Consider the following 70,354-nt stretch of genomic DNA (forward strand, 5'->3'; position numbering starts at 1 on the left):
GAAATGGTTATGTTCATTTTTACATTTAATTACATATTATTAGATATTGTGCAATGAATAGGTGGTTGAAGTCCTGCCAACACGACAGCCTAACAAGTAACACATAATTGCTGACTTCATTTTGAACAAACTTCGATCTGCGTGCACACAGTAGAATATTGTCAGTGTGTGTCTGGGTGCAGTGTGTGATCCTCCAGCAGCAGCAGTGTGTTGCAGCAGAAACTCTCCACGCATTCACCGCAGGGGGCAGTCACGGTCAATAACAACTGTGCGCATGCGCAGTGGGACTTCACACAACCGCAATAAGCAATCATGGCGGCCGCCGTCGACAGTGTTGTGAAAGTGTAAGTTTACCTTCATTTATTGTAAGAGTAGAGCGAGCAGCCGCGCTGAGGCGGATGTGCTGATCTGTGTGGTTGTGTTACTGCGGAATGCTTCAGTCCGCCAACATGGCGTCATCTGTGTTGATTCTAAAAAGTCTCCCAAGAGAATAACGTTGCCCACTGAGCTAGGGTTAGCCTGCTAGCTGTGGGACAGTGTGGTAGTGGGGCAGTGCTTCAGCCGCGGCTCGGCTCTAACTTTCACAGTCGGAGGTGTGTGGAAGGTTACACACATTGTGACCGAACTGTTGCTGCCCACCCGGAGAAGAGGCACCGTGTGGCGGGCGGCAGGCGGCTTGGCGGGCGCTTTGTTGTGGCGAGAGCTCGCTAACAATCCCTCTTTTGTTCCGACGTGCCTGCGTCGACACGCTGAGTGTTCGGTGTTCTAACGCAGAGTCCCGGTGATGACCCGGGAGAGAGAGCCGCCTGGAGGGGGGACACAGGGCGAAGCGAGCCCCTCCAGCGGGAGCGAGGGGGGGAGGAAGAAGTGTAGTTATGAGGAAAGACGCGTAATCGTCACCACTGTCATTCCTTTTATTTAACGTTTCTGAAAATGGCTGCCACATTATGATACTGCTAAGAAATCCCAGAGAACAGGAAGTGAGATTATGATGTACAGTGTATCAGAAGTATGCAGCAAAGAGCGGTGCAGGGATTACACTGCTCCTTTGTGTGGCACTAGTTTGTGATCACAAAATCAATGTGTTGTCGAGTGTAACTTTACCAGCCTCACTGCGACCTAAGAGAACGAGTTCATCAAGTGGGAATCTTTTATTTTTCTAAGCACAAAAATGTTAATGCACTAACAATGAATGAATGATCAACGTGTTATTGATCTGTATGTTGTCAGGTAAGAGGAAATTAGTGCAACAATATTACTCAGGTAAAAACTTTGAAAAATAATAAAGGGAATTATAACAATGATGTAATTTCTTGATCAGGGAGGAAGTTTATTTTTTTAAGTGAATGTTTTAAATGTCGAACATACCGTGGTCATAATTATAAAAGGTAATGTAATCCCTTATTTGTCCCACTATGGGGAAATGTGCTGTGTTTTAGTGGATAGTGGAAAAACTCCCCCAGTAAAAGAAAAGCAAATATATTGGACAAATACATGGAATAAAACAGTTTATACAATGTAAATGGAGCATATATGGTGTTACAGTATTGCACATATAAAGATTGAAACTGCTGAAATTTATGCAATTCTTTTAACAAAATTATTTTCTTCAGGAAAAAACTGTGGCGTATTTTTGTCTATGTAATATTTAGAGCTGTTATAAACCATTGTCAAACAATTTGATTATTTGGTTTCTTAATTGGACAATATATGCCATTTTTAGAAGTTAGGATTTGGAAAATATTATTATCAATTGAACAAATATAACACCATGTTAAATGTAAAACGTGTGGAACTAGAGTAGATTTCATACATTTAGAGATATTTGTGCATTGGTAGAATTAAGAACTGTGCCGAGTTTGACTCGCTGTTTGTAGTTTCTCTTTGATTTGCAATAGTCCTACAGCAGTGATTATTCATGGTCTTTCCAGATCTGTGTTATTTGACCTGTCAGTGTCCCACTCCTTCATTTCAGGCTGGGAGAGCAGTATTACAGAGATGCCATGGAGCAGTGCCACAGTTACAACGCTCGCCTGTGTGCTGAGCGCAGCATCCTCATGCCTTTCCTGGACTCTCAGACTGGGGTCGCCCAGTCCAACTGTTACATCTGGATGGAGAAGAGACACCGGAGCGCAGGTAAATGATTTGTGCAGAACTATAATTCAGTATTATCGTTTTAACTTGACTTTCAGTTCAGTTATATATGATATTGTTAAGTCGTGTTATCGTTTTGCAAAACAGGTGATAAAAGTTATTGTTTTCTGTAGATTTGTGGATTACTCTTTCCAAGTTGTGACGTATATAAAGTACTCTCAATAATAATTATGTCTTTTTAATTTTTGCATGCCACCTCTCCAGTAAGCACACAATAAGGCACATACAGGTCCATTCTTTACAGAGTTATACATGCCACAGATCATACCACATCTAACTTTATCTCTTTGTTTTATCCATTTATCCTGTTATATGTCACAACAGGTGTAGCTCCGGGGCAGCTGTACACCTACCCAGCCCGTCGCTGGAGGAAGAAACGGCGTTCCCATCCCCCTGAGGACCCTCGCTTGGCTTTCCCTCCTCTCAAAACGGGTAACTTATATATAAAAAAATTGTGTATTCATTGGTTATGTTGGCATGTCTATTTCTGTCTTTGTGTTGTGTCATTGCATGAATTACTGATGTTTTGTTGTGTGCAGCAGAATTGGAACTGGGTTTGAAGCGTGACACGTTGGGCGCTGTGGATGGCAGCAGCTTGGAGGCCCTGCTGAAAGGGGAGCCCCTGGACAGGAGGAGTGGAGTGTCAGAGGCCCGCGGCCCGGAGGAGGACCAAGCCACCGTGGAGCCTCCTGCCACGTCAGCGGCCACTCACACGTCCTCCGGGCGCATTCGCAAGGTCAGGCTCAAAGGCTTTATATTGAAGAATTGAGCTGTTTGGCTAGTTACCTTTAATCATACTCATTTATTTGCGTAGCTCACTAGAGAGAGCAGAGAATAATGTTCTTGAATAAGGATCAACAATCACCAGTTAGACTTACCACATGTCCCGGTACATCGTTTCATAAATACTCAAAGACTTGTCTTGAAAAGCAGAATTAGAAGTTAAGACATATCTGAACACAGATAAACATCCGAGAGGCGATTTCTTGCTAATCAACACACATTCTATATATTAAAATGAGACCTAATCCAGACCCTCTCACTGCAGAGAGTCCTGGATCACGATGACTACCTGGATGACCTGGACGATGATGACTTTGAGGATGAGACTCCCAAGAGACGAGGGAAGAGCAAGTCCAAGGTGTGTGCCACGTCCTGTTCAGCCGTCGGTCCCTTATGGGATTTCAAAGGATTTGTGTGTGGGGTGAAAACATCACAGTGATCAGGTTAAATGTAGGAGTCGAATTTCGGATCAGTTTAACCACAGATTACAGCACAGAGATCTTTTATTTCACCTTTGGTGCTTTTTTTGACTTCTACAGATTTGTTATTTTTCAGGCAACATTTGGTGCTTCAGGGGTTTTCAAATGCGATAATTTTGGATTACATGATAATAATTTGGTCTTGAATTCACAATAAAAGACATTTATAGGTATCAACTTTTTCTCAGCTTTCTGACGTTTTAAGGAAAGAATTAAATGCTGATAATGAAAATAATCAATCGTTGTAAAGGAAAAAGAAAGTGTTTAATTCTTTATTCTTGCCTTAATGGATTAATTTACCTTTTTGGTTTTATACTTGGTAGTAAACACTCTTAAGCTGTAAAGGCCGGCGCATGCTTCTGCGTCGTCAGGGGCACGCAGCTGTAACGCAGGACTCGTTCTCATTCATGGTTCTCCAACCGTTGCGCGTGTTGCCATGCAATTCCCCGCCAGAACACTAGGCGCAGTAATGTTTTTTGTCGAAGTCGGCTCTTCGTGTGTTGCACGAAGAAGAGCGATTTATTTACATCGCCACGGCGGCTCCTCAGAGCCTTTTTCTGGCGGAAAAATCCGCCGGTTAGTGACGGGTTATACTAGTGGACATAGTGTCGGATCTCTTCTGCCAAGTGCTCTTCTATCTGGTCCATATTCGTTCTTCTAAATCCTCCGTGGTTTCCGGGCATGAACCGGAAATGCGACTCCGGAAATGATGTAGTCAGCAGACCAATCACAGCCCTCGCGGCCGGGTGACGCTTGCGGGGCTTTGCCGTCTAGTTAGAAAAATTGGCCGACGCACGTAAGGACGTAGGAAGGGCCGTGAGGGGCCCGGAAAGGCTCCTGCGTCTCCGTTCCCGTGAAAACGCAGAAGCATGCGCCGGCCTTAAGTTATTGTAGCTTTCCTGTTCTTTTCTAATATCTAATGTTAGCTGTTTTTTAAGTTACATGGAAACTTAGAAAGTTCAACAAAGTGTGAGTTGCTGTTTCAGTAATATTGTCACTGTCTACTGCTGAATGTGTAGGGTCGCAGTGACAAGAATGGTAAGAAGAAAATGGAGGCTGCAGCCGCGGCGCTGGAGGAAAGAGACAAACCTTACGCCTGCGACAGTGAGTACCAGCTTCCTTTTTTTAATGTCCGTTGTGTAATGCATGTCAGCAAGAAAAGCGTTTGCTTTTCCCCCTGAAAGACAAAAGCCTTATGCCATGCGTGGTGTGATCTGAAAGACCCCATCTGGCACAAAAGTTTAACAACATAGAGATTGTAATAGTTGCCGGACTTGGAATTTTTTTTTGTTTTTAAATGCTTTTATTCCTGAGATGCCGCTTTGTGTGTGCTCTGTAATCTTCTGCTGGCTGTAGCTCACTGTGCAAATGCTCACTTACGCTGTTTGAGTTTGAAATAAGTGTGAAAATATGCTTTGAAAAAAATTATCAAAAAGGCTGTTTTGTTGGAAATGAACAGCAACATTTTCTGGTTCCACCGTGGGCCTGTACATAGAATTAGCTGCCACCACTTTAACACTTTTGTATGACCCATTTGTGTGTCTATGTCAGTCTGTGGGAAGCGCTACAAGAACCGTCCTGGCCTGAGCTACCACTACACACACTCTCACCTGGCAGAGGAGGAGGGCGAGGACCGCGAGGAGATCGAGGAACCACCCACTCCTCGCCAGCCTGTGGAGCAGAAGAGTGAGTGGATCATGATTCAATGCATCATCAGCCAGTTACTGAGACTGTTGTTTACAGACATAGCATAAACAGGGTTGTACTTTAAAGTCTAAAATACACTTGATGTTTAAACTGTATGTTAATACAAGTGGAGAGCAGCTCTCCAGCTCAGCTTGTGTGCAAGAAGAAGACAGAGGAGACAGTTCTCGTGTGCACTGAATAGTCTCTCTACTCACCCCCTGCTCAGCTACCAAGAAGGGTCCCAACGGACTGGCGCTGCCCAACGATTACTGTGATTTCTGTCTGGGCGACTCCACCATGAACCAGAAGACTGGCCAATCAGAAGGGCTGGTATCCTGCTCAGACTGTGGACGCTCAGGTATGAACTTTTCCTGTCTCCACATTACTAGTTGACTGTTCGCTAAGGCCAGCCCCCTAGATTTAACCCTGGGTTCTTGATTTGGGGCTAACTACATTGTTGTTGTCGTGTTGGTTGAGTATTTCGTTTTTACAGCTCATTTTGAAAAGAGAATCCTGTTAAAGCTATTAATAGTAAACAATGATGGTCGCTTGATATTTTGTTCTGACATAACCGTGTTCAGCTGCTTAGCTCACATACCAAGAGTTTTCTTACTCAAGCTGCTGGAAGAGAACAGTCTCTCAGGATGACCAGTGTGTTTTACAAACATTGACTAACATGGATGTGTGGGTCAATGTTAGCTGGAGGTTCTGGCCTCCTCTATTGAAGAGTCAGACAACTTCAGAGTAGCTACACACGTGTTCATCCAGTCCTCACACTTTTTCTGTTATGATTCCAGCTCTCGAAACTGAAAAACAATCTAGACTTGAATTCTAAACATCGCTGTCATTCCAAATCCAAAGCTTGACAAATTTGCTGTGTCTTGGTCAAGTTGTAACTGAGGTTAATCCCACGTCGTCTCCCTCCTGCAGGCCACCCGACATGCCTGCAGTTCACACCTGTGATGATGGCGGCGGTGAAGACGTACCGCTGGCAGTGCATCGAGTGCAAGTGCTGCAATGTTTGCGGCACCTCAGAGAACGATGTGAGTCTTTTAAAACTAGTCTCATCATATGTGTCAAAAAGAACATTGTTGACACGGTTACAAGCTGCTGTGGTACAACTTGTGCCATTAAAATAAAAGTTTACCTTAACGCCATTAGAAAATTCTCCCTTTGGTACAGGATGTTGGCGGTGTACTTTTAAGACAGACCGATAGACTATTCAAATATTAACGTTCACTGAGAAGCCCAACCTAATCAATAGGGTCAGATTGAAATGATTACATTTATAGATAAAACAAAATGATGCACAGTTATTATTAGATATTTGTCCCTTGAAACGTTCTGTGTCTAGGTGATCTCCTCATCAGGTTAGAGTGAACTTGTTGCTGTTGTGTGTTCACAGGACCAGCTGCTGTTCTGTGACGACTGTGACCGAGGCTACCACATGTACTGTTTAAGTCCCCCCATGAATGAACCTCCTGAGGGTGAGCTGACCAAGCGTTTTTCTTTCAGTTCAGAACCTAAAAATATTGGATTTATAAAATTATATTTTGGAAAATAGAAGCTCAACCTCACATTTTAGAGCTGAAGTTGTGAATATTTAGGGGTTTTTTGTTTATTAAAGTCATTAGTTTAAATCAGAATTGTCAATGATTATTGTTTACAGTTTCACAGTTTCCCTTAGTGTAAATATCTTGTTGGAACAACCTATATATCTTCAGTCACAGCATTAACAAATGTTCTTTGTTCCTACTTTTAAGGTATTAAAGTGAGTTTAGGAGAAACATCAGTGTTTACGAGTTGAACAGATGTTTAAAATTGAGCAGTCCGGTTACTTTCCCTAAATCTAACACTGTTGTTTGCTGTGATGTTTACAGACAACTAACTGTACTTAACACATTCTTCTCTAAATGAAATCCAAGTGATGCGTGATGATGTGTTTCTACGCCCACGGTTCTTGACTCCTCTCTCGCTGTGCTTGTATGTTTTCCAGGGAGCTGGAGCTGCCACCTGTGTCTGGCTCTGCTGAAGGACAAAGCCTCTATATACCAGCAGAACCAGAGCTCCGCCCCCGAGTGAGGTCACATCAGTAAGTCGGACCCCCTCAGCAACGGGACCCCACACCCCCCGGTTGAAAAACATCCGACCTCTCAGTCCAGAGCTGCAGGCTCTGTCCAGATGTAGCTGAGTCAGATCGCAGATCAGAAGCCTTCATATCTACAGCGTCAACGGGGAGAAATGCAAAACCAAAACAGACCTCAGATCAGTTAAGATGGGGATCAAACCGCCACTAACCTGCCTACAAAGTCCCTGCGGCTTGCCGTCAAACACACACAGACACACAGACACACACACACACACACACACACAGACACACAGACACACACGCACACACGAACACGCACACACAAGACACAGAGAGCATGAAGTAACCATAGTAACTGCTGTCTCCATGGGAGCTCCCAGGAGCAACGGATCGGCATCACACGCTAATTATCTGCACCCTGTCACACTCAAAGACGCAGTGTGGACTGTCAAGACAACGTTTTTTTTTCTGCCAAAATTATCTATTTTTATTCCCAGAATGTGGGAAAGAGACCAATTCACCATGTGTATTGTCCAAGAATATTATTATTATTGTCATTATTATGATTGTTCTTGTTGTAGTGGACTTTCGTCGTGGCGTTTGTCTGTGGACTTCTGTCTGATCCATCGCATCGGTTCTCTTTTGAAGAGGTTTCCCTGAGGGGATCCGCTCAGTGCCAAGGTCCTTCATCATATGAAAATACACACGTCACACAGAAACTCGTCACTATCACCTAAACCCTTGTGTTTCATTTTAATTCAGCAGGACTAAGACAATGACTTTGACTCGTTAAAGCTCTTAGCACAAAGTTTCGGGCCTCGCTACTTTAGGGTTTGCTGCCAAACCAACTTTTCACTGCTGATTCTGTTACTGGGTCTATGAGTTAGTTTAACCGAACGCTATAGAGCTGAGCATGTAATGTAGGTTGGCCTCATTAGATACAACACATCTTACTATAATGTCATTTCTCAAACTTTTCTCTCCATCAGACAAAGCTAAACTTCCCTTGTTTTGAAGAACCCGAGTCAGATACTGATAGCAGCTCCGTGTTTAAAGCCAACACACAAGACTCGTGACCATGAAGGTGCATCCGTTTCTGAAAGATGGTTTTGTGGAAGCTTTCTAGAAAAAACGTTCGGCAGTGACATCGCCCTTCACCAGTGATTGTAGACAGCTGCTGTCAGAGCGACGACACACAGAACCATTAACCAACTGTAGCTGCTTTTATCATTTGTCACACTGAGGCAGATTTGCATGCAGACTGCACCTGTACGAATGCGCACACACTCACATCACAAGTGGTTTTTTGTCATATTGTTTGTAACTTTTTTTTTAAACATTTTATATTACCTGATAATCCATTGGTATTGGGAGTTTTTCTAGTAGAATTTTGTAAAGTCTATCGTATAGCAAACACTTCAAGTATATAGCTCCTAATGCATTCTATGTACTGTATTGACTTTTTATATTTTTGTTATGACTGTGACATGTTTGAATTTATTTGATTATTCTGAAATGTCAGACCTCCATTATGAGTATTTGTAAAATTATGTACTTTGTTGTACTATTTTTATTTTTACATTTCTTTGGTATGAAAGCCAATTTAGCCTGACTGAAATAAAGATCACTTTGAATTTTGTGTCCCCTGCTGCATTAAATACACAAGACTGGCACCTTTCAAAGTTCCCTTAGGACACCACACTAAATTCACTATATATGTTAATTTGGATCTGCACCACACTCAAACACTAAATATCAGTCTCCTAAACATGTCTGCCTCTGCACCGGCAAGAGCCAGTGGCCGGTTATTAATACATTTATTTTTTTATTTTTTTATTTATACTTAAGACATCGTCCTCCATATGAATGAGCATTCATCTGTTGTTTGTTAAAAGGAGGAATTGAAAAGTCACGGAACAAAGTTTTTATTAAGCATTTTTATTGCACTCAACAAACACACACTGAAGGATTTTCTCCTACACAGAACTGTGGCTTAGTGCAATTATCCAGAGCGTGTTGTTCAGCCATGCGATTCCATTTACAGCTACACACAAAGGCATGTTGAAAGCGTGACATTTAACTTAAAGTAACTTCACAGACTGAGAAACCACTATATAAATGTACATCTTTAATCATTGAGGTTACTTGTGGCAGTCAATAATGATCACACTAAGTAAACCAACACACTTTGGGTTCCTTATACAATATTCTTGCTTTCAGAATACAAATTCAATACTTTATAAATTTACTGAGAGACTTTCGATTTCATAAAATATGAGCTGGAGGAGCTTGGTACAAAACTATGTAAAATACTTGATTATCAAAGGTAAACCATGTTATTTGTTGTGTAAATGCTGCTCAAACACGTACGGCCATTACGACATGAAATGAAAATTATCTGTCCGTACGTATGGTTAATAATGGCTGCAGCGACAGTGGGAAATCAGCTGGACCACTTTTTCTAAGTCTGAGTTTTGGCCCATCAAGTGTGTCGAGTGTGTGTGTCCTCTACAGCCTCTCGAAGCCGACGGCGCAGAGGAGGAAGATGGCGTAGAGAAGCAGGAGACTGAATCCCAGCCTGCGGTCCAACCTCCAGTGATTCAGATGAACACACAGGACCTGAGGGGAGATACATCGAAAGAGAGAGGGTCTGTTCTCACTGAAGCCGAAATTTACAAGACTAACTTAATTTCCCCTTTAACTGCCATAAATATAGTCTCAAATTATAGGGGGAATTCTAAGTCTGAAAATACAATCAAAGGCTCTCAAGGGAAAAAGATCAGATAAGAAATCCAAGGTCAGGAAGAACAGAAGGTGAATTTGTGTACTGATGCTACAATATGAAGAAAAACTCAGATCAGATTTGATATCAATGGACAGATATGATTGATCACAGAGATCCACTCACGGTCAGTGTGACTGAGGCCAACAGCAGAACCACTGAGTACACCAGACCTTTGCTGTTGATCGTTACCTGAACACACAGGAAACAAAACATGAACACTGTTTTACAAAGCATTCATAAACCTGCAAAAAGAAGGTATTACACAACATAAACATTTCAACATAAATTACGTTGATATGGTGAACTCTAATACCAATTTGGAGTCGCAGTATGTTACCCTACAAGTCCATTAGCCACTCCCTTTTAGCTCCATGTTTGGTCTCTACCACCTTCCCAAGGAAATAGCTGGCACTTCAGCAAATGCTAAACCCTGTTCACCAGATAGCTGCTAACTGAGAGCAGTTAAACTTATCCCATCAAGTAGAATGACTCTCAGTATAGCCCACCCCTACCAAGGCCCAACAGTCCCCTTAAATCCAAGAACACTGCATCAAATCTCACACTCATAGAAATCAATACCCTAAATAAAAACCACACAATTACAACACTTTTAAGAAGGTATTAGTTTGAACAGACAAACGGCTATAAAAACAGCACTTGCAAATATAAGTGTGTAGTCAAGAATCAAAACTAATTCAATTCAATTCAAAGCCTGTACAAAAATGACTCAACTGAAAGTCCATTTTCTACTATGGAAACCACAGAACGTGTTTTGGGTCTTAACCACTCGGTTAATCAGTCTCCAAGCGGAAGGTTCCTGACCCTGATCATATGTTGAACCTTGCTAGGTTTTAAGGATCTTGAATCAGGTCAGATGTATTAGTTAGAGAGTTAGGAATCTTGTGTTACCACTGATCCATAGCTGACTATGAGAGTCCTCAGTGCCCAAGGGAAGCCCAGGCCCAGCAGCACATCAAAGATATTACTGCCAATGGAGTTGGACACGGCCATGTCACCCATCCCTGCAACATTTCACATACGCACACAAACACAAAGAGGAAATCAAATCTGAGATATGTCTGAGTTCATTGTGATTTAGATTAGTAGCAAACCAAAACAGGCAGCAACACAAGATGTGAGTAAATGGTTTACGAGTAGTAGAAGAGTACTAGTAAGTAGTATACATAATATTAATAATATTTGTATGTAAATGTTATTGGTATAGCGCTTTTAACAATGCTCAAAGAAAGTATGTAATGGTTTAATTATGCAATTATTTTACTTTTTTCTTGTCAGTGGGTGGGAAGGGTCAAGGGTTAATTGTGGTTCATAGAAGCCGTTCTGGCTCAGTTTAAGCACATTGTTGTTATCATCATACATCGTGTAGGACATCCTACCTCTATTTTCTACCTCTAAGAATTTTTGTATACACTGTATGTGTGAATTATTGCTGTATGTGAAGGAAAAAACTAATAAAAAAAAAATGCTAGCAAAAAAACAATGCTCAAAGACAATTTACATAGGATAAGAAGAAGTTATAATCAGCAGAGTCAATGCGTGATGAGAGACGATCACACACACACACACACACACACACACACACACACACCTCGTCGGGCGACGATGAGGCTGGCCATACAGTCAGGGACACTGGTGCCGGCTGCCAGAAAAGTGATGCCCATGATGACTTCAGGGATTCCAAATGTGTGGCTGATTATCGTCACCTACAGGGATGAAAAGAAAAGGGGTTGTTGATATGTGTATGTGTGTGTGTGTGTGTGTGTGTGTGTGTGTGTGTGTGTGATGGAGAGAGCATGTGTGTCCTCCTGCATGTGTGTGTTTCCTACCATCCAGACCATGAAGTAGGAGAAGAGGGCTATCCAGAGCGTGGAGGAGAGGAAGGTGAGCAGGTACCAGCGCTCCCACTGTGGCAGGCTACAGTCAGGGATGGTGAAGAAAAGCAGAACGCTCACAGGCCAAGAGAGCAGCCACTTCACACGCATGCACCAGCCGTCTGTGGACGTGATGATGAAACACACAAATTTGGCACCATGGATCATTACTGATTCATTAAAGATTCAGCTTATAAATAATTCACGCAGCTGGGTGTGGATCTGTCTAGGACTCAGTGCCACTCTTCTCTAATTAGCTCCATTAACTATGATCCATCTATTATGCTGAAAAACATTAGGTGAGGCAGGGGGACATTTCCTTTCCTTTCCTTTCCTTCTTTCTGATTTCCTGAGTTTGACATGTCGGTTGAAATAATACAAAGAAAGGGGATGTTTTTTGGAGACACACACATTATTCTGACAAAAAAAACCCGACTTGACTTCGACCTGTCAGACGATCGTCTATTCGATTCTAGACATTTCAATTAAGAGTTGTTGCGTATTATATCTTGAACCACTCACATGGCACGATGAAGGGTTTGAATGGAGTGTTCTCCTCCTCTTGTTCCTCCTGCTCGTCCTCCTCTTCCTCTTCCTCTTTAGACGGTGCTCCCCCACTCGTCCCACCCGCCACCTCTTTACCCATCTCCCTCTCTCCCTCCAGCGTCTGCCTGTCTTCCTCAGCCACCGACCCGTTCTCCCTGCCCCTTGGCCCGCTAGCCCCGGGACCCTCCTCCCCTGAAGTGGCCCCCTCCTCTGGGCCGACCCGAGCCCGAATCAGCCTCTGCCTCTGTGGGTGGGGAGAGGAGTCAGAGAAAAGACGGAGGGAATATGAAAGAAAATAAGATTACAAGAAAGAGTGCAGTGAGCTTATGGAAATGACTTCATCAGACTGTAGAAAACAAGGTGCGGTGATTATGCAGCCGGGCATGTGCTCATATTCACTGGAGGGGATTTAGGAAGCGTGGATCAGGGACTTGCCTGAGAGCAGGGGCAGCACTGGCAGTCACACTTTAATGAAGCAGTGGGAATGAGAAGCACACATGCAGATGAGGAAGCAGATTTGGAGAATGACTTGTTGTCTGCTTTTGTGTCTGGGAGGTTATTACGCATCAGGCAGCCCTCACGTGTCTGTTTGTTTCTTTGTGGATTTATTACATGGTGTCCATTTAACAGCAGACAGGAAGGTGTTTGATGTTCCAGTTAGAGAGTGGCTGAGGTCACAATATTCTGTACGAACTCGTCCAAACCAGAGAGAAAACTAACCGAGACCGACCCAAGTCCGACAGGTTTCCTGTTTGTTGTTACTGAATCTGACCCGACTCTGATGTTTTAACCAGTTACAGGCAAGTCCAGTGTAAAAAGTAAAATACATAGCTCAGGCAAAGCGACCGAAGCTGACCCCAACCCGACGCAAACCCAAATTTTATTTTCAAAGTTTTAGTTTGAACCTGGCCCTGTGTATCCACACTCTAATTCCAGTACATACTGTATCTCTCTGGGATTGTACACAACTCAACAATATATATATATATATATGACATAGTTTGTTTCAGACAATGCTATGTGAGATGTAAAACTTTAAGTAAATGTAAACAAATTTGGAACATTTTGAACAATTTCTTTTCCACTGAACAAATGTATTGAAAAAATGCACCAAGTTAATGAGGAAAAATGCTACAATACTTACAGTAATTTTATTAATATGTGTCTATTAATCTCAAAATGACATAATGATGTTTAAAGTGCTGCATATGCACATTTAAATACCCACCAAACCTAGCCGATTAATGCCCCCCCCCCCCCCCCCCACACACACACACACACACACACACACTGGAACCAGACGTTGTGTTAACAGACCATGTGAGGTGTACCTCACTGATGACCATGTGCCCTGCCATGTGCATACGGGTGAGTGGGGGGGGGAATGCAGGGTCATGAGAAGGCGGAGGCTTGCCTCTGAGAAGGAGAGCTGGTGGGGGTGAGGGTTCATCTGCTCGTCCACCATCGCCACCCCTGTGTCCTGACCGGCCACCACGCAGGAGTCTGGAGGAAATGAAGGGAGATGGACAAATATTAGCAGGAGATTAAATCCGAGAGGACACGAGAGGAGAGTTCATTAAGTCCAAAGAAGTAAAGACAGAGAGGAAAAGCTCTTTTCCTCAATGTGGTGCAGTTCTATTTCAGCTTGTTATCCACAGAGGAACATAATTGGGTTTGACTGGCAGCATAAACTGTGTCACTGGGTCTGTTGAATGCACGTACAAACACGAGCTCCAGCACCTGGCTTCAGCGGCACCATGTCGTTGTCACAGTCTCCGGCGTTTCCGACAGCAGTCGTCCGTCGCAGGATGCTCAGACACGGCTGACCTTCCCTACTGCAGTGCTTCTCTACCAGGCTGCACAGCGACCTGTTGAACCTGCACAAGAGATATTAGTAAGTGTGGAGTGATGGGTTCATACCAACAGGATGGTAAAAGGAGGAAGAGACTCACTTTATGATGACGATGTAGAGACCGTACATAGACATCAGGATAATGGTCTCCCACCTGAGACATGAACACAAACACCAGCACAGATCCATTAATACCAAATCCATCTAAATGACAGTTTGTCTGTTTGTCTGTCAAACTGATCTGATGTTCAAACAACAGGAGAATGAACAGAAAAATGTTCATAAAGTTCTTACCACACAACTTTTTCATCATAGATCACCTGCAAAAAAAATGAAAATAAACTTAATTACACATCAAAAACAAACATTTAACAAGTTTGTAAACAGAACGACCATTCATTCATCCATCCATCCATCCATCCATTCATCCATCCAACCATCCCCCCATCCATCCATCTGTCATTTGATCAGAGGGTTTCTCACCAGGATAAGCACCAGTATGGACAGGATGTAGAAAACAGCGTCACGAAACAGAGGCCACCAGCTCAGAGAGATGGGCTGCAGAGAACAGAAAGGCGTGAGACATCAATATTAGTTTGTGTGTGTCCGTGTGCGTGCGTGTGCGTATGTGTGTGTGTGTGTGTGTGTGTGTGTGTGTGTGTGTGTGTGTGTGTGTGTTTGTGAGAACCACCTGTTTGGAGAAGATGCCACAGAGACCGATGATGACCAGGATATTAAAGACAGCTGAGCCCACGATAGTTCCTACACCCACATCTCCCTTCGTAATAAACACCCCTAGAAACACAGAAAGTCAGATCTAATCATTAAAGAAAAGATGGATCGTTTCTCCCTCACACACATATTAAACCAGCAAATCAAATGTAGAACAGAGGTGTTAGGTTTTCATAACCACACGGGCTAGACAGATATTTCTTTTCATACTGATTGTGTAATATTCACTGAATATCGCCTGAAGGCACCCAGAACACTTCTGTCTTTTGAGAGTAAAATTAATTATTGGTGATATTTGAGGGAAATGTCATTGAGGCACATTTACAAGCAAAAGGTTTTGTTCTTATTCACAGTCAGACCTTTGTCTCCAGCAGCATGTCCATTTTTAAGAAATTGCACCTTATATTCTCTATCAACATTACAGGAGAGATGAGTCTTCTAGGCAAAGTAGAACACCTTGATTGTATCTATAATAAAGTGCTTATTATATTTTTTTTCTCTCATTTCCACAAATGTATACAACATCTCTTTCTGCGTTCTGTGTTTTACAAATACACCACCCCTGGATTAAGGGGCCAGAATATGGACACCAGACTCTTATAATTAATGGTGGAAGGAGAATATGTGAATTCCCGAAACTAAATAATTCACAAGTTCAGACAAAAATGTCTTTTGACCCCAAGAGACAGTCCGGCCTCTTTAGAATGAAATGTCAGGGAAGGATGTTTGTTTATGTGCACTTCTGCTCTTCACTTGCTTGCTGCCTGTGAGCTTTAACACCATTCATTACATTTACCTTCTTCTTGTTCTTATCATTACATTTATCCCATGTTAGATAATAGTAAATAAATTGTCTTTAATTTGGACCCAGCTGTTATCTGTGTGTCCTTTTGAAACAGAGAACAGAGATCCATTGTTTCAATCCATTGAATTTGAAGTAACAGCTCCTTACATGAGATGAGACTGATCGATTTAATCAGAATGTTAAAATTAAAAAAGAGCAAATTAGTTTTGCTATTACACTGCAAGCCTGTGGACACTTGACTCCTCTCAGTCCTAATCATGTGAAGATACATATGATTGCTGGTGAGTGCTGATGTAAGAATGATAGGGCTAACCCATTCGTAGAGTAATTGATTAGACAAGCGTCGTATTTACCGATCAATGAGGTGAAGAGCTCGGGTGCGGAGCTCCCGGCTGCCATGAAGGTTGCCCCGGCAACATCCTGACTGAGCTGGAGGTTCTAGAGGAGAGACAAGTTTGAACAGATCAAGTATAAAGCTGGTGATTCGACCGATTTTCTTGGAAATCGGTGGAAGCATTTCTTACTTTCTTTAACATAGCATGGTGTATTTGACATTTTTTGTGAATTTCTGAAGGCATAATTAAAATACAGCCGTGTGTATAGTGCTTATGTTTATGAACAGGTGACATTTGGTTTGAATCCATATCAGGATGATGATCCAGATGTATCTGCTCTCAACACATGTGGAAATTAAGCCATGGTGGTGGTGTGCACGCCCCAAGTTCCTTCTTGTTCTATTATAGGTTAGAGCTGGGGAGAGGGAGGTCTGCTTTTGCTTAACCTGTTGCCACAGCGACCTGTTTCTGAATAAGCAACGAGCGATGGTTGGGTGGCATGATATCTTTTTTTAACATCACAGTAACATCACAGTACATATGAGAGTAAATCTTAAATACCTCTGATATTTTCTCCAGTGATGGTACAAAGTAAACATCACACACGATGGCCAGTGCATAAAACATATAGATAGCCTGTAAAATATAGGAGATATTATATTGGTAAAGCTGGTTCAGCTCTAATGCAACAAATGCAGTTTCTTTCATTTTAAAGTTCATTTTAAAGTTCTTGTAATGCCGGCAGGGCTGATACTCACACAGAGGACATGGAGGACGACTGCTCCTTGTCTCCGCTGCTCCAGAGTGAAGACGTCTTCAGGGAACTCGCTGATAGCTATAGAAGAAATGGAGAGAAGGAAATGGGAAGATTAATGAAATAAAGTAAGTCTAAATAATTTAAATGACAGGATTTGGACCATGAGATAAAACTGAAAATGTTGATTTAATGATTGACGGATCCCAAATAAGAAAGTCAACTTTTCTTGACTCTGAGACACATTTACATCAAGAAAGTGACCAATGTTCACCTGCATGAATAGAAAGGAACATTACTACTCAGACCAGTCACTGTGACACACAAAGAAAACTTCTAATTGCATCAGCTAATAAGATCACAATGTCCGTGCTCTGGGACTCTCAAAGGCTGGGTCCCCTCAAACTGTGTCTAAAGATGTAGATGTGCTATTTAAAGAAATGAAGGTTGAGGTGGACTGGAGCAGAAGAGGAAATGTGGGATTAAAGAGATTAGGGGAGAGATGGTTCCTCGCACTGCTTTTGCACAGTTAAGTGACAGAAAATTACACAACAAGGTTTCTGATAATGATTGAAAAGTAATATTTAATAAAATATTAATTTGTTACAGGCTCACTAATTTAAATTTAGCTGGTTTCCTTAGTCTTTTGTGATGTGAAGTAAATATTTTTGAATGAGGATGGCTTGCCCAAGAAAATAAACTATATGAAAATATGAGCATCGGATCTGATAAATTACAATTGACAGTTTTCACTATGCGCCGTCAAATTTTTATAAAAAGTTTTTTTACCTTGTTGTTTTTACGTACTTATCCCTCTTTGTTAATCTCACTAATTGTCTTAACTTCTGTTTTCAGTTTACTTGCCGACTGTTCTTTAGCTTATGCGACTGGAAACTGAATATTTCATCAAACCTAAAGATTGACAAATGAAAGCAATTTGATGATATTACCTTTGGCAATTGGTATTTATTATAGATTAATGGAAAATAATAATTAACAGGTTGTCATTTGCAGCTCTGAGCTGAAAAGGAATTCACTTGTGTGTGTGTGTGTGTGTGCGTGTGCGTGTCAGGTTTTATCCCCTAGCAACACATAGGCAGTGACAGCATGAGGTTGAAGTTGTACCAGTCATTCACCTTGTAGCGCTCCTCTTGTGACTTCACATTCATGACATCTAAACTCAGGTAATCTATATCCTACATACATCACATCATGTAGCTGATGCTTTTATGCATAGCGACTTACAATAAGTGCTTTCAACCATGAGGGTACAAACCCAGAACAGCAGGAATCATGTTAGTACATTACATTATTATGCTCCACCTCTTTTCAATAAGCTGCACTGCATGTAAACCTCACCTTCAAGGCCATCTTGACTCTGAGTTGGACAATGTCGGCCTCTTCTCGTCTCTAAGTAAGCTCAGACAATGCCATAACAAGTAAATAAAACCGCTGCCTCCAGAGAAACTTGTGACTTTCCTCACAAGGTTTTCTGATTTAGTTGTTAGACTTATAAAACCTCAAGTGAGGATAAATGTCACAAACAGCAGAGTGACGCAACTTGTGACAGATGTGGATGGAAGATCCTGAACAGAGGAAACCTTGTGCAGTCTGAGGTGTCACACGTAGGGATTGAGACACGGATGTGATAATAACCTGTCACATGATTGGGTTTGGACACCCGGATCAAACGGAATATTTTAGCATCAAGAAAAAGACGTTGTTTTGGAAAATAGAAATTAATAATAATAGATCATTTGAAGAAAACAGTTTCAGACCTTATAATTCCCTGTGGCGGTATGCTGTTTTCCCTTTCTCTCTAATTGGCTGTAAAAATCTGTTCATCTCAGTATCAGACTGTGAGATGCTGTCATCTTTCTCTCTCAGTCCTTCATCACCTGCTCCGAGGGATGAGACCGGGCTGCTGATGAGAGGCTACTAATCAGCAGGTCAATAACGACAGGGCAGGCACTTTGAACCGCTCCAGACACACGCAGCATCCAGCCGCGGATCCAGCGTTCAGTTTCCTAGCAACTGGGTCCCTCAAAGGCCTAACTGTGTTTAAACATCTAGATGTGCAGCTCGAAGAGATGAGGGATGATGTGGACTGGAGAGGTGGGTCGATGCGACGGAGGAGATGGACTTGGATTTAACAGATTCATAAAGATGGGACCACACGCTCTCATGCAAAATACACACACAAAACCCTCTGGTGTTACCAAGATCACCATAGCGACTGCACATTCATCACTGCATGAATATTCAAACCAAAACTTCAATCTGGGTGTGTTGGTGGGTAGAGACATCATTATCCCAAGTTGAAATTCTCACGAGGAACTGTTTTTCAAAGGACAAGACGAATAAGAATAAATTAGTACGAGAATAAACTCTCTTCTCCTCTGTCTCACCGGATCTAGAGATGCTGTCATTTTGGTTGTCGGCTTCTTTTGGCCGATCGAGCTCTCTCTTGAACAAGATGTCAGGATCCACAGTGGCTCCATGCAAACCTAAAGAGAAAAATACATTACTAAAAATTAAATAATAATCATTCTAATTCATGTCAGTGTTTGTAAAAATACCAGAACTTTAGCATAATGTTTACAATTAATCTGTCAAATAAATTATTTGTTAGAGGTTGCAGTGATTTTGTATTCAGGGTATTATTATTATTAACATCTAACATTTGAATATGTTGTAATTTGCGTGGTTACAAACAATACAAGTGATGGATGAGTCAGTGTATATTCTTGTGTTGCAGCACCTGTCACATCATTCAGGTGGAAGATCCAAGCGGCTGTGATCAGACCGACTCCACAGGCGCAGAGCCGCCGGAGGAGGCGCCTCTGCCCCGGCGTCTTCATCCCCGCCAGCCGCCGCCTCTCGCCGGGCTCTCCGCTCAGAACATGTCGCTCCTCCTCGGCTCCGGACTGAAACGATCCGGCCTGTTGCTCCCGATCCACCGTGGCTCAGCTGCTCAGGCTCCGATCTCCATCCGCGACCGGGGAGGATGTTAGTAAGCGTCGGCCTCTCATCAGCATCTCAGCGCCCGGGACCGGTGAGTCAGAGTCGGTCAGTCAGCGACCACCGACCGGCCACAAGCTCCAGCTCCAGCAGATAGAAACAGCAGCTGCAGCATCTGGACAGAACCAGCCCGCTAACCCACACCGCCCTCACGTCCCCTTCAGTCTGATCCTAGATTAATGATGTGTTTCTTCCCCTGGCTGGGAGGAAGGAGGGAGTCACAGACGAGCCCACCAGGAGGCGCCCTCAGCTGGGTGGGGCGAGTGAGACTGGCAGCGCATGGAGGAAACTGTGTCGATGGACACACTTAACTAATGCACACAGTGAAACACGCAAAAAGGTGAAACACAGTGAGTCCTAACTGTACAGTGAGATGGGGAATGAACAGCCCTATCATAACCATTAAACATGTGTAATGTCATTTTAAGCCTGTCCCAGAATTTGTCCTGGCTTCAATGTCAAACTATTAACATCCATTCACTTTCATCATCACTTCCCACATCAGAATACACAAGGCACCCAGTTTATTTTGAATAATTAGACTTTATCTGTTACTTTAAGAATCGAGTAAGTGACTTTGGTGTAATTTCCGTTTTTAAAGGTTCAGTGTGTAGAATTTAATGACATCTAGTGGTGAAGTTGCATGTTGCAGCTGAATACCCCTCACCTCACAGTCCCCTTCCAAGCGTGAAGGAGAACCTGTGGTAGCCTTCAGTTGTCATAGCAACTTTGTTTGTCCAGTTTGGACTCCTGTAAAAAACATGGCAGCCACTGGAAGATTTATGAATTAAAATATTTTATGTAATTTTTTATAGATTACTCAAAAACTGTAGGAAAGATTTCCATGAACCTGATGGAAGGATGAGATATGGATTGAGGGGCAACACATTCGATTTTGGTGCACATCTGGATAAGGGGGCAGATCCAAGAACATTATCTTTTCACTTTTTTTAACATTGTGAGATAGAGCATTTTTTTGTCATTTTTTAAAGAAGTTTTCCCAGATAACTACCTGGATCTTAATGAAAACATTGGGCGTATTTACAGGGACTGTTGGCTCTGCTGAGTGACATTCTAGTTAATGTTGTATTTTTGAAACAATTAAAATATTAGCTATAAAGCATTATTATTTGTGTCGAAAACAAAAGTTACAAAAACAACCCACATTGGTGCAGATGAGTGGATGTCACTTTATGAAAGGTTACGGTTTTTCGATCAAACAGGAGGTGCGCCAGCATAGTGCACACTGAAGTAGGGCGGTAATATCATACGTGCACCAGTCCAGAAAGTGTTGATGGGAAACAAATCACTGTTTCCTGAGATGCTTGCTGAAGACACACAGACCAAAACCAGGAGAAAGAAGATGCACATCAGGAAGAGGCCTGCTCTCTGGACGGCTGTTCGTAAGGATCCTGTCCACCTTAGATAATGGGGAAGTGCAGAGAAGAAAGAAAATGAAAAAGAGCAGTATCAGCATGATACAGAACTACAATTCCCTGAATACAATAAATTATCCAAAAATATTCCTAAGTTTCCTTTATCATACGATTATTAATATATCAGAGCTACTACCTGAAGTCTGTTTTGGTCTGAAGATCCTCTGTGAGACTCTCAGGGTTCAGCAAGTCCTCGGTGTCAGTTTCCTTCTGCAGCAACAACACCAGAGATCATTAACAACAGAGCTACTTCAGAGAGTGGACTCTGTAGAGGCACTCTAGTGGTCACTTGTGGAAGTAAATTACAAAGGTGTTGAATGTCCACATTTTATAAGAGTCCCAACATAGAAGCAAGACCACATACGTGTCTTAGATGTGTGGAGTCTGATGTGTTTGTTTTCACTTCATCTAAAGTGGCCAGCAGCTTAATCTCTTCTAAGAGGGACAGAGGGGGACTGAGCGTTCCATCGGTTTCCTCCGTCAGCTCACCCAGAGCAGAGCTGGAAACCAACAGCAGACACACAATCCAGTGTTGAGTGCACACAGATGTAATTGTGACATTCACTGAAAGCAGAGAGGATTTTGAGTGTCAGAGTTACAGTAAGGCCTCATCCTGTCGGTCCTCCCACTGCTCTCTCAGTTCCTGATTTGTCTGCCTGAGATCCTGGAGCAAAGAAATCAAAACATCTGTCAGCAGCCAACACATGTCGCAGATTTATTCCTGCACTGAACATTTATTATTCTGTTAACAATACAAGGCTGTTTGTTATGAAATGTGTCAGAAATAACGTGAGAGGAAATAATTAAAAGCTGCAGCTTCAAGATATTATATTTTATAAAATAAACAATTCAGTAAAATAATAAAATGTTGTTAATTTCTTAATATAAGTTTGATATTTTTTTTTTTCATGTGTGTTTTCTTTTTATCTATAGTTATATATAATAATGTTTGTGGTTAAACTATAAACAAATAGGCTCCAATGTCTTTGTCATAAGCGTTTGACAACATCTAACGATTCAATGCCAATTTTTTCAACGTATCTCTGCCGATTTATCATTATCTAAAATGTTGTACTCCCTAATAGTGGCACCTCCAAAAATCCTTATTGGTCGGGCTATGATGATGAGTATGAAATTATGAGGTGTGTTCAAATTTACATCTTTACCTTTATTATGATGGAAAACTCTTCTACTGTTTCCTCCAAGTGCTCCAGTTCTAAGTTTTTCTATTACAAAACACACACATTTAGAAAAACGATGATCATATAATGACAAATAAAAAACTGTCAAAATATTCATGTTGAATTTCCAAAGAGAAGGATCATATTAAAAACCTTTGGTCAGCCACTACCCAGTACTGATGTCTCTGTTCATACCTGATGAAGACTTTCATCCCTCTGCTGCAATCTGGCATTAGCCTCCTCCATTTCAAACTGAGAAAACACACAACATAACAAATAAAGAGCTGTACATTGACAATGTGAAATGAGCAGTGATGGGATGAATGGAACAATAATTAAACGTCTCTGAGTTGAATCCTCTGTGTTACCTCAATGGTTTTAAGCGCAGCCTTGAACTGGCTCAGGCTTATCATGTCCTGCTCTCTCTCTTGCTGAAGGTTCTTCAGCTGAAATTATTTAAATTTGGAAAATGTTCACATGAATGTACACAAATGTAGTGGTATACTGCATGACGACAGACTGGAGTTGTGTGAAAAGGTGCAGACATTACACCTCTGTAGTTAGTTTCTTATTTTCTTCCTTCATCTTGGTGGATTCCTCCTCCTGCACAAAAACACAACATGAAGAGTTAGCTGGAGATTTTTAAAATGACGAGCACAAGGTAATTAGACAGGTGGAAGTTTTTTGGTTTGTCTATCTGATATGTATGATAGCGTTACAGCTGATTACGCACACTGCCAGTATTGTGGTGTCAGAGATTAATCCAGTTTGATTAGCTGTGAATACACTACTGTTTGTATAAAACTCAGTATGGAATTTCCATTTCTGACAAACAGGAGTATGTTATGAACTCTTGAAACACGTCTTAAATTGTTTATGACATTTTTGCCTTTGGAAGAAAAAAGGAACCATACATGTATCACCTAAGCCACACTTTCACTTTCCTAGTGATACATTAAATTATTTAACAAAAATCTGAAACACAAAATGTTTACAGAGAAGCTTATAAAATTGCCTTAAATGTATTATCCTTGACATTAACTACTGAGATGAGATACTAGTGCAGTGAGGGTTTTCTGTATAAGTCCTCTGAAAGGATGAGTTAAGGGTTCAGAACATTTACAAGTTAGTTTAAGTGATATAACCAACTGCACTAAACTCCCTGTTGTTGAGTAGAATTACCAATGAAAGCCACCTCATATCCCTGTGACCACGCTTCACTAACCAGAAATACATATTGCAATACTTTAACAATTATGGTTTCCCACCATTTTCTGAATCTGTTTTTCACTGCATCTTTTAACATCAAGGTCGTCGGTAAGGAGGAACCTGCAAGGTTCTGCTTCAACTTCCTGTGCTTGACTGATGAGCTTCTCCAGGCTAAAGGCACACAAACAAGCTGCTGACAGTTACTCAGTGTTACAGCACTGCTGGAAAAGCACTAATACAAAAACAGTTGATAATGAAGGCAAAACAGTATTTAAATGACACATTCTGATACAGATTTAAATACAATACTGAAATCGACTGGGCTAAGGATGAGTCTTTCGTGGCAGGTACAGCCATGTATCAACATAGTCATATGAGGCGTCTTCTGAAACAGAGCTCAGAGGAAGAACATATAAATAAATAAGACAAGAAATGAGCCTTGTGGTATTCCACAGGGGATGAGTGCAGTGCAGTGGAAAAATTTGTTCTAATATATTTTGTTATGGTGGTTGTTGGCCCAAATACCAAAAGGATGCATAATGAAAAAGACACAATTATAGTGCAGATGATGAACACGCTAAAAGAGAATTGCAGTGACAAGTTGAGGTCAAACTGTCCAGGGACCTTTCTGCTAATGTGTGGGTGATGATGTGTGACAAGTTACACTTTCACTTGTTTTCTGAGGGCGACGTTCTCTGAGCGCAGTGTCGCCATATCATCATCTGCAACATCCAGCCAGAGCCTCATCGTAGTGTTCAGCTCCTTCAGCTGGCTCTGACCGTAATCCAGCTCAGCTATTTTCTCAAGCATATCCATCTGTGTCCTACACACAAACATACACACACACAGACACACAGAGACACACACACACCCGAAACAAAGGTTCATATATTGCTATAAGGTGAATAAATCATACAGTTTGTGTGTGAAGGTTTGTTCAGTGAACATCACTCACATATTTTCCTTTGTGATTTCCATCCTGGTGGTTTACTGCTCTCTCCTGCTTGTGATCAACATATGAACAATTCACATTATAAGTGACAGACAGAGACATATTCTCCATTCTTCTTCTATCCTTCATTTATATTGCATCTAATAATATAACAACATGACATATAAGCTAAAAAAAACATTACATCTATGATCCTCTGAACAATGTTTATGGAGTAAAGCTCTGCATTGAATTAGACTCACTGATCCAATTAGCTTATCTACTGGTATACCATACATTCATTATTTATACAATTAATAATTAGTCTCTTTAAATTGACATTTAAAGAGACTGCAGGGTTTCTACAGGGTTTAAGGCATAAAATATACAGATGTCAACTAAAATAGCCCAGAATTACTCAACCCATGCAAGAATTAGTGACAATTATATCACACTTGTCATTTCCTTCCAGCTATTTGAAACAATAATTCATAATCTATACATAGATATCATTACTTCATGAAGCACACCCTTGACCCACATTTGCAGCATAACATGTAAACGGACGGATAACCACTTTCAAAAGTAACATATTTCTAATTTAGTTACACATATAAATTGGACATGACCTAAAAAAGCTTTTCAAGATGTTTTTTTTGTTAAATCACATGTGGTTACTTAATGTGTGATACTACATCACATAACAGTGACAACTTTTAATACTTTTTAAGATCTGCAGATATCTTGGAGTTACATTGTTAGCAACGACATAAGGTGAAGTCAAAGTAAGTTAAACAGCTGCTCTGTCTAGAACATAAAAATCTATTAAATACAGGAAATACAACAGATTAGCCTGGTTAGCTTAAAACTAACACACTATAATGAGAGCTACATCAGCTGAAAAAATAATAACTACGGTATTTCTAAGGGAGTTCAGGTTCAATTTCATGCTACTTTCCATTGCTAATGTTAGCTCACATGTTTTGATTTAGCTAGCTCACAGCCAGATTGTTTCGAGAGAACAGATTTAATTCACAATTTAGATAATACTTGTAAACATGAACTAGATTTAAAAAGAGATGTCAGTGTTTTTCAAGACCTGGTGACAAATAGTCACTCATGTTCTCACCCAGCTAGCTTAATGCTAACCACACCACCACAGCTAACAGCGTTCACTTAACTAACTGTAGCTTGCTCATCCAATCCTAATAAACTCATCCATAAGTTGACCAAAGTACCACACTGCTGTAAAATACTACACTAGTACTTTATACTGGGAACAAGACGACTTACCTGCAGTGAGGTGCAAACTGATGAAGCTATAGAAGCTACATTGTGGGTGTGGCTGCCCCATAAAGCTCAGCTGTGGTGACTGCACCTGACCATCACAGTCATGGTTGAGAAAGGAGCTGTTGGTTGTTTTTATGAAGTCAGACATGGAACAATATAATAGTATAAAACATCTCCTGACATTCTCGTGTATTAGGATCATGGATATGGGTCCAAAATGGCTGTGCCTGTATTAATTATGATTCTATTTCAGATATGGCGACAGCCGGTTTGAGAACATTCTCCCTGCGAATGAATTAATTGGGAATGTGAATGAGTAGATTGTGTGGATGGGCTGAGGAGTGATGCTCCATTTAAACTGGTAAAGGGAAAAGGTTAGAATTTAGTTTTGTGATCAATAAGTCATAATCTACAAATACTAAGGCACACTGCTTTGAATTCAAAATCAAATTTTAAATCCTTTGATAAATGAACTGAGCACCTTCATGTTTCTAGATGAAGACTGGGTTAAAACTTGTAGGTGATCTTCATTCTGTTCTTTTTTGTTTCTTCAAGCACTCAGTTAATGTTTAAAATGATTTCAACTGAAGACAAAACTCATTTCAATCCCAAGCTTTATAACCACAACACAACTCACACCAATTTTCAGTGTACAAAATAATTAAATTATACATGTTTCAATAGTTCCCCTTCATAAACCTTAACTTAATCAACCTTTAATGGCAAAACCAAAACATTGAGTGGCACGACAGAGCAGAAAAAATAATTAAAGCTCAAATATAGTAAGAGCACCTGTGAAACAAAGGCAGTGGGTTTTTGCCACAACATTTAAAGGCCGGGAAAATTAAAATGACAAAAAGCACAGGTGCAAAAGAGCAGTGGGTGGGGTGTTGTAATGAGGCATCAACGCTGTGTCCCTAATCCATACTAATCACTGAATCGATGCAGGTTTTGAGCACCGGAAAAGTGATCAAATAAAATAATCTCATAAACAGCCTGGTGAAACAGTTCCAGGAAACATTTCAGGAGAAAATAATCTAATTATAAAACTATTAAAGTGTAACATTTCTGGAAAAAATGTCACCCTGAAGCCTGGCGCCTGACGGTTTGTTGTATCACTGGTTGGTTAAAACAGAGATAGAGTAGGAAAATGGAGCAGAGGAGTCAGAACGTGTCATGTTATTACACTGTAGGTTTGGTTTAACAGTCACTTTCTGACTGAAACATGAACAGTTTGATATGAAACATGGAGAAGGACCATTCACATGTGATGTCAATACTGCATTTACTAAATGACTTGACATTTGCCTGTAAACTGCAACATTAGCTTTTACATAAGTTGCCCTTCTGATGGTAAGACATCACTGTCAGTATCCAGTAAAAAGTTCAGAGTATTTGTAATAAACTCAGCTCTATAATCACAGCAGCTAACGCACAACAGCATATAAGAGGCAAGTGACGGTGTAATTAATAATCCGATCGTCTATTCAGGAACAGTGCAAGCCAAATGTGTTCGCCCGTCACATTTAGGCAGCTAAACTGGATGACGACACAGCAGCTGCAGTCTGTGAGAGCCTGGTAATAATCTAAAATTGTTACATTTTCATCTTCAATAAAATACATTCACGTGTACATATATTTCAGTGCTCAGTACTCCAAAGGGACTTGATGCCAGCCTCAATGAGCATACAAATTACCTTTGGTTCAATGTCAAAGTATCTTCTCAAGTAGACCCCCAATTCCTCTGCTAAAGATACAGAGAAGATAGTGGTGGGCAAAATCCAACAAAACCTTTAACAACCACATGATATTCTAGCTTCTTCCCATCCCAAAATGTCTCCTCTTGATCTGAGGCGATCTCCCCTGCTGCTGATCCCTAACACCATCAACCATCACCGCAAAAGTAAGGACAAACAGCCTGGTAATCTTCGGACTTTCTAGCTGTTACCGGCTGGGTTCCAGTGACCCCGTGACCGGGAAGTTGATCCCATCTCCAGGTAGAGGTGATGGGATGAGAGGGCAGATCCAGCAGAGGTACCAGCGAATGCCCAGGGTGCTGCGCATGTTGCCCAGGACTCCCAGGTTGTAGGGTCGGCGGGATGAGTACCACTCCCTGGTGGTCTGTCCCCGAAACAGCAGGAAGAGGTGGAAGAAGAAGAATGAGGACACCAGCAGGAAGCCCACCACACATGTGTCAGCGATGAAGGCGAAGGCAAAGGCGCGGGCTGAGACCTGGCCTAGGACACGGAGAAGGGACACAGTCGGTCATAAAACACCAGGTAGAGGCATAAAGGCAGCGTTGCCTTGTATTAATATTAAATAATAATATTAATACTACAACTCTGGAAAGGTAACTAAGGGTTAATTTAGTTAAAAACATGAGGCATCCACATGTATATGTACATTTTACTACTGATCCCTGTGGAACAATCTGGGAGATTAATGATATTGTGATTGGACCAAATTTTAAAATGGCAGATTAAAATAGAGCAGATGAAACACATATGAAGTAGCAAATAATGTTAAAATACATAGTTTCAGAACAACTTAATTAGTTTAAAATAAGTGAGTTATACAGGATAGGAGCAACAATGGGACCAACATGGGAGACAGCAGATCTTACCTGAAACCAGCATGATCCAGGGTATGAGCAGCAGCAGGATGCTGTGCAGGCTCACCCCCTCCTTCAGTATAACGATGAAGACCTCGGCATTCATCAGCGTGGCGTACATGAGCCCGGACCACATGAACAACAGGCAGCTCAGGAAGAAGCGGTAGTTGCGGAAGCCCACACACTGGCCGAAGAAGACACAGTGGTGATCCCGCCGCAGCACACACACTTTGCAGTCGTAGCAGTGGGAGCAGCGAGGAGGAGTGTGCGTCTCACATGTATAACAGTACCTGTGTAAAGGAAATTAATACTAGTGTATAATTTCAGAGATGCACATGAACACCATTTCACATATGACACTGGAACAAATGGATAATATAGTTTAATTTATAGGCTCTAGCATAATTGTATTGCATATTGATTGCTTTTTATTTTAGTGAGCCCCTCTTGTTCCTGTGTTTGGATCGGATGGAAACTGTAAGTTTGGAAATAGCCTCCATATATTATAGTACTGGTATTATATTCCAAAACTAAGATGGGAAGATAATAAAAAATCATTGATCTGAACTGAGAAGTCTTTCTTCAACCATGAGTCCAGACTAAAAAAGCACAAAAGTGTGTAGATAAGTGTCCACATACCTTCGGCCATATCACATAATGTTCTGTGTATTCATCAAACAGTAACAACCCCCTGCTCCTTCCTCACCTCCAGCCCTGACCTACGCCCTCTCCTCCCAGGAACACCCCCCTGATGCTGGGACTGGTCCTGAAGAAGAGCAGGGCGTTCCAGCAGATGTTCCCCAGCATGAAGTACTGGGCCAGCAGGTGGACCAGCTTCCACCAGGCGGACCACTCCGTCTTCTTCTGGTCCGGCTCCAGCGGAGCCTCGACCACCACCAGGTAGCTCACCTCCGCGGTGATGGAGAACACCAGGACGGTGTTGAGGACCACGGGCAGGTGGCGACACCCCCGCTCCACCCGGCAGAACACCTTAGAGGCCACACTCGTCATGTTTCCCGGTGTGGTCGGTGTCGGTGGACGGACCGGTTTGACAGACACACCCTCGAATAAGCGTCGGTTCGCTCAGTTAGCGAAAAAATCGACTCGTTAGCGGCCTGACCGACTTTACATCAAATTCGTGATATAAACTAAACCTTCAACTTCTTTTGAGAAAAACTAAAGTCGCATCAGAGTAAATACAAGACGCTGCCTCTCTCACCACGGATCCTGTCAATGGACGGAATCTGATCGCGAGTGTTACATAAAAATATATCCGTGATGACTCAAGCTACTTTTGGTTCCGCTGGTAACAAAATAAATCGTGTGCCCTTCTTGAAACTTAAAATGAACAGAGGTAACTGAGCACATAGACTTCAGTACTGTACTTGTTCATGTTTAGGGACTTGTACTTGAGTATTCTCATTAGTCATTAGTTACCATATACTTTCAACCCACTGCATTCATTTGACAGCTTAAGATACTTTAGATGCATATAAAACAGATACGTTTCTAAAACATGATTTGTTATAGATGAAACTACCTGACAGTACATACATAAAGAGCTGAAATGATTAATGAATTTACATCCACTCTTCTTTTAGCTAATGGCAATGGCTTTTGATTGCACACTGTACCTGTAAAAATAAATAACAAAAATCTGTAACTAATGCTAATATATTAATAAAACATATGTTCAGTCGCTCAAATGTGAGGATTTGCTGCTTAGTAATAAAAACCCTCAAATTTCTCAGTTGCAGTTTATTCCACTACTGCTTTGCGAGGCTGCTATGAAAATATCTCTCACTATATAAACAGGCATGGTTTATGTTTCTGTACCCCCCCCCCCCCCCCCATTGGAAAATGTCGCTGTGCTTCTCCAATATATGTTGCTGTAAAGTAGGCTGATAAAAACGATACATGTTATTACAACTTCATAATTAATATACATTTACTATAAATCAAGGTTTCAGGCTTTTATAAGAGGGTCCATTAAATATTCAAGGTCCATACCATGTCCAATTGTGTTTAATTGTATAAAGTGAGGATCCTCCGTTATGTTCACTGCACTCGTTCACATTTCAGAAATAAAGCTCCATTTTAATGGTTTTCAATCTTTTCAGGTACAGACCTATAGTAAAAGTGAAAGTTTCAAAAATGGATTATGTGTCACATCGACAAAAAAACAACTCACTTCTGTTTAACTACTTAATTTATCCCCATGATGTGCATGATTGGCAGCACGTCTCTGGACCCTCCCCCTAGAGCACAGACCTTAATCCCTGATAATCTCTGCATCCACTGAGAGCTGACAGTCATGGCTGCACCGAAGGAGAATTTAATGTCTCTTGGAAATCTGACCGGCGCTGACAGAAACACTTTCACTCAACAAAGACAGCACAGTCTAACACACAGGTAAGATTCATGGATGCTGCCATGGATTCAAAGAGTGGTAATCGGCTTTCTTGTCTTCAAAACAAATACTGCGAACACACTAAATATCCTCTGACCAATATGAGCATAATACAGTTTGACTGCTGCAGAGATCTGTACAGTGTTGTCTCAGTAATGTTTGTTAAATTTAAAGTTCAGTGTAAAGTGTGTGTGTGTGTGTGTGTGTGTGTGTGTGTGTGTGTGTGTGTGTGTGTGTGTGTGTGTGTGTGTGTACTTGCACATATATCTTTGTGCAAATCAGTTGGGGCTAGGGCATTACACAGATAAGTGTCCTCACTAAGCTAGAAGTAGAAATGTGTGTAGGTGGGGGTGTGTCATGGGTGTGACACTGTAACTTTATGCAATGCCCCGTGTCTTACAGTCTTCACGGGCCAATGCTGGTGCGAGCTGACTTTTCAACTCCTCAGAGTCGCCAGCATCTGTAAGTGCACAGATAAAATTAGCAAGGTGTTGCAATGTGCATCATTGTGTATACGTTTGTGTATCTGACTTGGTGTGTGTTTGATGCAGCAGAGAGATGCATCTGAGGAGGCGCTGGCAGGAGCTGACGGAGAGAGAGCGTTCAGCCCAGCAACACAACAGGCAGCTTCTGCAGCAGTTTGACACAGCACAGGACGCACTGAGAGAGTTGATGGCCCGCAACGCTGCCATGAAGACTGTCCGGGTCAGACAGACAGACAGACAGACAGTATAGCCCAGGAAAAGAAGCCTGGTGCCTACTGACTGTAGTTGTACCTTATTCCTGCCTTTATAAATTCCTAATGCTCAATTTAACACTGACCTTTGACCCTTGTAGATGGAGTATGAGAAGTACCTGGAGGAGAGCGCCCCCGAATGGCAGCAGCACCTCGAGCAGAAAACTGCTCAGAGGAAGGTCTGAACAATTATCCACATATATTTTTAAATTTTCATTTGATTCAAAAAGCCCTTGGTATGTTTATGAAACTGGATCCTTGTGAAACTGTTTTTTTTTACAGAAGAGGGAGGATTATTTGAGATCATGTCTAAAGAATTCAAAAGAAGAACAAATGACAAAAGCTTCTGCAGAGAAACTTTTACTTTTACAAGGTTTGTTCTCTTCCTCACTCACTTTAAGAAAGTATATCTCACATGTATTCTATTTCTTTTAGGGAAATACAGAGATATGTCATGATTTACATGACTCCAATGAATGAATTTCACAGGAATTTTCCACAATCTATTTCCCAAAGCTATGCTGTCCTTAGTGGCCTATCCTGCCAAGCTATTTTACTCATAGCATCAGAACAGCTCCCCTTAGTTTCCATGCACAGTCACATTTAGCATTTATTTCTGTTTTCAGAATTAAAGCCACAGAGCTGTTCTGCACTTCAAGAGAACAACAAACAAAACAGCCGCTCAGACAACAACCAGGAAGTCTCCTCTCATCTGCCCTGTCCTTCTTCCTGGCTCACCCACACTCAACCCCAGTCAGCTAGGTGTCCCACCAACATGCCCCATCAACCACAAGGTTCCTCTGTTGAACTTCCATCTCATCTCCTGCCTCCTTCCATCCTCCCTCATTCTCATCAATTCCATCACCTCGCCCCCACGCTCGCTCAACATCCCCTCTGGCCCAGGCAGGATCAACCAGGCTGGGCTTCCCTTCAGTCCGACAACCCCTTGTCCTGGACGGCAGGTGCTACTGGGATCCCCTCAGCCTTTGGGGCTCTGTGGGGTCAGCTGCAAATGGATGAACCTCCACACGAGAGGTTGGTGGAGGCTGAGACAAGAAGAGCACCAAGAGAGACGGGTGGTGAAAGCAGGAGCAGTCACTGCACCCAGGAGCTGGACGTTAATCCAGGTGGGAAAAGGAAACAAGCTTTGATTGCATAAAATGTAGTGTTGGTTTTCTTCTAAATGTAACTGTACCTGTAACTTGTGTGCATGTGTGTATCCAGTTCGTCTGTCAAGTGGCCAGGCAGAGAGCAGTGAGAGTGGCAGAGACTCCAGTCAGTCGAGCAGAGAGAAGAGGAAGAGGGAGAAGAGAGGAAAAACAAAGCGTACGTCCTCAGACAGAGAAAGCTGCAGCTCTCAGGAGTAAGTAGATCTACACTGATCAGCCGTAACTGTCTTTTACTTTATGCGTAATTTCATTTTATTCCTCTGTTTTATGATCTTTTTATATTTTGATTGATCTCATTGCTTTCTCTGTATTGAGCCCTTTGTAACACTGTTAAGTAAGTTACTCTATAAAGAAAGTTAATATAGTTGTTAATAATAATAATGTTCCCCATTTCTGACTTTATATTTTAAAAATCATTATTCTCCTTATTCCTGTTGTTTGTTCTCACCTTTGTTCTATGGTGCACGACAAAGTTAACTAACTTTTTTCCCTCTAAAATAATATAATAATAATACAGTAATATAACACTGAGAGAGGTTATTCTGCAATATGAGTAAGCTACTTTTACTTATGCTATATGTTCCCTATATTTTGTCTTCCACAGTTTAACTAAATGCAGGGATTAAGTCTTTATAACAAAATACTTAGTTGTTTATTCTTTTTTCAAGGTCATCTCAGACTTCGAGTGCAGTTGTCACAGTGGTCCAGAGCGATGCCTCGTGTGGGAACAGCAGGACAAGCGGGGGTCAGAGGACAAAGAGGAGGAGTGGGGGACTCGCTGTTGCATCACCACAGATCGAGAAGGTGGCGAATGAGACGACCAAGAGTGAGGGAGAAGACTCTGAGAGTCACAAAGAGGAGAGTCACTCCACTGGAGAGGAGTCAGGGAGTCAGAGTGAGGAATCCAGGAGCAAAGAAGCAGAGAATCAAAGTCCTATTGACAAATCAGACAGAGAGGAGGAATCAGTGAGCGATAGTGTGAAGATTGAAAATGGAGATGCAGAAAAAGAAATGCAGGGGAGGAACAGTGGTGCTGAACAAAACAGTGAGGAAGAGATGGATGAGGAAGAAGAGGAGCATAGGAATGATCTTGGAGATGGGGAGGAAAAGAAGAAAAGTCAGAAAGATGAGGAGAAAGACGTGAGACACGTGGATGACGATGATAATGACGATGATGAGGTTTCTGGCAGGAAGAACACAACAGAGGAAGAGCAGACAGAAGCAGAGGATGAGTCCGAGGATCAGGGAGATGATGAAGACAACATTAAGGATGAAGATGGGGAGAAGAGAAAACAGGGTTCTGCCTCCTCTCAGGATGAAAGAGTCGAAAACAAGGTATTTGAGGTTGAGGAAGGGTCTGATGAAGAGGAGGATGGAGAGGGAGAGGAGGGAGAGGAGGAAGAGGAGCAGAGGAGTGACGAAGCAGGAGAGGAGGAAAGCGATTCTGATGACAGTATCATCTCACCACAAGAAAACAGGTAAATAAAGGAAGTCAATGATTTTCTTTGACAATGACTGAACGTGACTAAATGAAATATTCTATTTTCAGACTGAAGAAGATTCACATAATTCAAGAGGAAGCGGCTGAAGATGACAACGACGATGATAAGTCAGGGAGTAAAACAGGATCTTCAGACAGGGATGAGTTCAGCGAGGACGATATCGAGAATCTCCTCGCACCTCAACAATCAAAGAAAACGTGAGTCCAGTTTTTGGGTCTGTGATGGTGAAAACACATCTGAAAATGTTTCTCATATCTTTTTATGATCAAATTTTCAGAGAAAAGGACCTGAAAGTTGATGACAAAGCTAAAGGTAAAGTATAAGTTGTAACTCATGACAGGATGAGATGAAGATTAACATAGGATTTATGTTTAATTTCTTTTCCAGGTACTTGTGACAATGTGGAGATTTTTCAAGTGGAGGACAATTCAAAAAAGACAGACCAACAAAGTGATTTGGATGAGATTGATGACTTTTATGACTAAATGTATTTTAAATGACTAAACCTGAGAATCCATCAATCCATTATCTACACTGCCCATCATGGAAGGGTCACAAGGGGGCAGACTGGAGCCAATCCTAGCTGATACTGGGTGAGAGGTGGGGATCACCCAGAGGCAACAGATAGCTCCAGGGAGATTCACACCTACTGCATGTCTTCGGACTGTGGGAGGAAGCCAGAATACCTAGAGAAACCACCTCTGTGCCACCGTGCCACCCATAAACCTGAGAATGAAGCACAGAAACCTACAGCGGTCATCCAGTCTGCAGGATACTACGATTATTTATGAGAAATAAGGTGAAACTACTGTTTCCAATGTTGCATTTAAAAATAAAACATCACCTGGAATAACACCAGTATGTTAAACAGCATTATTGAAGGTTTTTCAGACTAAAGTTTAAAGTTTTATTTCTCCTTTGAACAGAACCACAGATAAAAGCTTAGTACAGAAAAGACGCAGGCTGTGAAACAAAAAAAGCATTTTCAACTGTTGGTGTGGAGGCAACACAAACCACAGGTGAACAATAACATTCTCAGGTAGAAGAAAGAACATAATCAAGTACAAATGTTGTCAATAATTTATTGAAAAGATTATTTCTGCTGAGGCAGAGAGACTGAACCCACGTTCCATCCAAAGAACAGTGCACTCCTACAACATGTTGGTCACACCAAACTGACTAAACTGGGTGAGGTGGTTTCAACAGTTCAAGAGTTGATGGTTTACATTTTCTACATCAGAGAGCCTGCAGAGGGCAGCGTACAGAGCTGTTGACAAACTGGTCCCGCTCAAGTCAGGTCACTTCTGGTGACAGTGAGAATTACAAGTCTTGTTAGATTTTCACCACCTGAGCAGTCAAACAGGGGCTCGCTCTTTTCCCATCCTCTGACGTGACGTTGCGCTGAATCATCAGCCTGCCGTAGGTCCCGCCCACTTGGCCTTTTGTTAGCCGTCCAGGATTGACACAGACGCAGCCAACCACATCCTGAGCACATGAGAAGACAAGGGTTTAAAAAGGCTCATTTAAATGATCCTTTAGAGTCTTACCTAATGGAATACACAATAAACATGCTAGAAGAACATGTGCATTTGTTTTCATTTTACTAAATATATTTCAATCAACCAATAAATCAGTATTATAATTTTTTTTTATTAATATCACCAATCAAAAATCTTTATCAGTCCAGCTCTATACTCAATAAAGTATTTTCTTGTTATTTATTGTCACATACAGTCTAACAATGTTTAGTCCGTTGTTACACTTCCTGTAAATGTAGATGACATATTAATGTAATGGAGGGAGGTTTGCACCTTTACAAAGTAACGCAGCTCAGAGGGAATGATGAGAAGGTCGGGGGTGAGCGGCATTTGACCGAAGCTCTGGAACTTCTCATAGTCCATGTTGACCTCCTCGACAGGCGGATACAGCGGGTAGTAACTTCACAGAAAAAACAGAGCGGAGGCGTTAATGTTCGGAATCCTCAGAAACAGATAAGAACAAGTATCCTCAGGATTCCTACCTCCTCTGCGTCAGAATGTGTTTCAGTATGCGGGAAAATCTGTCTGATCCGGTGCCACTGCAACACAAACCAAAGTATCTTGTAACATAAAAATATTGAGTCATTACCACATTTATCCCTGCAATGTTCATTGGAATTATGTGAACATTTCCTAAGCTGTATCAGTAACTGAGCTCCACAGCAGGATGACGTTATGTGAAAATGTAAAATTCCGTTTCAGCATGAAGTGTCCCTCACCAGCTGATCTCCTCTGCGCCCATGTGGAACAGGATGTCAGTGGATGTCAAGCCAAAGGTCACCCCATCGATCAGGAGGGTGCAGGGGTCAGGGACCAGGGTGACTCGCTGCAGAGAATAGAAAAGAAAACATACCGATCAAGATGTGTGACTACGCGCTTACCCATGACGAAGCTTAAAAGCCGGTTGCATGAGTTCATCAAGTCACAAAGACAAGCAGTTTGTTTAGATTGCACATAGAACACCACGGTCTGTGTGTGTGTTTGTGAGACCTGGGCCTGGTCCTTGCTGAGGCTCGGTAGAGTGAAGGGAGGCTGTGGGTAGATGAAATGATGGTGGATGTCTCTCTGCGAGGGCACGAACACCAGATGACAGCCAACGCTGGATAAAAGAATGGTACAAAAACATAGGTTTCTGATTTAGGGCACCATACAAAACACCATGAGGAGAAATGGGGCTTCTCAGAAGATTCAGAAGTTGAATCAGAGTCCGATATGGGATTTACCTTTTGGTCCCATCCACAATGCTTTCAATGCATCTTGAGAAAATGGCCTCAAACGTCTCAGTCACCTGAGCTTTCTGTTGGAGAAACAGAAAGATGCTCACATCATGACATGACAGATTAATCCTTGGGCCAGAAGCTCAAAATAAGAAGAGTGATTTAATATGCTGGATTTATATTACTATTATTATGTTTCGGTTTAATCATTATTTTCAAATCACAAAATAAAATAAAAAGCGGATCTTCTAGGAACAAATAGATTGTGTTCACTGGTAAACCTACCTCGATTTGTTCATGTTTGGAATCCACAAATGGGCCCAGCTGGAGAAACAAAAGAAGAATTAGGAAACACACACGTAACAGAGACATTGGAGGTTTGTACGACCGTGACAGGGTCAAGACTAGAGAATTTGTAGCACGGAAAATAAATAAATTCTTGATAATCGTCAGAGGCTGCTGCAAACATGCGCACACACACAATTTACGTCCAGGTTTTATAAATCTTGTCCCTGATGGTTTGCGTTAAACACTAAATATCTCCATACACCAGTCTCTGTGTATTTCCCCCATCGTGTCACTGTCGACATGTTGGCACAGATACACTTGCAGCCGCCATTCCAAGTGTTGTGTTATAATTTACGTTGCCTGTCCTTCTCTTCAAGTTAGATGTCAGACGAGAATGCTTAATGGGTTATTAAAGGGTTATTAACCGTGAAGAGCCACTTGCTATCTAAAAATATCATCTATGGTACATTCAATACTGTAAAATAAAAAGTATGCATTCTCATAACAGCCAGTAAACTGACTGAGGTCGTTCTATGAGCAATTGTACACAACTAGCTACACAAGGAGAGTGTTTGTCGAAGCCATAAAGATTATTCTCCATTAAAAAAAGGTTTTGATACCAGTAGGCAGACATCAGGACGATCTCTGACGATGATACTGATCAGATCCAGCAGAGGGTCAAAGGTCAGAGTGTCAGACGTTGTGAACGGTCCACAAGCCACAAGGACATTCATCAGTTCTGCAAATGCACGAAATCATAAGTGACTTGGTTGATGTGATAAGAGACAAAACTGGCACATGTCATGCTGTAAGATCTGCTCTGCATGAACATGTTTGTTTAATCTCTAGAGGACAGAGTTCTCAAAACAAATCAGTAACAGTAAAGTGTGAGGAAAGCATTGTTCCTCACCTTCATCCATCTCCATTTTGATCTCAGGAGTGTAGAAAGGAAGAGGGACGCTCTAAAAGAAAAAAATACGATAAACAGATTTAAAGAACCACTTCATTTTGATTTTAAGTAAATGTGGCTTAAGCAATTGTCATCTTTGTCGCTGTTAACGTGTCAGCACTTGTTGTTTACTTGGAGCTGACCTGATACAGTTTGGAAGCCACCAGTTTTCTTCCTGTTGTGTTCATCCCCTCCATCACCACCACCTGCGGAACGAGGGCAGACACGGGTGAATCTGTTGAATTCCTCAACGGTAGTTTCAGATACTAGAAGCCGACAGTTGCCGATTCTGAAATCTGTCGTTGGTGTCAGAGTTCTCGGTCAGACGTTGGGCGAGACTCCCCCCCAGGCCTTTGGCATTCTCTGTTTCTCTTGGTGGTCCCATAACCTGGTGCACAAACTGCAGTGCACAGGCAAAGCAGATCCCACCGCACACATTCGATTCATTGATGTCTAAACAAAACATAATTTATACAGCAAACAAGATTTTCACAGGAGACCCAGTGTCCTTCTCATACCTGACCAGGAAACAGGGAGTACTCTTTGAGCTCTGATAGGTCGACAGGTACTTGCTGACCACCTTGCTCTGGTCCCGCCTCCAACAGAACCGACTGTGCGTTCAGTTTGCCGTTACTGTCACAGCACACCTGTCCCAGTACCGTCATACTATCCTACAGGTGGAGAGAGAAACACGCCACGCTGAGCAGGCCGGTCATGATAATACACAGATTTGACTGCTATTAGCTATTCTAGTAATCTATGATAACCAGTGTGGATTACACAATGATCAGGTCACAGTTTTTCCACATAACAAGACGTTTCTTTAAAAGTTTTTGGAAACACCTAGAAATGTTTACCTTCATAGCTAAAGTAGTATAAATGAATAAAAAACTCATTTAAAAAAAGGTTTGGAGGTTGATTTAATCACATTTGTAAAGCTGAAGGTTAATTTGAAGTCAAAACATTGTTCAATGTTTTTTCACAACGTTGACATCCTTACCTGCGCTGGCAAAGAGACGGGAGAGAACTCTTCGATGTTGAAGTGAGATTTGAGGCTTTCTCCCAGCTCCTCGATCTTGTCCGTCAACACTGGGGAAGAGAGATGCAAAAATCTCTAGTTCAGGCTGTGACAGTTTGGGTCGGTTTATCTTTATCCTTCCAGAGGGTCAATTAGGCTCTCGGTAGTTTTCAACACCAGTGCACAAATTAAGGACATTAAATAAGAAAAAAATATAAGAATACATAAACATACAATGGGGTCATTTTTGTGAAATTGAAATGAAATATTAAATATCTTTGCAAAAGTCGGTTGGTCTACAATTGATTTAAAACCCAACAGCTGATGGAAAAAGGATCTTAAGCACGGTGTCAGGTGTTCCTCCAGCCGGATGGCAGGAGCCAAAACTCGTACCATCTTCATTCCACATCAAATTGACTTTGAATGTATGTAAATGTGCAAAATCAAGGGACTGTTATGTTTTGACAGGAACTGGGGTCTATAATTAATGACCATGAATGAGGATGTACGGATGCATACCATTCCGAACATCTCGCAGCCTTTGGAACATGAACTTGTAGCTGCAGCGGAGGGAGTCTTCAGAACTTTCCAACAGCTGCAGCTGGACGCCTGCACCTGGATCCTTCCTGCCAACCCAGCGGGTGCCCTGCACAGCCCCGAACGTGACCACCACCTCCCCTTTCCCCCCCCGCTGGCTGTACTTCTGTGAGGGAGTTGCACTGCAGAGAGAAAGAGAGAGAGAGATGGGAGAAGAGCAGAGTCAACAAACATCCACTTTATCCAGCGAAGCAGTTGAGTGATTCTTTTAGTATCACGGCTCCAAAGTCAAACTGTGTATGGAACTGTTGATGTGCTCGGCTCAGTACCTGGGAGAGAAGCTGGCGGGAGACAGCAGCAGCCCTGGGCTGGCCAGCAGAGCTGCAGTCCTCTTGGAATGAGGATGTTCAGGAGTGGTCAGCGCTCGTTTCTGAGAGCCCTGCACATACACACACGGTGCAAACATGGTCAGAGCAGATCACAGGAAGTGAGACTCTTTCTCTCAGACTCACTCTGGACAGCTAGTGAGTCTTAAAAGTGCAGAAACAGAAAACTGTCCAATTTTTGGATGAGAATAAAGCTTTTGTTGTCAAAATGTACCTTTGCAGGAGTAGAGTAGGAATCTAGAAGATTGTCTTCCTCTTCCTCAGCTTTGATTCTGAACAAATGGTGTTAAAGACTAAAACAATGACATGATGAAGACACTCGTCAGAGACAACAGGTGGATTCAGCGGGAGAATCAGTTGTAGAGTCAGTTGGTTTTCTATTGTCCTTGGAGTTTAATTTTAAAAGATACAACTCGTGCAGTGAGTTAATGTCTCTGGTTCTGTTGTGACTTTCTTCTTTTCTGGAGCTTGGCTTGGCTTTCCTCTTGTTCAACACCTGCAAAGAAGACAGACAAACACTAAAGATATAAATAGTTTTCCTAACTTGTAGTTAGATCTACCTTTTTGTGACCTAACGAAAGGTAGATTTTTTTAGAGCCACTATAAACTTGTCACCTCATGCTTGAATTGCTCCAGGGTGTCCATGGCCAGTTTTACTCCATTCTTCGCGCTGCTGCTGTAGGCGACCCACTCCAGCACCATCTCATCTGCCTGTATCCTGCTGCAGATACACAGCTCCACCACTGATGGAGCGAAGAGATGGATATGAGGAATACAATGCATGGTTGAATTGAACATAATAAGATTATAAGCCCTCTCATTTCTTCTACATTGTACATCTGATCAGTCTCAAGTCATGTCTGCAGCATGACAAATAGCCCAAACACAGAGCCAACTTCACAACAGCGATATTCATTGTCAAGACCGAGGAGTCCCGACACATTTGATTTGATCATAACTAAATGGATCAGTCAACTCAGGGATTACACAAAAAGAAACTAAGATCAAGCACAAATCAATATCAATGTGCTGTGAGTGAAGCGATTATGATTTTGCACAAAGGCAAGTGTTGGTTTGCAGGACTGTGGGGGAGTTGAAACACAATGACAACAACATAAACAAAGTAATCACTGCATATGAAAGTTGAATAGCATAAGAGACTAGTCCCATAACATTGCACCCGGGGCTGGACGATATGAGAGTATATTTGATGCTCAGCCCTATGAGCAGGAGTCCACGGGTGTTTACATGCTAGCAGCCTATTTTCAGTCACTTTCCAGCTGACGTACAGAAATCATTATCGTTAGCCACTTACTCTTGTCCAGGGTGGACTCGTCGCTGCAGGGGACATCAAACATGTCCAGCTCGGACTTCAGGCTCTCTGCGCTCACTGGGGCCATCGTTTCACAGTGTCAGAGCTCCGGAGGAATCCGATCAACGCCAGAAGCTCATTTCATTTTACCGCGAAAAGACTGATGTTGCTGTTGGCGGCGACCGGAAGCTACGTCACATTCATAAGCATTGAATAGTGGAAGTTGTTCTTCTTCTTGGTTTAATGACGGTAGGTCGCATTACTGCCACCTATTGGGCTGGAGCGTGGAGGAGAGGATTGACAGGTGAACCAAAGAAAAGAAAGTAAAGAAACAATAAATTCCTTTAAAATGCCAATAGCTGCCACATGTTCTTCCCAGTGTTTCTCCTGGGAGGTTCTTTACTTTTTTTTAATTCAAAAGCATATTATAATCATGATGTCCTTTTAATATTTCTTTATTATCTCGTCTACTTCATCCTGACCTGCCTGCTGCTGTAACAAGTGAATTTCCCCAATGTGTGGATAAATACAATTCTCATATCAAATCTATCTATGACAAATAACAAAAATATCTAAAAGACTGACTGATGGCGACAACAACAATATACACAGAAAACCACACATATAGAAAAAAGAGAAATAGTGGGAAACATTTTTCAATCTTGAATTAAGGTACATAGATTTCATAGAGACACTGTAAAAAGATGGGTCGGGAGATTCTCTAGTGTGAAGGCAAGTGGGCATTGAGGCAAGCCACAATTTAAGGTCAGAAATATATTTCAACCTGGATTAGAAGCTGCACCAATTAAATCAGCTGATTGAGTAGTTAATCAGAAAAAGATAAAATTATGGTTTCAGCTTCTCATGAGAGAATTTCCTGTTTTCTAAAAACATACAAATTTGATTAGGATGAAATACAACAAAACATGTATGGATACCGTTTGGTGCTGCAGAATATTGTTAGAGGCATTTTCTATTGTTTTCTTGATGTTTGATAAACCAAATAATTAATGAAATGATAATAATAAAAATAATTCATATGAGAACACATTTGAGAATAATTTATAATATATAATAATTATAATAATCCTTACATTTTCAATAGGGCCTCACTGTCTGTCAGTGCCTGTCAGTGCTCGGGCCCTAAAAAATTAAATTAAATTAAATTAAATTAAATTAAATTAAATTAAATTAGTTCTGCACACTCCACTTCTGCGCAGGAGGTGTGCGGTCAGCTTCTGCGCAGGAGGTAAATTAAATTAGATTAAATTAAAAAAAATGTATAATAACAAAAAGCCAATTCATTAATTAATCCTTACAATTTCAATAGGGCCTGACTGTCTGTCAGTGCCTGTCAGTGCTCGGGCCCTAATTATAGTTGCAGCCTTTAGATAGATCTCCTTTAAAACATTTCTATCTTTTGAGCTAAAATAAATTTTGGGTGTGTGCAACACATAAAGTATAATAACAAAATCCATTTATTTTTCTTGTAATCAAAGGTTAAATATTTTGTCTTTATTGTATCACCAGCACATCATCCGCAACGTCGTGAATATTCACTCCAGTGTTAACTGCTTTCAGAGGCTTCAAACTCAACACATCTCTTTTTTATAATGACAATCTCAGACAGTCTCAGATTTCTGTCCTGGTGGGTCCATCACTCTCTTCCTCTTCCTCCATCTGTGGGAGCAATGATATGTTGTTAGATACAGATACTAAACCAGACCTCTGACATTAATGAAGTGCTGCTATAGGAACTGGTTCTTGTATGTGAACAAACATCCCACTCACTTGAGCAGAGTAGCACCGGCCTCTGGTTGTGAATTTCCATGATGTCACCTTCCACAGAGATTCACAGAGGGAGGCCGTCAATTCATGGGTATCATGCACCTGAAAAACATATGTACACATTTGTGACTTCTGTCGCATCATCAACATGAATATGAACATGTGTTTGTAAGTAACATGATTATTTACAGTCTATCTGTTAACATCTTTGTAATCTTTAATAATTGACTATAAATATCTGCATGTTCATTATAATAATTGTTTCTTTCTCACACCTTCATGCTGTTCAGACAGGCATTTCTGAAGTCCATGTTACTGCTACAGCTCACGATACTGATGGACGAAGTGAGAATCACCTTGACAGCTGAACGCAGCTTCTCTTGGTCCTGTCATGTTGAACACATCAGATTAATAATTTCATTATTTACTTGATCTATAAGGTATAAGGTCAAGTTATATAGAAAAAATTACCACCACAATCTCCCAACCTGAAACTATACATTAGTCCAAACACAAAAATGTTTAACTCATAAGGGATAAAAACAAAGAAAAGCATATAATTCTGAGATTTTAGAAGATGGCACAAACAAATGGTTGGAAATGTTTCTTAATGAATTGATTAAAGGATTAGTCAAATATTCGTTCCAAATCCAACTTGTGTGAGTGTTTGTGTGTCATGCTTGCCCTTTTCCTGCGCTGTTGGGCTTTCAGTGTTTTCTTTAGCTCAGTCTGCAGGGCTGCTGTGACTGCCTGTCTGTTGTTGCTCAGAATATCCTCCAGGTGGTGCTCTATCAGGGCCTCTGTGGCTGTAAGAGCATCAGAGATACACCAGTTTCCACTGTGGCTGGAATAATACATTACTCTTGTATCTTAGCTGTTTAAGAAAGGAGGCTGTCTGTAGTAGTTTGTGAGTCTGCATGACTCAGTTTCTCTCACCCATAACATCAGAGAGCTGAGAGGTGAAGGGGTCACTGTGCTGCAGGAAGAGGAAGAGCAGGAGACCCTGCTGCATTGTGGGAAGATTCGATTCTTCCTCCTGGTTTTCTTGCTCTACTTCATACACAATGCCACCACTGAGCACAAGATCTGCAGAGGATGATTATATTTATTTTCTCTTAAAAAACGAGGAGTAAATAAAGGGGAAATTCTCTCTAAATTGTAAAAACATTGCAAGCCCACACTGGTTGAAGACACTGTTGCAATCAAACAAATGAGAGACACACCCCTGGGTAGGGCAGATAATCGTTTCTACCATTTGGTTTTATAGATCTAGTTTGAATAGCTTAATGCCGCAGTAAACCTACCTCCATTAATGTAAGTGTTTGTGGTCTTCTCTCTGACTACGATCGGGGAAGAGTGCATTATGAGACATTTTCATTGTGAATGTATGAGCTAAGTGCATCTCATGTCGACCTGTGGTTTCTGATTCACTGTGTCATCTACGAAGGAGTAAAATACATAATGCAACAGCAGTTTCTGAGATGTCGGTCAGTTTTTAGTTTTATCATGATTTTACTCTGTTACAAATATTAATGCTCCCCTGAGCAGATGTAAGCATCCTAATAAGATGATAAACGTGATAAACATTACAACTGCTAAAACACAAGCATCGAAGCAATGTCACTGTAACAATGTGTTCGGGCTGATGTTCACATTAAGCAGAATTCATGCAGCACTCTAGCAAGCAAATTAGGCAAAATCATCATTATGATTGTTGATTAATCACTGCTATTGTAACAAGTGCATAATTATGATTTAGTTTTAGTTTTTAGATGCAAATCCACTGAATGATCCTGATCAAAGGTAAAAATGAGAAACTCAGATACAGATTTCTGGTATGAAGGAGGATGAGAACCAGAGTCTCCAGAGTCTCCACTGTCAGAATCATCACCATGCTAATCATGGTTAAAACTTTCTTCACCCCAGATTCCACACCACACTTCTCTCCTGTGCAATATGATAATGTGCAAGAAGACACAACACTCTGTTTGCAACAAACGTTAAACACATGTGCACATTATATTTTGATCGGAACATAACTCACAGGAAACGGTAATTTCAGTGCTGAGCCCCAGATTTACACTGTTGACAGGAAATGGAAACAGTTCGCTGTCTTTGAGCGCTGTCTCTTTAACGTACTTTGTTATTGTGTTCTGTGTGTGTCCTTTGTTTTTTGTTATACAATTTGATCTTCTTTTATTTCCTCTGATTCACATTATGGGCTCTTTGGTATTCATTAACATTTATACAAGCAGCTCCGGGCCAGGGCTGAGCGCCAGTCTCTAAACATTCACAGGTGGTTGAGCTAACTCTTCCACTCAGACTGAGAGAGGTATGTCACTTGTATACTCTGTGAAGAAACAATCCTTCTCGTAAAATAAACAAAAATGTTTCCCGTTCTGGTGTGTTGTTCCCATCAGTGGTTGTTATCTACCTTTGTAAGAGGAGCAGTGGAGGCCGTGCAGGCTGAGTTCTTCACAGCCCAGATGAGCAGGAAGGTTGTGGAAGAAACCCGAGGGGCCTGTAACAGGAACGTTACTGGGGCTGTAAACTAAAACGTACACACATGTGAAGTCAAGGAAACTAATTATAACCAGATGCCCAAATAACCTCCACAAAAACACCATGGAGGAGCAGAGATTTTACTCTGAGCTCCACTCCCTCCTCAATTTCGAATGGTGAGAGCAGAAACCCTGAAAAGGAAACTCATTATCATTGTTGGGATTGTGATTTCAGTCTTTTGGTTAATTCCCAAATCATACATGACCCTGTGTGAGGGTTGAGGGTTCTCCCTGGTGAAAAAGATCCACTATTTAAGGAACATGGCCTGGGACTTGGAAGTGCTGGCCATCATCCCTGCAGCTGGTTCCAGTGCACCCTGGAGGTCACAGAGTTATGAAGCTAGTTGAATCACACCATCTGCAAAAACCACAGACATAATCCAGAGACCACAATGACACTATTCTTAACGCCCCCCAATGATTGTCCCTGGCCCAGGAGGTAAAGAGGGTTGTCCACTAAGGAGGGTTGGTTGTTCAATCCCTGGTTCCTCTAGTCGGCTTTCCAGAGTGTCCTTTAGCAAGAAACTGAACCTCAAATTGCTTCTGAAAGCTGTGCTAACAGTGTGTGAATGGTGCCATAGAGAAAGGACTTTGTGTAGATACGCTTCATGAATGTGTGTGTAAATGGGTGAATTCAAGTTTGACTGTAAAGCGTGTTGAGAGGTCAATAAGATTGGAAAAGCTTGAAATAAAACAGCGCATTTACCATCACATCCAGAATAATGAAAAAATCAGCAAAGGATATTTGTATGTGTGTGAGCTGGGTTGCCAGATTGGGGTACTGCAGCACACAGGGACTAAGGAGTGTGACAGGCTGGACGCTGAGCTCCCCATACAGGCCTTGATCCATGGCTCCAGGTGGGATACTGAGCAGCAACCTGTCCCCGAGGTCAGGGTGTCCTCCCTGACACCAGCATCCTTTCTTAACACACTCTGGAGGCCTTTGAACCCAAGAAGAGAAAATGACTTCCTGCAGACTAAAGTAAATCATTTGTCTATGTTGAGTTAAATATGATATTAGATGATAGCATTAATAAATAATTTTAAAACAACATTACTGTGTTTTACAGCTGACATCCAAACTCAATGAGGTCTCTCCTGCCGGTGCAACTCTAAATTTCATTTTCACTCTGCAAGAAAATGAACACAAGGTCGGTGCCTCGTAAAACAGAGGCTGATATTCCCATCCCCCATTTTAAATAATGAGCGGCTGCATTACACCCATGAGAAATTAACTGGAGTAGTGAGATTTTATCTTTATGATTATAATGATGACACTTTGTCAGTAGTATTTGTGTGTGAGGCTTTTTTAATTTAAATTTCTTAAATTACTTTATAAAATAACTAAGCACAAGGTTGTTTATTACCATGTAATGCAGAGTTTCAAATAAATAAATATGTTATTTTGTTTACAAGCGTATTTGTGGCGTATTATTGTATTAGAGTGTACCTGAATTCTGGTTGGAGGGTCTGCTGGTTGAGTTTGAATTTGAGGTGGATTTTAATCTATAAAAATTATACAAAGTCAATTTTTTGCTAACTAAAATTAAAAATTAAACTATGAATAGATAAAACAGATCCTCTCATACCCCTGCATTAGCCAAGCTGAATGTGCGTAGGAATGTCTCAATGTTGGTTTTCCACTCTGGACTTAAAAGTCTTGTATCTTTCATCTGTAAAGTGGAGAGGGGAAAACAGAGTGAGACAGGTTACTGTCACTACTGAGATTTGAAAGGAAATACACAAGAATTTCCAGGTGAAAAATGTTTGGCTCCGTTTGAGTCTTGAGGCTCCACCTATTGTCGTGTGCAATTCTGGTGCAATTCTAAAGAACAGTAATATGTCCCTGCACAGAGGTTGCATCACAGGACAATCCTATACAAATAAGCTGCTCTGATGCTTAAATGTTCAACGATCAGTAATTATCATTCAGGACAACAGGATGCTAGGAGGAGGTTTGGTGTTTGTACCTGAAAGGAGAAGAGTAATCTGAGGGAACCATAGAGATCATTGAAGGCAGTCAGCTCCTCAGGGTCTGGCGCAGGACACGAGCAGGGAAACATGCTCGCCGTCAAATCTGTGAGATCTCATGAAGCAAACAGAGGTTCGATACAACACAGATGCATTCACAATATGTGTTAGGTTTGTGTACATACCAGGTTGAAGCGCTGTCATATTAATCCCAGTGCACCAGGGACCAGTAGCTGCAACTGTACAAAAAAAAGGGAAAACTGTTACAACACCTGGTCGTTTGTTGTTGTGATCATTGTTTAGAACTATTTATTTAACCTGGTTCTAAAAGAGGCTTGGAGCAGTCACTGTCCTTTTAATTCTCTATACAATGTGGGGGTGGAGTTAATCTCGGATGTTATATCATCTGATCTAAGTTTTTTCTACACTGTAGTGTAGGCTTCACTCAGTGAGTCCTCAAAGATTGGGGATTATTTGAATTGAACCTAATATCTAACTTGTGTGCACCATTATTAGACAATCATACTGTAGAACCAGTTTGTAATGGGACTTAAATGGTTTGTTCAAATGTCTGCTGTGATCAACCAACGCTGGATTAGCATGTTGAAGGCTAACAACATGCTAACAACACATTTTTTTCCTTTAAGCTGAAATCCACTCGTCAGTAAGTGATTTTTACAGAATGTAAATGTGCTTGCTTGAAGTAACACACTGTAACATAACTTTTTCTACTATTTAAACCAGCGATAAGTAATGAACGACTTGTTTCCTGTCAGATGAACGGCAGGACGCCCGGTGTTAGCCCCTGTTTGTTTACACCGATGAGACGGCTCATGCTGTGGCTTGAAGAGTTCCCGCTCACCTGTGCAGTTCAAACTATGAGCAGAAGTTTCAGTTTCAGTCCACAGGAGAACAACTAGTCCCCCTGTCGTCTTTACACCACGCTGTCCTCTCTGCTTCCCCAGGAGCTTCACCAGCCTCAGCACCTGCAGCCATCACAACACCTAGCTCAGCAGGCTAACGCTACACATGCTAGTTAGCTTCAAGTGAACGGTCTGTAATTCATAAACTACAAACTGTCAATTCATTATAAAGTACAGACGGTCTGTTTAACAACAACTTTACCAGCTAAAAAACAACAAGATTGAAAGATAAACAGAAAGCATTACCTGCTGGATTTCTCTCAACATGTTAGTACACTACTGACCTGACATCACTGAGAAAGTGTTACTGAAGGTTAATCAGGAAAATTTACTTTTATCATCCGAGGTAAATGTACTGTAACCTATTCTGTAGAAAATGAATAATGTGATTTATATCATTATATGACTCACTGGGGCCTTTACATAAAAAGAGTATTTTATTGTTGAAGTGAGGTTGTAGCATTATTGTTATACATTTAATATGATAAATATTATAAACATAAATACAAACATTTTATTAAAACATGTATTTATAATTTTTATCCTAAAGCTAATGGCAGTTTTCTATCTGATCTGTTGATTATTTTCTTGATTAATGGAGTGATGACTTTATCATTACTCATAATAAATAAACGCCTGGAAATGAAAAGTCACACATTTATAATCTGGGTCAATACCGTGAAATGTGTGAGTGAGTGCTTTTACATGAAAAATTACCTAAGCAGTTATCTAAATAGCTTTTCTGTTGGTAACTGAACTCAAACTGAAGTACAAGTTATTCAAATTGCACTTAAGTTCAATACTTGAGTAAAATTACTTTGTAACATACCAGCACTGAAGTAAAATATATAAAGAATTCATTAACTGATTCAATGGCTTAGAGATATTCTCTGTGACTTGGTGGATAATAATAATGTATATATATATATATATATAGTAACACTATTTGGCATATATAAAAAGTTCAGAAACATTAGCAGGTATAGACTTTTGTTTGTTTTCATTAATATGCAGTATTTGTTTACATCAGTAACTTTCATTAAGATACACACCAGCCTCCACTTAAAGTGTCATATGGATTTGAGTTATTATTGTTCATCAATAGCCTTCATGTTTGTTATCAATTTGATGCGACCCCTGTGTACCTCTTTATACTGTGCAGGAAGTGTTTTTCAAGTTTGGCAGAGCTATCAATAGTGATCCACACAAATAAATGTAATCCTGACCAAATAGCATAATCAATTTTATTTGAATTCATTCAAACATTTAAAATTGAAAACAAAACTGTATCAAAAGGTAGCAAATAAACTTCCGAAATATTTCTACATTTTTTCTGTCAAGCTTTCACAATTACTATTTTTTATAAATATATATGAAGCATTCCTTCGACATGAGTCACTTCCCCGCTCTCTCAGACCACTCCTTGTATCCTCCAGCATAGTTACGAGCACTGAAACACAAGGCAAGCACAGAATAGAACAGTAGTCATCATTACATAACAACTTCAAATACTCATGGATATCAAAAGCATGACGTATGTATTTGTGTATTATTTAAAGGTAACAGTTATATATTTACTTCACATATCCTAGCTCCTGGGCCTTGCTCGTGGCCATTCCACCTCGCTTGCCCATTTGGCAGTGAAACACCAGCTCGGGGGCGTCCATCGGGGGCTTGGTCACCCCGTACTTGGCCTTGAATTCTTCTGGCTGCATTGCAAACGCAGCTTCGACTGTATCCACTGAATGAACGAAGAAGCATAACTTTTAAGATTACATAAAACATTAACATTAATTAAAAAATATTTGTAACCTGAAGAACCAGACTCAAGTGCAAAGATGCCTATCCAACACGACACACTGGTATATCAAGTATACACAACACCAGCAACACACCCAGAAGCTACAGTCTAGTTGTGGATGATTAGTATGAACCGTTGGGGGAAATACATGAAATTCAGTAATCAGGATGAGTTATATGGTTTATATCATTGATTTCTCTCCCTGTAAATGAAAAGAAAAGAAGCTCACCTGGGATGTGAACAGATCCTGGAATTTGCCCTTTGTCCACTTCTCCTTGGGAGCGGACATCAACCAGGAAGAGATTCTGTTTCTTTTCTAGAAGAGCTTTCAAATCCTCATAGGACACTTCCTTGTTGACTGGAAATTAGAGGTTGGAGTTGGAGTTATTTCACATTAACAACGTTGTAAAGTGTGAGCAGCCATTGTTGAAAACTGCCTGACATAAGATTTTATTACTGCCCATCATGATAGGTCGTGATAGGTCGTTACACAGGTGACAAGCCAACAGCCTGATAATTACAGTAGGGGCAACAGGTATCAGCCAAGATGTGACATGTGACATACTCTCTATTTGCTGATATATATTTAAATTCAGTGTTTCCACGATTAGTTATTCAGTCACAGAAGGCTGCCAGTATCATTTTAATAAACATAAAAATGACAATAATGTCTTAATAAACAGTCAAGGCGCAAAGATTTTCATGTACAGTTGTGTGGATCCGTTATGCACCTCTGGGGAGCCAGATAATTACATATTTTGTTGTTTAGTAATAAATACAATCTTTGCAGAACACATACATTACATTTTATTTCAAATGTTAATGCACTGTTACTAAACATTTCATGAAAGAAATGAAACAGTAATTGCAACATATGCACATGTTTAGTTATTCTACTATCTCCAGTTAATAAACCTTCCTTTGGAATCTATCACAGCCTGTAAACTCTTTTTGCAGCCAGTTGAGTCTTTCTATTATTCATTTATTCTTGGATTTTCACCTTCTCATCCTATTATTTTTTTTACACTATTCTAACACTCAGCATTTTTAGGATTTACTCACAGATTTCATTTTCACAAATATTCATATCAGGGGACTGTAGTTCATGTTGGATTTTGACATCTGCTTTCGATCATAGACTGAGTCCTGTATTAGAAACCACCTAAGTTTCTGTCTCTGTTTTAATCCTGGATTTGCTGATAATTAGTGGAATCCATTCTTCCCTGAATTTGAGCTCAGATAGTTGCCACACAACCCAGAGGAATTATATTTCCTCCCACACGATTAGCGGTTGGAAAAGAGGAGGGTGGAGGTTCCTAAGCCTTGATGAGTGAAGTGACCTAACATGCCACGATTCTTTATTTTGTATAAAAGTTCAAAACTGACATGGACCTTTTTGCTGTTTGAGGGTTAAGACTTGGTGTTAGGATTGTAGCGTCCTCACAACTATAGAGAGATGTGCATGTGTGTGTGTGAATTGGTAGTACAGGTACAGTTCTCTCATCATGTGGTTTGTTGTTGGTTGCTTTGGTGACGGTGAGCTAGACTAGGGTTCCCTGAGGATACACCCAACATCTGATTTGCTGAGTCATCCTGAATCTGACATCTGTACAATTAACACAGAAAAAACTCAATATCATCATATACAGAGACTATTTTCTCTTTTGTTACTTATCTCATTAGCTGATGAGAGACCTGCAAAAAGACCCACACAGTTAAAACGACCTGACAACATAAATATATGCTTAATGCAACTTTGGGTGTGATTGTTATCTAAATAAACGTTAGAGAACCAGGCTGTTCAACGGAAACTCACTTTAAGTTTTAGAAACCTCGTGTTTTGGATATTTAAGCTCATCCATCAAGTTAAATTAGTGAGGTAAAGTATGTCTGTCTCAAAGAGAGAAGTGGAAACTCACCTGCGTCCGCCATCCTGCTGCTGTACAAATGTGTCTGCAACTACTTCCTCACATTGTTCGGTGGCCCATCATTGGTTCAGACACCGGAAAAAGGCGGGACTTACGTTGAATGACTCCAGCTCTTGACCAATTACCCAAACTTCCTGCGGTTTATATCTTTAAGACTTTCAAAACAAAAGTGGGACAGATACTTGGATACAAGTCGTTGAGGAGGAAGAGGCTTCACCGAAGTAGAGGCAGCAAAGCACTGCATTCAATACCGTACAAAAGTATCCGAAGTAAAAGTACTCAGGATAGTGAATTGAAAATTTCAATGTAATATTGTTGTGTGTGCAGTACTTTACTGTACAAAAGTTTCAGAATCCCTTCAAAGTAATGGTATGAATACTGTTTATCAATCAGTTTATGACACACAAAGTGAAATCTGAAATAATAATTATAACAAGAAATTACCAATTTGGGACTTCGATGATGAAATCCATTCAAAGACAGGAAGTAGCATCATAAACCATTTTTGCCAAGGACCCATGGAAGCAGCAACAGGTTTGTAACTCTCTCTCAAATTTGGAAAAAAATTACCTTTTTCACAGCTGGTATGTAGTTGCCACATTTGGATATCATGTGGTATGACCTAAAAAAAACAAGACCTTTTGTGCTGACCTAGTTTGTTTTCTTTATGAGGCCAATTCTGTTGCCCTAAATTTTTACTGAGCTAGAAATATATCATGTGGTTCGACCAAATGTGGTGCGACCATTGCAGAATGTTTTACATGATAGATATATGTCCTAGATTGGGAGTTTTGGGGCTTTTTTAAAATTCAATTAATGATTTATACACATAAAGTACTTTAGAGTATTATTTTTTTTTCTAATATTTCAGAAACAGCGGTTTATGTTAAATTTTTGTATAAAAATCATGAATATATACCACCCCAAAAATGTAACATGTAATTTATCTCGGTTATTATGAATTTATTAGTAATTTATTATTTATTCATGTGTTTTTTTATTTATAACAGTTTACTTTCATTTGACCAGATGCCACTTCCAAGCAAAATATGCAGCGTGTTAATTCTGACCCTGTAGCAAGAGCGGAGAACCTTGCTCAGAAAAGAGAAGTATATATATAAAACCTTTTTAAAATGAAAACTACAAATTAAGCACTTGAAGTACATATTGCTCTTATGTGTTTTTCATTACTGGACCAAATGCACATTTGCATTAAAATGTTCATCTATCATTAGTCCAAAATATATTTTTGATTTATGGCATGACATTACATATCTTTTTCAGCTACAAGAGAAATTATATACTGCCTGTACTTTACCTGTGATGATATTATCAATATTTAAGTGTCCCTAGAGAATTAAGACAGTATTTTCATAGGATGAAGACCCTGAGATGGGGTTTGACAGCAGGAAATTAAATATAACTAAAAATAATAATAAGAATAAAACATTTTTAGGGCTGCAAAGCAGCACTGGGTGGGCCCGAGCACATCCATTTTGAAGCGTTGCATGCTTTTTGTCTGAAAAAACAAAAATAACCAGTAAAAAACTAAATATATCATTATCATTACTATTACCATTCTGTAAGTCATGAACTATAGGCCAGTGCAAAAACCTTTTGAAGCAAAAATTCAATCAAGACATTTCAAATAGTTTTTTATTAAAATAAGATTTAGTTCATTACAAACGTTTTAATCAATAGCTATCGCCTAAAAATATTTACAATTCAATTTAAATCTAAAGTAAATCTACAGAGGTTAATTTGCCAGCAAATGACCCTGCAGTTATATCCCAAAATAGCTCGATAAACTGTTATTATTTGTTATTGTGCGTGTTATCCCAAAAATGCCACTGCTCTTTCTCCCAGTGTGTTCACATATCCAACCCTGAAACAGGAGCGTAAAACTATTTCTGACTCCATAATGAATCATGACACCATCCCGAGGTGATCGGCTTTTGTTCATAATCACACCAGTGTTTCAACTCTATCTCTTTGGATGGTTGTGCCTGCTGCACTTTTCTGGATTACAGAGTTCCCTCTTTGCTGTAAGAAGGGTTTCCTAGTCCATCAGCAGAGTCTCTCTTCCCCTTTTGACATACTTTCTGTTTCCATAGGATCACAGCAGTTATGATGATAAGTAGAAGCAGGGCGACTCCTCCACCTAGGATCCAGACCAGCAGGTTATGACCAGAGGTTTTAGGAGGGTTATACCGTATACAGGAGAATTCTGAGGGGCTGCTGTGTCCTGCACCGTTGATCGCCTCCACACACACCTTGGTCCCAACTTCCAAGGATCCCACCAACCCTCGTCGTAGAGCATCTCCAAACTCCAAAGCATCGCCTTCACCTCCCTCAACCACCACTCTATACCCAGACACTACAGAAGATGGAGCGCACCACTGCACCTCTACCTTCCCGATGTTATCTCCTTTACTGACTGGCAGCACTGTCTGGATGACTGGTGGGTGAGGAGGCTCATCTGCCCCACTGATCCCAGGACAGAGGCACCCGGTCTTCTCCGAAAGTTGGTGACAGGGTTCCTGATCCTCCAGGCAGGGATTGATCTTGCAGAACTGGGGTGCCGTATTGAGAACTGAAATCTTCACTGTGGACGGCACTTCAGAAAGAGAGCTGTTGTCATCGTCATTGTAATCATCTTCATAGTCATCGTCCGAGCCCAAGCTATTAATGAATCTGATGCGAGGACGAGTACTGGGAGAGGAAGTGGTGGCAGCATGAGTGTAGAGGTGGGACTGAAGGAGTGGCAAGGCAATCAGAAAAAAAAGAAGGTTCCTGCACAGTGACGTCATCTCTATGGACAGAAATGACAAATGATGATGAGAATAACTTTGACAAAAAACATCAGTTCAAAAATATTACAACCATAGATAGATCCCAGTTACTGTAATGGCATGTATACCCATTCGGAGTATAGAAGAAATTAATCCTCTTTGATTTCATTCTCCTTTGACCTTGTGGCCTATATATAAATCAAGACTGGTTATGGAATTCAAATTAAGTGGAATAAAGAAACAGAAATCAAGATGAAGAAGTTACTGTGGTCATGGTAACTGCGTCAAATCACAGAAACAAAAATACAGATCTTTGTTACAAAACAAGACACAAATGAGCATGGCATCAAGGATCTGCAGTGGTAATAAAAAAGGTTTTTTCCCTTTTTTTCCTTGTAGGATATGTCAAAGAAAAGAAAAACGATAAAGTTTGTTGAGAAAAAAGGTATTTGGTCACATTTGGGATCGATTTCACTTTAGTTTACAGACGGGAAACACATTTGAGAATAATCAAACGTTCACAATGTTCTGGTTTCCATCCTGTAAACAGCTTTAGATAAATAAATACTGAGTGCTGGAAGAAATAAAATACATCTATTGGGGTGAACCCTTCAGCACTTCCATTTTCTCCAGGCAGAAAGCCAGAGGAGTTGTGTGGGAACCCAGAACTAAATCATAACAAAAAATAGGAATGGATTTAAGTAACACTCACATTGAAAACAACTCCAAAGAAGATATGCTCTCATGCCTTTAAATGCTGACACTGATGACTACATCTCTAACAATGACCATGTGATCATGTGGTTTGCATCAGTACACATAAAGTGATGAAATGAATGGAAAATAAAGTAGAAGAAAAGAGGAAAAGTGGTTTTCTGTACCTGTTTGATGTTGATGGATCGTTGGACTGTTTTCCTCGTTCCCAGTCTGTGTGCTTACACCGTGTGCTCACTCAGTCTTCAGTTCTCACTGTCTTAAGTTGTTTCCCTAAGTCTCTCCTCCTCCTCCTCCTCCTCCTCGACACCCCCCAATTTTCTTCGCTCAGTGCCTCTCCCTCCCCTCTTTTACTCTTTCATGCTCTGTCTTTTTTCACTCCTCGCCTCCTACTCTGTTTCCACGGGGCCTCTGAATCAGCCATTGCTGAGCTTTTATATTTCTTTGTGTTGGAGATTTTTGCGACAATGTGTGTCTGGGATTGGGGAGCGATGTAGGGGTATATGTTTGTGTGTGTGTGTGTGGGGGATTTTCATGTGCCTGTGCTCAGCATGGCAATATGGTGAGCAACAGCAGCAACAGCAGCAGGAGGCAGGCTTGTGCTTGTTGCAGTATGTGTTTGTGTAATCTGTAGGTGCAGTTGTGTGTTTTTCATAACTTCGAGGGGCTAAAACTTCTCTCTGCAGGTGTCCCCCCTGGAATGAGCCAGACATGAGGACACTTTATTGTGTGTTTATGTGTTCCCCTTTGAGGGTGGGGGGTGAAGAATGCACAAAAGTGTATTTATTATAGACCCCCCCCCCCCTCCCCCCTCCTGTAGCCACCATAGTGACAAGCTCTGGGACACGATAAAAGGCTTTCTTTTTTCCCCGTCCTTTTATGGGGTAAAGCTGGCAAAGTAGGCAAGTTCTTTCTTATTCTAAGCGCCTGCATCGAACACAGATGAGAGGAAAAGTACCAGCGCAGGAGCCTCTTTTATTACACAAACAACAAAATCCTGGAGACTTTCTTTCTCAGCATGAATGCATTCATCGGTCCTTACAACCTTCGAGTTCAGCATCTGTTTTTTGTCAAGTACATAGAGTGTATGAGGAATTTCTGGGGTTTGTTGGTTTTTGAGTTTGTTTGAGTAAAACCAGCAACATAAAGCAGAGAGGGGGGTGTGAGAGGTTTCACTTCCATCTATAAATCAACTTGTTATGTTCATGTGAAAGTAAACAGATTTAATAATATGATCACAAGATGAGTTCTGAGAGCACAGAAACTACAACTTATTGAGAGAAAAACCCAGAAAAAATAAATGAACATCCACTTAAACTTCACATCCGGAAACAAGAGCAAAGATTTATGTAGCTGTTTTTAACACAAAGGTTTACGTTGCCACAAACAATGTAGAAAACGTGTTGTTCAGCTTTTTGTAAATTGTGTGATGTACTTGTGATTGTGAAAGAATCCAAAATGAGAAAAAAAGTCACACATATAAAATCAGCCGCAGAATTATATAGTTTAAATTCTGTAATATATTTCCAGACATGCAAAACACATTGTTTCAACTGAAAATGCTGAAATAAAATAACCCACAATTTCGAATTGTCTCGAGCTACATGTTGACTCTCGTACACAAATTTCCCAACTTGGATTCCTTCTCAAGTATAAAATTGTGACATATGTGCCTCTTCTTGTGAAGACTCTTTAACGAGTTTTCTGTTAAAAAAAATTGTCATTGGTTCTGAGGAAGAGCTTGAACGTCAGTCATAACATGGCGTAATTTGGTTGTCGTACAAACATGTCGGGCATATGGCATCAAGATGCTTTTCTCTGGGATACGTGACACTCAGAGCCTTGATGTCCTGTCTCCTCTGCTGAGTGTCTATGTTGAGCCTGACACAACGAAGACAGACTTAATGGAAAAGTACGATTTCTCGCCCTGAGGCAGATCAAACATTTCAACTGACCTACTTTCACATGAAGCCCAGTTTCAGATGTTAGGGGGACATAACAGACGGGAGTTTTTCAATATTGTTCTTCGTGGGAATATGTGTGGTCGTTTGGTCCATCCAACACTTGGGGTCTGTTTCCAGTTGTCGCAGACATTCACGGTTCCCGGAAGATGAAGCCCCTGACGCATGAGTATCAAAACCATGTTTTTGTGACACATTTTAATCACACACAATCCAGCAGATAAGTCACACATATATATAACATAAGGTATATATTCTATAGTGTAAAATGGGTGGCAGAGGTGAGTCTTCTCAAATCTAATCTCTCAAATCTAATCTCTTCTCTACATCTTTTTCAGCTTCAAGCTTCCAGTTGTTTTGGCTGCATGAGACAAGCATCTCTTCCAGCCTGTCTGTCCCCCCGTCCACATCCAGGAACTGATAAGTCTCTGATGTTAACCTGCCTGTAACTGGCTGGTACAGGTTGCTGTGATTTATCACACATTTCATGATTCATTTCGACATTCATTCCTGAACTAGACAATCCGTCTCCAGGAACTCTGTGTCACACAATTCCGGCACAGTAACAGTTTGTTGTTGGGTATTTCAACTTCAAACTGTAGTTAGCATACAATATTGTTGAACTCTTGGGTTTATGACACTAAATCCAACTCTTGTTCAAATTAGGGAAGAGGACAGTGCAAAGACTAGAGTGTGAAATGTTCAAACTGCAGTATCTCAGAAATACAACTGCCTGGATTTCCACAAAGTTTGTTGGAAGGATGTGAAGGGGCCAAGAAAGAACCTCTTAAATTCAGGAATCATTTTCTTTAACCTTGTGGGATAGGGACTTTCTAGCAATTTCCCAAGGACTGATTCACGGACCTAGATGAAAAACCCCCACATATATTTAGATGGCTGATATCCATGAGTGTTTGCAATTTGTCTGGGCTTGATTTGATTAAAAATGAACTATTAGGCCTTCAGGGAGTTGTGGGCTCCGCTGAGTGCCATTCTAATTTCAGTTTTGGTCCGTTTGTTTCTTTACCGACAAGATTACGTAAGAACTACAGAACAGATTTTCACAAAACTTGGTTGAAATCTTTCTTTACCATTCCAGGATAAGGCCCTTGATGGAGGTGTCTCCTGAGTTCTATTCTAGTTTTTTGTATGTTACACTTTGGCTTTGAGGATCATGTCCTCCTCACTTCACACATAGACACTGGACCACTTCACCTCTTTCAAACAACTTAAACAACCATTCTGTTATGTCATTAACAGTATAGTGTGTGGGACTATAAATTAGCTGTTTGTTCACTATAACTCATGATCATGGCTTGTTGAGTCATTCCAGGATGAATGTGTGAACACACCTCTCCCATGCAACCAAGCACAGCGCAGGAGGCAGACACAGCCGTGAACAGATTGTTCCACTGATATGGTTCACAGTTTTGTCTTTAACTCCCAAAATACCCTCATGCACTGATGAGTAAAGAGGTCAAGCTGGTCACACTTGAACCTCACCGTGGGTTACTTGTCAGTGGGCGACTTCACTGAGGAGACAGTGCTCATTATTGTATTAGTAGGATGTTATGGGTTTGTCAGTGAGAGGCCAGAGTGCTGGAGTTTTGAACAGACTGTGGTTCTTAGGCCCCAGAGGAATAAAGGAGGCCTTAGAGTGTGAGTCATAGCACCAGAGATAATGTCTCCCTCTCCCACCATCACAGCAAGTTAGAGCACGCTGCTGGAGAATGAATGAATGAGACAACCTGCACGTATCATAATCATCTACTTTGGATGTCACCACCAGAACAATTTCCCCAGAGTGTTGTAAATTCTTATAAAACCTAAATACTTTAACACTAAGTTAACACAAAATCCCTCCACTTTAACATCCACTCACAAAGTCGGCCTTCCTTTCTCTTTCGGACTCAGACATGTGTGGGCCTCTCTTGCTCCCCTTGCTACCCACATCTCTCTGAGGATTTAAAGTATTCCTATTTCAACAGCAAGCACTACCATTGGCTGGATCCCTGACACTTTGACCCCTCGTTTCATTCAAAAGGAATCCCGGGGTAGTGTTATAACCAGACTCTGTGAAGTTGTGTGACCGCTATTTTTAGTCGTGGAGCCGGAACGGGCCGTCCAATCTTACTGTTCCTCAAGAGGCTAATTGGAAACAGCCGTGGGGTGATGAAGCGGCTCCGTCTGATGACGAGGTCTCACATTCCTCCATCACAAAGCATGTTTGTACAATTATGTACAATGTAATCCAAAGAGTGCAACGGTCAGAAAATATTCCACAACAGGTGGAATTTAGTTTAAATCCACCCTGCTGACGTGAATATCCATAGATGGTAATGTTAACCTTAGGGAAGGGAAAAAGCTAAAGACAAATTCATGTGTCCTTTTAATGTTACAAAAAGAAAATATGTGTACTATTGTGTGTTTACGATACTATAAGACATCACATGTTGAGATTTAGCTACTGAATGTGTCACATTTAAAATAGATTACCCAATGCTGGACACGATAAGGTGTGAGTGGGAAGTCAGAATGCTGGACTAAGGTTTGAATTGTTCTTTTACCGACAGTTTATAGAAAATATAAGCTCTTATTTTGGAATATATAGCTGTGTTATTATAAAGTAAAGTGTATTAATTGATTACAAATCTTTGTACTTTAAGAACTGGTTGATTATGATGGCAAGGCTGACAGTTTCACAATTTTAAGAATTAATAAATTGAACCATTAATATGTTTTCTCAGTTTTAGAATGTGTATGTAACTATTGGGTAATCTCCAACCTTGCTCTTGTGCAGCCAATGCCGAACAACCCCTTACACAGTGTTGTAGCGCCTCCTAGTGGCACATGCTTATTATAGATGCCTGGTCATGATCAAACGAATAAAGATAAAAACAAACAAAGAAACAAAGAAAAAACTAAAAACGGTTGAAGAATCTCTGACTTGGGAACAGTGGTCCTTGTCTACTTGATGATATCCTTTTATGTACTATTTGGTAGTGAGAACTATAATAATTATTATTCTATAAACTGATTTTTATTTTGTGTTTGCAATCTTAATCTGCAACTTAAGTGATTCTGTAACTATATACTTTACAGATAAGGACTTTACGTACAGATACTAACGTTCCCTTATTAAACAGTAAAATGCTGATAACACTTTAATCCATGAGTGATAACAATCCAGTTATCTACTGTACACTTACATGCAGCTCACACAGGCCTTTTCTGCATAAAAATACTTATTGATATCATATACTTATATTTCATTAAGATTTAAATGCAGAATATTTATTAGTAATAACAGCATTTACACTGTCATCTCTTGTACAGATGTGATATAACACCAGTGGAGAAAAGAAAATACCACCTTCTTTGAAATGTGGTGAAGTAGAATTGTAAAGTAGCACAAAATGAAATTTTTAAATAAAGTACGGTTTGTGTATTTGTGCTCTAACTCTTGCAGCTTAGTGGGCTACTTTAGCATCTGTGGTTTTATGGACACGTGTGGAGCCCTTGGATTCTAGAAGCACATCCAGTCTGTGGAGAACAAGGAACCCGGAAACACGCTGAACATGTACAGATCACGTGGTAAGAATGGAGTTCGTTCATTGGTGGACTGTTTGAACGAGACTTTTCCTCTTTTTCTTTGTCATCTATGTTTTTAAATCATTATTATTAACGGGGTTATTACTATTGTATTTATATTGTATTTTCAGTTGTCATCTCAGTGTGCTTGGAACGTTATTGGTCTCAATCTTGACGAAGCAGCCACATTGTTTAGGTTGAACATAAATAAATAAATAAATGAATATAGGGTTGAATGGGTTCAACAGCAGGGTCTTCAGCCGGAGGGTCAATCGTTGATTTCCCTTTTCACAGGAAACGGATCAAGTGTAACAGGCAGCGGCCATTCGTTCAAAGTGCCGCGGCTGAACCAACGTGTGTGTCGAGCCTGTGAATAAATAATAACAACCACAGTCACATTATAACACACAGTCTACGACACGGTGGAGGACAAGATTTCCAGCGGTGAGTGTCGAGCGAACCCTCCTCGACCTTCCTTCTCTAGCCGGAGACACGTCACTAACCGACGGGTAACCACAGCAGAGCAGCCCGGGCAACCCTCCACCACCTCCGGGTCCAACCCTCCACCCGCCGCGGGGAAGGAGGCGGTGGCGAGACGGTTGACTGACGGGCTGTGGCTGTGTTGACACTCCGGAGCCCAGCCAGCCCCCTGGACCCGCACCGGCCGACATGTTGCCCCTTGTCTGACAGCACATGAGAGAGAGGACCGGAGCCGGTTCGTGTGTGTAGCCACCGCGGGATGCTGCGGAGCCTGAGCCGGGTCACAGGACAGTGAGGGGCCGAGAGGACGTGTTCACAGGTCGGTGGTTTTCCAGCGAGCAGAGGAGGGGGGGCGGAGGAGAAGTGAATGTATAGTGTGAGTCTGGAGGATTCGCAGACACACAGGCTCACGTTGACGGGAAGAATAGGCGGCGCCTGTTAACTCCTGGTCCAAGACAAACATCCGGAGACAATGACACTTCCACCGCTCGCAGGTCGGAGTTGATCCAGTGAAGTTGCCGCTCGGACCCGGTTCCACCAGCAGCGTGTGAGCGGCTCTTCCCGCCAGCACAGGGTCGTCTGCTGTTTGACAGATAGCCAATCAAAGCGGCTGTTCCCGTCGGCGCTCTTATGTCAGTGACCTATATCTCATGCATGTGCGCCAGCAGCCCACAGTAACCTCAGCACCGCGGCAGACAGCATGGGGATCAACGGGTTAGACAAGCAGGAGCAGCCGGCCAGTGGCGAGTGCCCCACGGAGCAGCCGCCGGCGGATCCCCAGTTGGAGCAGGGGGATGCTCCCCGGGAAGCAGGCGAGGGCAAGAGCCACCAGGCGCCGGGCAGCGAGGGCAAGATCGTGCAGGAGGACAGCACCGTGCAGCTGATCGAGGCCGGGTGCAAGCCGCCCGTCTCCCCGGCTCCGGACTCGGAGGCGGGGATCCAGTCGGCGAGAACCGGGCACGAATTCGTCCCACCCGAGGGGGGCTTCGGCTGGCTGGTGGTGCTCGCGGCCACCTGGTGCAACGGGTCCATCTTCGGGATCCAGAACTCTTTCGGCATCCTGCACATGATGCTGGTGAAGGAGCACGCAGACCCAGACGACAAGACGTCCCAGTTCAAAGTGGGTGAGTACCAGTGGAGGTGTTACTCAGCAGCAAGGGGACAGACACAGGTACACGCTGTCCTGGATACACGCCTGGTTGCGATCTCTGACATGACAAGTTAGGTGAGGAACTTGTGTGTCCTTTTTGTGTGATCATTTTAGGAAAGTACATCTCCATGACACAAACACATTTATGTAAGTGCCACCAACGGCACAGACTGGTATATTGTGTCTCAAACGAAAATCAGTCTGACAAAAGTTAATGTGAGTTTATCCTAGACATTTAAAGTGGCAGTGTTAAATAACACATCTCAGGTCTTGTTTAGAGTTAATTTATTCTTGCTGTTTTGGAGAGGACAGTCACCAATGTTACTGATTAATACACATTTAACTGACCAGCCGTCTACCTATCTATTCGTTAACACCACTGCTATTCTAATTATCTTACCCAGCTTCTGCAAATTGATTTCACTGACACACACACAGTGTCTCTCCCCAAAAGGCTGAAGTCTATAGAAACATACATTTAAACACCAAACCAGTGAGCCTGCTGCTCTTGTGACCATAAGTGTGACTAAAGTAGCTGGAAATAGAAACTCTTGCTTTGCTCCAGAAGTGTTTTCCCCCAAATATTCGATAGAATGTCAGATATTAATCATTGAATCTATTGTTTCCCTGCCTTTTTTTCTTTTCCCTTTCACTGTATTCATAGAAATGATTAGAGCGAGGGACATGTGTAAAATGTCCCGATGCTATAGATTAAACCCTGTGACATTCTTGTCACATGGAATATAATACAAGTTAGAGGGACTTTGCTTTAACTTCATTCCATCAACTGTCATCACTTGTGAAACAATAAAGATGCTGTTGACCACTGTCTCAGGCATGCACCAGCAGAGGAAGCCCAGTGTTCAGCCTGCTGTGTCCCTGCACGCTTCACTTTAAATGATTTTGTTGGGGAATTCACAAATCACAAGCTTTCATTGGTGTATGATGGAAAGAGGACAACGACATCTGTCTTTATATAGAAATCACTGATATAATTTCTAAGGAATGAGGCAGTTCATTGTGGCCAAATAAATAAGTCTCTTGATAAAGATTGAAAACTTTGGAGCAAAGAGGGAATACACTGACGACCCATCGGCGGTTGAATAGGGAACACTTAAGATCTCTAGAGGTTTGTTCCCTTCATTGTATTACATATTAGAGCACTGGCCTCTCGTCTCGGGTCCCTAACTAAGTGAATAGTTATGGGAAAATGGGGCGAACCCTCACTTTGAGCCAACTGCTACTCCTGATCCAGTGAGAGCTGGTGTAAAGCGGTGTACCCATCAGTTCTGCTCTTACAGGAAAAAAAAATGTTTTTCTTTCAGGATGGGAGTAGCAGAGGTGCGTATTTTTCTGCACTTCCTCTCAAGTCCCACATTCACCAGCAAAGGTTAAGGTCAGGGTGTGGGAAGGGATTAAGGTTCTAAGACAGTTCCCTGGAACAAATTCTACCCTTTGTTATTATCAATCTTAAGAGAGTAACAGGGGGATAGGAAATAAGCCTCGGATACGCTCACTCTTATGTCAGTTGTTTTTGTAGGCCCACTTTAGCATCTTTAATGCCACCGTGCGCTTTGTCATCTATGATTTGTGTCGAGGAAATTGCTGTGTCTGTGGTCAGCTTAAGTCTGAGAGCGACAGACACGTCAGGCCTGAATACAAATGGCAGGTGGTTGTCATGTGAAACCACTAACAACCCGTATATTTTCAAGCAACAGAGGCCAGTTGCTATGAAGGAATTTATATTGCTTTTCATCTCTGTTTTTGCTTTGTTTTGGATTTCATCTCCAGCCGTTCCTCGGTTTTAAATCTTGGCCGCTCTTGTATGTGAAAGGATTAAGCAAGTAGGCTGAGTGCTGACCTCTTCCCTTCAGTAACAGAAGAAAACTGAGAAGAGCTGCTTATCCGCAATGATCTCAATTGTAAAAGTGCCTTTCAGGCTATCCTGTCGAAAAGGGCGCAGTTGGTAAAAGTCCAATCCACATGTGCAGAAAGTCTTGAAACAACTTGTCCAAGCACTTCACAAGCAAAAAATCCAAAAGGCCGTAAAGTGAGGATGTGACAAGGAAAGGCAGGGATGTGTTTACCTCTTGATGACAGAATACCATCAGGTCTTTATGCTGAGCTCAATTATACAGGCTATTTATCAAACCTTGAGGGGTAAACAGGGAATTTTCAAAATAGCCTTTAGGCATATCAAGGTGGGGAGAGGGCTAATTACATTGTCTCTTGAAATAAAAACGTAAGGAAAGGGAAGATTACGAGTTGTAGGTGGTTTAACCTGGCTTGATCACACGTTTCATCCGTGTTGTGCTCACATAGACTTCTGGTATGTGATGTTGTGTACAGAGTGGAGTTAAAAAAAAACTAATTGTAAGCGAGGAATGAGCCCCTTGTGCGATTCAGCGGGGGTGCGGTGATGTTTCTGCTACAGCCGAGTTTACAACTCTGGGAATGCGTGTGAAGGTTAGAAGAAAGGGACTGAGTGAGCAAGTGATTAATTTTTCATTGATCCCTGAAACGATTTCCATCTACTGATCCCTGAAACGATTTCCATCTACATGCCATTTGTGTGAGACAGATTAGTTAGAAGATTCTTCTGAAACAAAGAAACAAAGGTTCATCCGAATGCATTATGTTCTTTTTTGTTAAAAAATTTGCGCTGAACAAGTCACTAAGCAATGTCAACTTCCTTCTCACTTTTTTAGTGAATTTTAGTGCCTTGGTCAAAAGCCCTAAGACAAGAATGACTTAGCTTAGGCTCCATTAGTAACACTAATCCATCAGCTAAGGAGTGTCTGCCACTCTAAGTTCAGTCTCAAGTGGACAGACAATAAAACTGACGGACAGCAGCATATTGGGCTAGAAGGATTACTCTTCTAGTCCATATTGAGCAGGAGAATTTCCCCTTTAATGTTGATAATGTATAAATGACACAATAAACTATACAGGCTCATGAGCAGATGTTTGCATTTGGAAACCTTCAGGCTACACACACACTTACATATCGACAAACAAAGTACTTCAGAATAGCTCAAAGTGACTGCAGTAACGGTAGTGTTATACAAATAAAACCAAGTAGATGTTGGCGTTTGTTCATATAAAGTTTCCAAAATTGCTCAAGTGTGTGTTCAAATGTCAAGTTGTGTGTTTGGCTACAAAAAGAGGACGTGCCCCCCAGTGGTGTGCACTGTCCTTTTTGTGTGAGCTCGTCACTGCGTCATTTGTTTTGGCAATCATTCATATAAGGCCAGACAATTTTATTTATAAAGCCCCTTTAGGTTTGAGTCCTCTTTACTTTGGGCACTTTAACTTTGTAGACCCTCTATATCCACTAAAAACCTATAACCCTAGATTAAAGATAAAAATGCTTTAATGCATCAAGGGGATTAGTGGATGGCCTGGAATTTGAAACAGCATTTTGAACATTATGGGAAGCTACAACTTAACTGAAACACAGACTCATAAAATGTGTGCAACATTAGTAGTTCTTTAAAAGTGCCATTCTTTTCATTTAGTGGTCGGGGAAACACAGGCTTGACATACTCACAGCACTGTCTTTATCTCTACAATGAGATCTTTCATCATATCAGATGTGGTCAACTTTCAGTGCATGACATTTCTTTAAAGACACATATCAACTCAGTAAAGAGAACTTTCTAGCCGAGAAGCAGGTGTCTGCCACAAGCAAACTTTTGTAGTCATTAACATACTGCTGTGCTCTGCCGCTCTGAGGCTCCGCTGCCCCAGATTGCTTCAGCAACTCCGGGGGTCGGTGGAAATCCCAGGTTGGCAGATCAGGGAGTACTGTGGCATTTTTGGCATTCCAGTGGGCCGGGCAATGGGTTCAGGTTAGATCAGAGCATCTGCAAGCTCCCCACACAGGCAGGTACGCACAGAAAATCGAACACAGGGATGAAAACTGTTTTTGTTAAATATGGGTTCATAAGTTAACACATTTATTGATAGGCAGTATTCCAGCAGTTGCTAAAGGAATTAGTGAAGGGGAAAACAAGTAAATGCTTCCTTTCTGACCCAAAGGAGTGATGCGAGCTTATCAGGAGTGAACCCCAAGAGCTGGTTGAGGCAGGAAAATCCAGTATCTGTATCTGATGTGAATCCATACACAGTATTCATCTTAAATAATTAACGGCGTCAATCTTTGGATTGAATAGTAAATAGTAATACTTTCAGCTTGATGACGTGACCAGTAAACACCAGCATTGATTTCTAATTGTTAAAAATTGGTACCAAATTAACTTTATTAATTAACTCATACAGCATCTAGAGATTCCTGCCGTCATTCATTTTTTTCCCATGCACTCAGCCTAGCCATTGTTAAATTCTTCGACTATTTTTACACAGTTAAAGCATCACCTGGCAGCTTTTTAAACCTTCAAACAGGAACTTGAAGAATTGTTCCGCTTTCATTCCTACTCCTTACCCCGAACAGTTTATTTTAATCATTGCTACTTTGGTAGTTGCAGCTTTAACTGCTAGAATCAGTCCCAGCAAGCTCAAGAGTAATGGCAATCATTAAATAATAAGACTGCGAGACTAAGACTAAGCTATGAGGGAATGGGCTTCCTTCCAATTTCGAAGAAAATGTGTTGCATTGTTTTGCAGATCTGATATTTCCTCCCTGTCTATATGGGAAATCGTTTGCGGCACAAACACTGCGCTAGGAAATAATTTTGACAGTTGTTTTGTTTCTGACTGTTTGGGCACACTGAAACTGCCAAAATTAATATTAAATGAAGAAATAAAATAAATCAATACACAATTAAATGCATGTTTAAATTCTTGCAGTTTCTCTCCATAGATTCACTTTGATTGTAAAACTCATTATTGTTTGCTGCTAAATGCAGGGACATCTTTCTATTCAATAGTTTGGTTTTAGTTGCCAAAGGTTGGAGATATGTGTCTCTACTGATAGTCGATACTTTGGATGTTAATTTGTTTGTACCGCTCAAAGCATTGAACATGTTAGAATAAGTCGGCATCAGCCCGACTTTCCAGGAACAATGTCCTTATTACTCAGGATAATCCGCAGGACAGGCTGTGAACGTCTTTCTTTGAAAGCACTTTCATTCTGTCTGAGGGGCTGCAGTAAATCCCTCAGTGGTCAGCTGATGTGAACGCTAACAACCTAAAATTATAGACGAACTTTGCCACTCTGACCTCATAGTTTATTTTCAGAGCACACGGCCAACACAACAGTCACTATCCAAATTCTATACTGTGCTGTAGCTGCTACCTAACAACTGTCCCAGCAGCATATTGTAAGAGGAGTGTTGAGGTAATTGCTCCATCACAATCCTGTAAATGTCAGTCCGGAAGGGACTCAGAGGACCTGAATGACGCCGGTGACTCACTGTCGGACGGTGCTCTCACAGAGGAAGAAAAGCTGGTTCGTTTGGCATGCAAAACATTTATTAAGATATTGAAGTTGACTGCGGCCAGTTAAAGCTATATGTAACCATGACACAGACCAGCCAAAAAAGCCAAATGTTCCAGCATGTGTAGAAATACAGAATATTAGGAATATTACCCCATCCGGTGGATTTAGTTGGGTTTGCTCATAACAAACAGCATGCATGTACACTATACAGCTTGCACTGCGTAATACAAGCTAAACCTAGTGACCTCGTGTTAAGCTCTTGATGCATTAAATGATGCTGCCTCTTTAAAAACCCACAGCGTTTCTCTGCTGCAAGAGGTTTGTCCCGCTAATGTAAAGATGGGTCCTACTGAATCTCTCCATCTCTTCACTGCTGTCAGACTGGAGACACACACACTCACACACACTCTTTAAATAAGCCAAACTACAGGTTCTTAATGTAAGTGCAACTAAACTCACACACTCGTTCTTCTGTGTTAGTGAGGACATCCACTGGCAAAATGCATTTCTTAGTCCCTAACCTTAACATTAACCATCACAACTAAATCCCCGGCGAGGTCTATGCTCAAAATGGTCCTCACAGAGATATTAATACAAGTAGACACACACATAAACACTTTCTTTTCATTTTGCATCAACCCTCCTTGCTGAGTTCATTTCCTTTTGTTCGAAACTGTCCTGAACTAATCTTCTCTAATGAATACACTCTCCTCCTCGTTCTATTCACAGACCTCGGCCTGTGCCAGCGCAGAGAAGAATGGGGCATTGGTGGGTGGGTTGACAGAAAAGAGAAAGAGAAAGTGGAGGAAAACAGGCTTGGGTCTGAAGTTTTGTTTGCCTCTGAGTGTCCATCAGACCTTGTTATTTTGTTGACAACGTGCTTGTTTTTTTTCCTGCACAGTAGCATTGAACCCAGATGCTGTCATGGTCTTCTCCACATTGGTCCAGTCAAGAACCTGTGCATGCAGGCTTGAGGAAAAAGTAGGACAGAGGAACCACATCAACCATTAATTAAGACAGTTGTACTGCTGGTACTGGTACTTAGGTTATCATGTTACCTCAGGGCCAGATTGCTGCCGCCTTCAGTTCGAGCAACGACACAAGGTACTGAGGAAGCTAGGAAAAGAGTTGAAGAATGAGTTTCTGGAAATTAAGCCTTACATTTTGTCCAGTGTTCCCAGTCCTCAATAATATGTTGGCTGTCCTCCTGTTTGTTTCCATTCACTACGTTGTTCTAAATTATTATTATTATTTCTCTGGTCCCATCTTCCTGAAAACATTTATTCAGGTAGGGAAAGAAAAAAACAGTGAGCTATCTGTCTTTGTTACCTCCACCAAGGGGGTATGTTTTCTTCTGTGTTTATTTGTCTGTTGGTTAGCAGAATTACACAAAAACTACTGGATGGAGTTGAACGAAACTTGGTGAAAAGATGTGGTATGATTCAGGAATGCAGATTTGGATCGTGAACATGTTGAGCGCAGACACATCTAGAGCCAAAGATGAACAGTACAGAAAGAGCATGTAGAAAAAGCATATGGGTCAATCTTCTGATGGAAAGGTAGTTAAGAATTTTACAGTGCTGAACTTCCCAGCGTGTGAACTGCCCAGCGATAGAGTAAGATACAGCTGAAACAGCATGTTTACATATAACATACTACA

General features: G+C 41.2%; 7 protein-coding genes and 1 pseudogene across 8 annotated transcripts in view; 2 read left to right on the forward strand and 6 right to left on the reverse strand.

Annotated features, from left to right (window-relative positions):
* The first annotated feature begins 295 nt into the window (after positions 1-295).
* On the forward strand, positions 296-8,714 carry dpf2l (D4, zinc and double PHD fingers family 2, like). 2 transcript variants are annotated; one of them, XM_061080196.1, is made up of 11 exons: positions 296-344; positions 1,976-2,136; positions 2,479-2,586; positions 2,694-2,890; positions 3,203-3,295; positions 4,436-4,520; positions 4,968-5,102; positions 5,329-5,460; positions 6,033-6,145; positions 6,508-6,589; positions 7,099-8,714. In XM_061080196.1, exons 1-11 carry the CDS (start codon positions 313-315, stop codon positions 7,182-7,184), a joined length of 1,224 nt encoding a protein of 407 aa, XP_060936179.1. In that variant the 5' UTR covers positions 296-312; the 3' UTR covers positions 7,185-8,714. The 2 variants fall into 2 exon arrangements, with proteins under 2 accessions (XP_060936179.1, XP_060936180.1); XM_061080197.1 differs by having other exon boundaries at positions 2,697-2,890.
* Positions 8,715-9,699: 985 nt separating this feature from the next.
* Positions 9,700-19,753, reverse strand: LOC133011398 (sodium/potassium/calcium exchanger 3-like; annotated as a pseudogene).
* A 6,820-nt stretch (positions 19,754-26,573) lies between these two features.
* Positions 26,574-29,809, reverse strand: zdhhc24 (zinc finger DHHC-type containing 24). Its single transcript, XM_061079779.1, has 3 exons — positions 29,278-29,809; positions 28,584-28,861; positions 26,574-28,197 (listed from the first exon to the last, which is right to left on the reverse strand). Exons 1-3 carry the CDS (start codon positions 29,580-29,582, stop codon positions 27,905-27,907), a joined length of 876 nt encoding a protein of 291 aa, XP_060935762.1. The 5' UTR covers positions 29,583-29,809; the 3' UTR covers positions 26,574-27,904.
* A 5,647-nt stretch (positions 29,810-35,456) lies between these two features.
* On the reverse strand, positions 35,457-41,806 carry pola2 (polymerase (DNA directed), alpha 2). The gene is made up of 18 exons (XM_061079773.1): positions 41,637-41,806; positions 40,937-41,064; positions 40,732-40,817; positions 40,536-40,593; positions 40,265-40,374; positions 39,918-40,117; positions 39,381-39,469; positions 38,899-39,051; positions 38,524-38,586; positions 38,342-38,393; positions 38,052-38,170; positions 37,429-37,467; positions 37,150-37,223; positions 36,917-37,025; positions 36,646-36,752; positions 36,409-36,465; positions 36,200-36,326; positions 35,457-35,873 (listed from the first exon to the last, which is right to left on the reverse strand). Exons 1-18 carry the CDS (start codon positions 41,719-41,721, stop codon positions 35,721-35,723), a joined length of 1,809 nt encoding a protein of 602 aa, XP_060935756.1. The 5' UTR covers positions 41,722-41,806; the 3' UTR covers positions 35,457-35,720.
* Positions 41,807-43,265: 1,459 nt separating this feature from the next.
* zgc:195212 (DUF4554 domain-containing protein) lies at positions 43,266-48,045 on the reverse strand. The gene is made up of 10 exons (XM_061079129.1): positions 47,953-48,045; positions 47,572-47,655; positions 47,433-47,488; positions 46,728-46,923; positions 45,856-45,979; positions 44,358-44,507; positions 44,106-44,227; positions 43,697-43,807; positions 43,425-43,523; positions 43,266-43,313 (listed from the first exon to the last, which is right to left on the reverse strand). Exons 1-10 carry the CDS (start codon positions 48,043-48,045, stop codon positions 43,266-43,268), a joined length of 1,083 nt encoding a protein of 360 aa, XP_060935112.1.
* Positions 48,046-50,106: 2,061 nt separating this feature from the next.
* tstd1 (thiosulfate sulfurtransferase like domain containing 1) lies at positions 50,107-52,658 on the reverse strand. Its single transcript, XM_061079745.1, has 4 exons — positions 52,597-52,658; positions 50,907-51,035; positions 50,455-50,617; positions 50,107-50,326 (listed from the first exon to the last, which is right to left on the reverse strand). The coding sequence occupies exons 1-4, from the start codon at positions 52,607-52,609 to the stop codon at positions 50,272-50,274; spliced, it is 360 nt and encodes a 119-aa protein (XP_060935728.1). The 5' UTR covers positions 52,610-52,658; the 3' UTR covers positions 50,107-50,271.
* Positions 52,659-54,629: 1,971 nt separating this feature from the next.
* Positions 54,630-55,415, reverse strand: si:ch1073-303k11.2 (LRRN4 C-terminal-like protein). Its single transcript, XM_061079098.1, has one exon. It carries the CDS (start codon positions 55,413-55,415, stop codon positions 54,630-54,632), a length of 786 nt encoding a protein of 261 aa, XP_060935081.1.
* A 6,569-nt stretch (positions 55,416-61,984) lies between these two features.
* Positions 61,985-70,354, forward strand: part of slc16a2 (solute carrier family 16 member 2) — a 24,657-nt gene continuing 16,287 nt past the window's right edge. The window contains exon 1 of the mRNA XM_061079559.1: positions 61,985-63,267. Coding sequence (XP_060935542.1) covers positions 62,844-63,267 — 424 coding nt within the window. The 5' untranslated portion in view covers positions 61,985-62,843. The remainder of the gene's footprint in view (positions 63,268-70,354) is intronic.

This window comes from Limanda limanda, chromosome 10, assembly GCF_963576545.1.
Source record: "Limanda limanda chromosome 10, fLimLim1.1, whole genome shotgun sequence".
Classification (NCBI taxonomy): Eukaryota; Metazoa; Chordata; class Actinopteri; order Pleuronectiformes; family Pleuronectidae; genus Limanda; species Limanda limanda.

What these genes read in the sequence shown, in the direction of transcription:
- dpf2l (XM_061080196.1), top strand. Translation starts at nt 313, where the DNA reads ATGGCGGCCGCCGTCGACAGTGTTGTGAAAGT. An exon ending in CCTCCGGGCGCATTCGCAAG is followed by an intron (nt 2,891 to 3,202) that starts GTCAGGCTCAAA and finishes CTCTCACTGCAG; the next exon opens with AGAGTCCTGGATCACGATGA. An exon ending in CAAACCTTACGCCTGCGACA is followed by an intron (nt 4,521 to 4,967) that starts GTGAGTACCAGC and finishes TGTCTATGTCAG; the next exon opens with TCTGTGGGAAGCGCTACAAG.
- si:ch1073-303k11.2 (XM_061079098.1), bottom strand. Translation starts at nt 55,415, where the DNA reads ATGACGTCACTGTGCAGGAACCTTCTTTTTTTTCTGATTGCCTTGCCA.
- zdhhc24 (XM_061079779.1), bottom strand. Translation starts at nt 29,582, where the DNA reads ATGACGAGTGTGGCCTCTAAGGTGTTCTGCCGGGTGGAGCGGGGGTGT. An exon ending in GGCGTAGGTCAGGGCTGGAG is followed by an intron (nt 28,862 to 29,277) that starts GTGAGGAAGGAG and finishes TCCTTTACACAG; the next exon opens with GTACTGTTATACATGTGAGA. An exon ending in CTGGATCATGCTGGTTTCAG is followed by an intron (nt 28,198 to 28,583) that starts GTAAGATCTGCT and finishes TCCGTGTCCTAG; the next exon opens with GCCAGGTCTCAGCCCGCGCC.
- tstd1 (XM_061079745.1), bottom strand. An exon ending in AGGATCTGTTCACATCCCAG is followed by an intron (nt 50,618 to 50,906) that starts GTGAGCTTCTTT and finishes TCGTTCATTCAG; the next exon opens with TGGATACAGTCGAAGCTGCG. An exon ending in CAGGAGCTAGGATATGTGAA is followed by an intron (nt 50,327 to 50,454) that starts GTAAATATATAA and finishes CTTGTGTTTCAG; the next exon opens with TGCTCGTAACTATGCTGGAG.
- zgc:195212 (XM_061079129.1), bottom strand. Translation starts at nt 48,045, where the DNA reads ATGTTTCCCTGCTCGTGTCCTGCGCCAGACCCTGAGGAGCTGACTGCC. An exon ending in TCAGCTCTCTGATGTTATGG is followed by an intron (nt 44,228 to 44,357) that starts GTGAGAGAAACT and finishes ATGCTCTTACAG; the next exon opens with CCACAGAGGCCCTGATAGAG. An exon ending in CCTGTCTGAACAGCATGAAG is followed by an intron (nt 43,524 to 43,696) that starts GTGTGAGAAAGA and finishes TATGTTTTTCAG; the next exon opens with GTGCATGATACCCATGAATT.
- pola2 (XM_061079773.1), bottom strand. Translation starts at nt 41,721, where the DNA reads ATGGCCCCAGTGAGCGCAGAGAGCCTGAAGTCCGAGCTGGACATGTTT. An exon ending in TGGAGCAATTCAAGCATGAG is followed by an intron (nt 40,818 to 40,936) that starts GTGACAAGTTTA and finishes TCTTCTTTGCAG; the next exon opens with GTGTTGAACAAGAGGAAAGC. An exon ending in GTCCTGATGTCTGCCTACTG is followed by an intron (nt 37,468 to 38,051) that starts GTATCAAAACCT and finishes TTGTTTCTCCAG; the next exon opens with CTGGGCCCATTTGTGGATTC.